The sequence below is a fragment of the Bubalus bubalis genome, chromosome 12, assembly GCF_019923935.1.
Source record: "Bubalus bubalis isolate 160015118507 breed Murrah chromosome 12, NDDB_SH_1, whole genome shotgun sequence".
NCBI classification, from domain to species: Eukaryota; Metazoa; Chordata; class Mammalia; order Artiodactyla; family Bovidae; genus Bubalus; species Bubalus bubalis.
Window position 1 is genome coordinate 20,299,335 of NC_059168.1, and position 72,089 is coordinate 20,371,423.

Genomic DNA, 72,089 nt, shown 5'->3' on the forward strand with positions numbered 1-72,089 from the left:
CTTGTTGGTAAAGCATGGCATTGTGTGATGCTCCTTCCTGGGCAGGTTTGTATTGTTCTCTCTGCCCTGCCCAAGCTTGAGACTGTCTCTTCTCAGCAATTCTAACAGACACCCCCTTTTTGGGGGGCAGTGGTGTTGCACCGCATGGCATATGGGATCTTAGTTCCCTGACCAGGGATCGAACCTATGCCCCCTGCAGTAAAAGCACAGAATCTTAACCCCTGAACTACCAAGGAAGTGCTGGAGAGCTACCTGGGACTTTGAGCTACTATACTCATAAAACTTTTGCTTGGAAACAGGATTTAAGTCATTTCAGTTTTCATTCATGGCATTCAGGATATGGAAAACTGAGTATATTTTTCACACTTCCTGTCCTTGTACCTGTAAGTCACAAGTCTTTCATGCCTGAGTTATTTTGTTATAACTTTATGATTTGCTACGTCATATCTCACAATCCACTGAAGTCTATTCTTTCAAAGTCCTATGCAGGAACATTGCAGCCCATCTTTAGTTCTGAAGGAAAGGTGGGGTAGTTCAAAAAATAATTCATCTTCTTTGTTTCTGTGAGAATCAGTGTTAAGATATTTTTAGAGAAACACGCTTTTACTTACTCTAAGGTCTCACAGCTTGGACTGAGATACAGTTTCTCTGGGAAATTTGCAGCCAGAGGGAATGCAACGCTACAGGACAAACCCAGTGCATCTTTCTATAATAAAACAAGTGCAGATATGAACATATAGCTTCCCCTGGTGATGGCCTCATGAGCATTTGGCAACACTGCTCTCTTCTGACACTGATTTCTTCAGGCACTTTGAGCTGTTTCTGCCTCCCCTGATTTTGAAGCCATCGTTAGCCTGACATGAGACTGCTGTTCTTCAGTCACTCAGTTAGTCGTGTCCGACTCTTTGCTACCCCGTGGACTGCAGCACGCCAGGTTTCCCTGTTCTTCACTATCTCTCAGAGCTTGCTCAAACTCATGTCCATTGAGTCAGTGATGCCATCCAACTATCTCATCCTGTTGACCCCTTCTCCTCCTGCCTTCAATCTTTCCCAGCATCAGGGTTTTTTCCAATTAGTTAGCTCTTTGCATCAGGTGGCCAAAGTATTGGAGCTCCAGTTTCAACATCATTCCTTCCAATGAATATTCAGGGTTGATTTTCATTAGGATTTGCTGGTTTGATCTCAATGTCCAAGGGACCCTCAAGAGTCTTCTCCAACATCACAGTTTAAGAGCATCAGTTCTTTGGCACTCAGTCTTCTTTATGGTCTCACATACGTACATGACTACTGGAAAAACCATAGCTTTGACTGTGCAGACCTTTGTTGGCAAAGTAATGTTTCTGCTTTTTAATATGCTGTCTAAGTTTGTCATATCTTCTCTTCCAAGGAGCAAGTGTCTTTTCATTTCATGGCTGCAGTCACCATCCTTAGTGATTCTTGAGCCCAGGAAAATAAAGTCTGTCATTGTTTACATTGTTTCCCCATCACATTTGCCATGAAGTGATGGGCGCAGATGCCATGGTCTTTGTTTTTTGAATGTTGAGTTTTAAGCCATATTTTTCACTCTCCTCTTTCACCTTCATCAAGAAGCTTTTTAGTTCCTCTTTGCTTTCTGCCATTAGGGTGGTGTCATCTGCACATCTGAGGTTATTGATATTTTTCCCAGCAATCTTGATTCCAGCTTGTGCTTCATCCAGCCCAGCGTTTCTCATGATGTATTCTGCATATAAGTTAAATAAGCAGGGTGACAACATACAGCCTTGATGTACACCTTTCCCAATCTTGAACCAGTCCGTTGTTCCACGTCCAGTTCCAACTGTTGCTTCTTGACCTGCATACAGTTTTCTCAGCAGGCAGGTAAGGTGGTCTGGTATTCCCATCACTTTCAGAATTTTCCACAGTTTGTTGTGATCCACACAGTCAAAGGCTTTAGCATAGTCAATGAAGCAGAAGTAGATGTTTTTCTGGAATTCTCTTGCTTTTACCATGATCCAGTGGATGTTAGCAATTTGATCTCTGGTTCCTCTGCCTTTTCTAAATCCAGCTTAAACATCTGGAAGTTCTTGGTTCACATACTGTTGAAGCCTAGCTTAGAGGATTTTGAGTATGGCCTTGCTAGCATGTGAATTAAGTGTAACTGTGCAGTAGTTTGAACATTCCTTGGCATTGCCCTAATTTGGGATTGGAATAAAAACTGACCTTTTCCAGTCCCATGGCCACTGCTGAGTTTTCCAAATTTGCTGGCATATTGAGAGTAGCAGTTTCACAGCATCATCTTTCAGGATTTGAAATAGCTCAGTTGGAATACCATCACGTCCACTAGCCTTGCTCATAGTTATGCTTCCTAAGGACCACTTAACTTTGCAGTCCAGGATGTCTGGCTCTAGGTGAGTGATCACACTATTGTGGTTATCTTGGTTATTATTATAGTTCTTCTGTGTATTCTTGCCATCTCTTCTTAATATCTTCTGCTTCTGTTAGGTCTGTACCATTCCTGTCCTTATTGGGTTCACCTTTGCATGACATGTTCCCTTGGTATCTCTAATTTTCTTGAAGAGATCTCTAGTCTTTCCCATTCTATTGTTTTCCTCTACATGCGCTCCTCTTCTCCTGCAAGAACACCAAAATCGCAACTAACTGCTGAACAGCCATCGACAGGAGAATGCTAGATCCCACCAAAAAAAGATATCCCACATCTAAGGGCAAAGGGAGAAGCCGCAACAAGATGGCAGGAGGGACGCAATCACATGTAAAATCAAACTTCATACCCGCCAGGGATTCTCGGAGGGCGCAAACAAAACCTTGGGTGTACCAGGACCCAGGTAAAGGAGCAGTGACCCCACAAGCCAGACTTGTCTGTGAGTGTCCCGGAGTCTCTGGCAGAGGCGTGGGTTGACAGTGGCCCGCCTCAGGGTCAGGGACTCTGACTGCAGCGTCCTATGAGGCGTGGTGTGCTGGGTAAGTCCTTTTGGAGTAGTTTGCCATTACCCTCAGTTTTGCCTAAGGCCAAACTATAGGGAGGGCACACATCCCCACCCATCAGCTGAAAACTTGATTAAAGATTTACTGAGATTGGCCTTGCCCACCAGAGCAAGACCCAGTTTTCCCCACATCCAGTCCCTCCCATCAGGAAGCTTCCACAAGCCTCTTATCCTCATCCATCAGAGGGCAGGCAGAATGAAAACCACAATCACAGAAAACTAACCAAAATGATCACATGGATCACAACCTTGTCTAACTCAATGAAACTATGAACGATGCTTTGTAGGGCCACACAAGATGGACATGTCATGGTGGAGAATTCTGACAAACCATGGTCTATTGGAGAAGGGAATGGCAAACCACTTCAGTATTCTTGCCTTGAGAATCCCATGAACAGTATGAAAAGGCAAAAATATATGACACTGAAAGATGAACTCCCCAGGTCGGTAGGTGCCCAATGTGCTACTGGAGAAGAGCAGAGAAACAGCTCCAGAAGGAATGAAGAGACTGAGCCAAAGTCAAAACAACATCCAGTTGTGGATATGTCTGGTGGTGAAAGTAAAATCTGATGCTGTAAAAAACAATATTGCACAGGAACCTGGAATGTGAGGTCCATGAATCAAGGTAAATTGGAAGTGGTCAAACAGGAGATGGCAAGAGTGAACATTGACATTTTAGGACAGTGAACTAAAATGGATGAGAATGGGTGAATTTAATTCAGATGACCGTTATATCTACTACTGTGGGCAAGATTCTCTTAGAAGAAATGCAGTAGCTCTCATACTCAACAAAAGAGTCCAAAATGCAGTACTTGGGTGCAATCTCAAAAACTGCAGAATGATCTCTGTTCATTTCCAAGACAAACCATTCAATATCACAGTAATCCAAGTCCATGCCCCAACCACTAATGCTGAAGAGGCTGAAGTTTACAAGTTCTATGAAAACCTACAAGATCTTCTAGAACAAACACCAAAAAAAAAAAAAAAGGTGTCCTTTTCATCATAGGAGACTGGAATGCAAAAGTAGGAAGTCAAGAGATACCTGGAGTAACAGGCAAATTTGGCCTTGGAGTACAAAATGAAGCAGGGAAAAGGCTAACAGTATTTTTCCAAGAGAACTCACCGGTCATAGCAAACACCCTCTTCCAACAACACAAGAGACTATTCTACATATGGACATTATCAGATGGTCAATACTGAAATCAGATTGATTATATTCTTTGAGGCCGAAGATGGAGAAGCTCTATACAGTCAGCAAAAACAAGACAGGAGCTGACTGTGGCTCAGATCATGAACTCTTTATTGCAAAATTCGGGCTTAAACTGAAGAAATCAGGGAAAACCACTAGGTCATTCAGGTATAACCTAACCTAAATCAAATCCCTTTTGATTATACAGTGGAGGTGACAAATAGATTCAAGGGATTAGATCTGATAGACAGAATGCCTGAAGAACTATGAACAGAGGTTCATAACATTGTACAGGAGGTGGTGATCAAAACCATCCCCAAGAAAGAAACACAAAAAAGGCAAAACGGTTGTTGGAGGAGGCCTTACAAATAGCTGAGAAAAGAAGAGAAGTGACAGGCAAAGGAGAAAAGCAAAGACTTACCCTTCTGAATGCAAAGTTCCAAAGAATAGCAAGGAGAGATAAGAAAGCCTCCCTAAGTGACATGAATAAATTCTGTAATATGCCTAATGGCAAGCATTATCAAGAAGCAAAAATGTCAGATCTCAACTACAAGATGAGTAATTGCAAAAGGTTTAACCAAAGCCACACAGCCACTGTGTAACATCCCTTCTGCTCAGGTATTGTTTCTTCATAAGAAAAGCCATTTTTCTCCCATGCTAAGCACCATCCCATTAAATGCTAGACAGATCCTAGTCTTTGAACTACTGTGCCTGGGTTCTACAGTTGGCTGTTAACCCTTCTGGGCCTTAGCTATAAAATAGAAGCATTAAATGAGGGGCTGCTCAGTTCCCTCACAGATTTAACTTCCTATAATTCTAAGTACATCATTAAGGAATTTCAGGAAATATTTTTTTCTCTACTTATTGTTAGTTTCTGCATTCTCTACCTTGCCCTAGATCAGGGGTAAGGATGACAAAGCTGCTGATCTGTAGAGACAGACTCTCCTTGATTCAGGATTCCAAAACAAAAGGGTTTGTGTGAACTTTGGAATTCAACCAAAGCCCTGGATAAACCAATTGGCCTCAGAACCCAGAGAAACATCACAATGTAAGGCAAATATTCTCTTGTCAGCTGCTGCCTCCGTTTCAGAACTCCTTCCCAACTCTCCCCTGCCTTGCTTTCGGAAGACCCCCTGCCTCACCTAGTTCCTTAAATCTACTGCAAAACACAGCATTCCTCCTTTCTCCTCTTAGGCCCAGGTGAAATCTCTATTCCCAGAATTGTTATCTCTATCAGTGGAGCATATTATGTTCCAGTGTAAAGCAATTCATTTTAAATGCAGAACTCAATGAAAATAAATCCCTGAATGGTCTACCGAGAAGGAAGATTTTTTTAAAAAATCAGGCTTTATTTTCTAGAGCAATTCAAGGTTCATAGCAAAACCGAGCAGAAAGGACATTAATTTCCCACATATTAATACCTATTGCCCCTCCCCTAGAAGAACGTTTTTTGTTTTTTTTGAGGAAGAGACTTCCAGTGTTCCCTGCTAACTTACTTCTTGCCCATCACTGGGTAAGATAATTGTCATCCATTCAAACCCCATGTAGCCTCTCCTCACCTATCCAAATTTTGCAAATGGAAATCTATACCCTTACCAAGCAGAAAAAACTTTTCACTCATAGACTATGGAGGACCTCTGATGTTATTTAACATCTCATGAATGACTTCCCCAAGATCGAAGAGCAGAGCTCGTCAGCATAGGTCACAGGGAAGCTGAGTTTTCTTGGGGTGGAGGCTGGAAGGAAAAATCTAGAACCAGAGTGCCACCTGGCACAGTCCAACCTAACAGCCTAAGTGAGGAGCCCTGGAAAGCCAGGGGATGGCATGAAAACAAAGGTAGAAAAACAGAAAGTGAAAGTAGCTCCTTGCAACCCCATGGACTATACAGTCCATGGAATTCTCCAGGCCAGAAAACTGGAGTGGGTAGCCATTCCCTTCTCCAGGGGATCTTCCCAATCCAGGGATCAAACCCAGGTCTCCCACACTGTGGGCAAATTCTTTACCAGCTGAGCCACCAGGGAAGCCCAAGAATATTGGAGTGGATAGCCATTGCCTTCTCCAGTGGATCTTTCAGACCAAGGAATTGAACTGGGGTCTCCTGCATTACACATGGATTCTTTACCAGCTGAGCTACCAGGGAAGCCCCTGCTGCTGCTGCTGCTGCTGCTGCTGCTAAGTCGCTTCAGTCGTGTCCAACTCTGTGTGACCCCATAAACGGGCAACCCACCAGGCTCCCCCATCCCTGGGATTCTCCAGGCAAGAGTACTGGAGTGGGATGCCATTGCCTTCTCCAGGGAAGCCCCTGAAAGTGAAAGTGAAAATGAAAGTGAAGTCGCTCAGTCGTGTCTGACTCTTTGCGACCCCATGGACTGTAGCCCACCAGTCTCCTCTGTCCATGGGATTCTCCAGGCCAGAATACTGGAGTGGGTTGCCATTTCCTTCTCCAAAGGAAGCCCCTAGAGTTTGTCTAATTCTTGGGTTTGCTCGGATCAACCCTGCATGTGAAAATACCTGCTGTCTTCTGGGTTCCAAAGACTTGTCCTGTCTGCACCTGGACTCCAGGGTTCCAGTTGTCACCCCTGCTTCCGTCTTAAGAGCTTTATTCAAGCTAAAGAAAAGTTTCTGCTGTCGCATTTATTCAATTGCACATTTACTTATTATGTCCCTGCTGTTTGCCCAGCTTAATCTCTGACTTAAAGGAACTTGAAAGTAACTCATGGAACAGTTTTGTTACCATCAAGGGGAGATTTCAGGAGCTCTAGGAAAGTGCACTCGGAAAAGGCAATGGCACCCCACTCCAGTACTCTTGCCTGGAAAATCCCATGGGCGGGGGAGCCTGGCGGGCTGCAATCCATGGGGTCGATAAGAGTCAGACAGGACTGAGCGACTTCACTTTCACTTTTCACTTTCATGCATTGGAGAAGGAAATGGCAACCCACTCCAGTGTTCTTGCCTGGAGAATCCCAGGGACGGGGGAGCCTGGTGGGCTGCCATCTCTGGGGTCACACAGAATCAGACACAACTGAAGCGACTTAGCAGTAGCAGCAGCAGCAGCAGCAGGAAAGTGCTCTGTGCCCCACAGCAGCAGCAGCAGGAAAGTGCTCTGTGCCCCACCTGTGCCCTCACACCTGTGCCAAATTGCCCATCAGCCCAGTATGTGCCCCAATGCCCAGGCCATGTCCTATATCATTGAGATCAGAATCTTTGGGGATAGGATTCAGGCAGTTAGTATTTTTAAGGCTCCCCAGATGACTCCAAGGTACAGCCAACTTTAAGCATCACTGATTCAGAATATTTGCCTGTCTTCTCCCATACTTCTATGCTCTTGACTTCTTTAAGTTTTTTTTTTTTTAAGTTGGAGCATTATTGCTTTACAGTGTGTGTTGGTTTCTGCTGTACAACAATATGAATCAATCATATGACTCAGAAATTCCACTACTGGGCATATACCCTGAGAAAACCATAATTTGAAAAGACATGTGCACCCAATGTTCATCGCAGCACTGTTTGCAGTAGCCAGAACATGGAAGCAACCTAGATGTCCATAGACAGATGAATGGATAAGAAGTTGTGGTACAGTGAAATATTACTCAGCCATAAAAAGTTAAATCAGTTGAACAGAAGTGGATGAACCTAGAGCCTGGTATACAGAGTGAAGTCAGAAAAAGAAAACAGATATCATATATTAATGCATATATGTGGAATCTTGAAGAGTGGTACTGATGAACCTATTTCAGGACAGGAATAGAGACACAGACATAGAGAACGGATTTCTGCTCTTGACTTCTTTCCTCCTCTAATCTCCTAGTTCAAAAGAATTTGTGGTGTGAGGGTTAAGGTCAGACTAGATAGGTGATAAAGGGCAAGATTCAACCTGGTTCTCTTTACCACTTAATTCCTGGCCATCACTTATCCAGCACTCTGGGAGTAGTTAAAGGGCAATGGAGAAACTTCTAGACCTATTGTTACATATTTCCAAGAGGAAGACTCTTGGACCAGCATCAAGCTCATTTTTTAAATCTTGATCTTCCCTGAGGTTTCTAAATATTATTTCAGGATAGGGATTTCAACTTTTATTCTCTTCTGACTTTTCATTTATGTGGCATGTAGGGTCAAAGAAGCAATGGAAAGTTGGAAGTCATCCTATTCTAATTAGCAGGCAAATCAATGATTGAAATTATTTACCAGTAATGGTGCCAGCGCAGCATCAGGAATGTTAATTACTGTCATTTCTTCTCAAGTTTGATTTCATAACCAATAAGGATTGTTAATATGTCATCACTTCAGTCAGAGACTCGTAAAAGACTTTTGTCCTATTCAATATCATTGAATAATGACTCTCAGATTTGTCTTTGGGCAAATTAAAAGGTCAAATGAGCCCCTCTTTTAAAGCAATGTTAAATCTGACCTCAGCTGCTAAAGGCAGAAGAGTAAGATGAAATTCCAGACAGAGCTGCTTCCTCTTTGACGTGTTTCACAGTCATGTCAAAGCAGGGGCTGCTGCTGCCCCCATTCCCAACAGCTCCAGCTGATCTTGTTGGAAGGGAAGGTTGTTCCTTCTGTGACAGGCTAGGTTCCAGGTGTTCTGAGCAAAATGTGGAAGACTGGAGTGCTCTGACTTCAAGTAATAGATTCTTTCAGTACACACACACGCACACACACACACTTCTCTAAGACACATCATCTGTATTGGACTGGTAGACCCTGGTCTTAGGAGTTGTTAGTCCATGCTCCCCTCCTCTCTTTTTCAGAACTGCAAATTCTTCTTCCTCAGAAAGATCCCTCTCCTTCTTTAAACTGGTGTCAGCAAATAGATTCAGGGGTGGAGAGGAAACAGCACAGCCTGATGACATAAGAAACAGCATCTAAACCCCAAATCAAAAATGTCCTCCAAGATAGAGACAGACATAGAGAATGAACTTGTGGACACAAGGCTGGGGAAGGAAAGAGTGGGACTAATTAAGAGACTAACATTGGCATATATACACTGCCATGTGTAAAACAGATAGCTAGTGAGAATCTGCTGCATAGCACAGGGAGCTCAGCTCAGTACTCCGTGATGACCTAGAGGGGTGGGATGTGGGGATGGGAGGTAGGAGGGAGGCTCAAGAGGGAAAGCATATAAGTATACCTATAGCTGATTCATGTTGTTGCACTGCAGAAAGTAACATAACATTGCAAAGCAATTACTCCAATTTAAAAAATTTAATTAAATTAAAATTTAAAATATATCCTCCAAGAGATAGGTAATTGCCTTAAAATCGCAAACCCTAAATGAACCATTCAAGTAGTTCTTCCCAGAATTCCTGACATTATTCACCCAAAAATGACTTCTGAGAACTTAAAATGACAGCTTCAAAAATCTTAACATCTAGTTGCCACCAGCTACTCTTCACTGAGTATTTTGCTAAGCTATTTAACATTTGAGATATTACTCAGTCCTTACACAACCCAATGAGAGAGGCATGATATCATTGCTGCTAAGTCGCTTCAGTCGTGTCCGACTCTGTGTGACCCCATAGACGGCAGCCCACCAGGCTCCCTGTCCCTGGGATTCTCCAGGCAAGAACACTGGAGTGGGTTGCCATTTCCTTCTCCAATGCATGAAAGTGAAAAGTAAAAGTGAAGTCGCTCAGTCGTGTTCAACTCTTAGCGACCCAATGGACTGCAGCCTACCAGGCTCCTCGGTCCATGGGATTTGCCAGGCAAGGGTACTGGAGTGGGCTGCCATTGCCTTCTCTGATGATATCATTATCCCCACTTAACCGAGGAGGAAACGTGTCCAGGTTTACACAGTCAGGAAGTGTTAGAATACGAGTCAAGGTGCGTCTGGGTCCAGAACTATTTACCATCAGCTGCTGTGCTTTATCATTGGTTGCTGCTGCTGTCCTGGCTGACCTTGCTGTGACAGTGAGCCCGGTCTTACCATTTTTCTGTGCTTTCACAGATTTGTCCCCACATCGGTTGACCTTATCACTCTTTATTTACATAGTTTTGTTTCTTATTTGGCTGCACTGGGTCTTCACTGTGATACATGGGCTTCTCTCTGCAGTGGCTTCTCTGGTCGCAGAGCACGGGCTCTAGAGTGTGCAGGCTTCAGTGGTTGCCACTGACTGGCTCCAGAGAGCTGGCTCAGTAGTTGTGGTGCAGGAGCTTAGTTGCCCCTCGGCATGTGGAATATTCCTGGACCAGAGATGGAACATGTGTCCCCTGAGTTTCAAGGCGGACTCTTAACCACTGCGTGGTTAACCACTTTCTTAACCACTAGGAAAGCCCCCTTATCACTCTCATGGCCTTGGTTCAGCTCTCTCTGAGATAAGAGAGGTCTTTGCCAGCCAATTCTGTGGTTCTCTAACTAGGTTCCAAACACGGTGTCTTTGTGTTCTAATCTTTTCTAAATGTCCTGACATTATGTATATGTAGAAGCCCATCTTCCAGATCTCTCACAGCTGCCCTCTTTGCTCCTCTGCCTCCACTTCTTTGTACTTGTTTGTCCAACCACAAACTAAGAACAAATTCTCTAGAGCTTGGGTCAGAAACTTCTTTTTTTTTTTTTGGTACCAAGAGCATTAAAAAAGGATAGGTCTACCAAACACCTGGACTCCCTCCCACCTCAAGGTGAGCTACGTGTCTGTGCACATCCTTCTTAGACTGGCCATGTAAATGTCCTCATTACCAATTGAGTGGACAACTGTTTTGTGCCTTCCTGGCACCTTGACTGCTTTAGGGGACCATGCTTACTCTACTTTTAGTCCATATGCAATCTATCTATGACTCTACTTTGGAAGGCACGGGTCCCATGCCTGCTCAGGGAACAAAGATCCTGAATGCCATGGAGTGCAGCCAAATAAAAACAAAACCAAACCAAACAAAAAGCAGGCAGAGTGGGATGGGGGTTTGGGAGGGGGGTTCAGAAGGGTGGAGATATATGTATAATTATGGTGGATTCACATTGCTGTATGGCAGAAACCAAAACAACATTGTAAAGCAATTATCCTCCAATTAAAAATAAATCTATAAAAAATTTTAAAAGAGGCAGACTCATAGGTATAGAGAACAAACTAGTGGTTACCAGTGGGTGTGGGGGCAATATAGGGTAAGGAAATGGGAGGTACAACAACTGGGGTAAGACAGGCTCCCCACGTATTGCACAACATAGGGAATATAGCCAATATCTTATAATAACTGTAAATGGCAGGGTAACCTTTTAAAATTGTATAAAAATTTTAAAAATTAAAAAAATTTTAATTAAAAAAATGAACATCTTAATTGTGCCTAAGGTCATATTTCCATTAATTGGCTTTTGGACCCAAGTCAAGAGTTAGCAGAACTGAAAAATCTAATAAAAACAAAACCCATGGAGAAAAAATTTTTCATAATAGTCCAAGTGAAAGTAATGACATGAGCTAATCCAATTTGAAGTATAAACAAAGAAATTATTTCACGCAATGGGACTGACTCATTTTGTTTCTGAACTAAATATCATGAAGTAGAGGGTAGGTCAGAGAACCTGGCCTAAATATACCAGAGGTGGGGGAGATAGAGACTAATTACTCCACTGGAGGAGAGAGAGAAAAGGAACAAAAAGAAGTTTTTCCATGGCAACTGACCATAAAGTTCTCAAAAAGAAGCATTCAAATAACACTTCAATACACAGTGAATGTTCCCAAAGGCTCATTTTAAAAATTCTCTGATAAATTGTAAATTTTATTTTCTACTTATGATTGATGAACCTGACTCTTCAGGGCCAGGCATACAAATTGGCTGTCAGATGTAAAGTTCAGTAGAAAGAAGGAAGATTTAAGTTTTCCTTTAAGATAATGGTTTACGATGGTGCACACAGAAAATGATAAAAATTTTATGGCACTAAGGTAAAAGGATTAGGTCATTTGAGGTAGAGGTTGCTGATCTGTGCCACCCTAGGTCCACCCTAGCTCAGTCAAAGCCTGGGCCAAGCCTAGACTGAGGCCACATGTGGGGAACAAGGCACTTGAGTGGAGGCCAAAGACCAATACTTTGGTTCTAGCTCTGCCACTTGTAGGATGTGGACATTTCCCTTGACCTCAGTAAGCCTCAGTTGGCTTACACATAAAACAGCTAAAAGATTCTCTTACATTCTCTACCTTACAGGGTCAGTATGAGGATCAAGAGTACCATGTTCATGAACATAATTTGCAACCATAGAGTACTATAGAAATGTGTGGCATGAAATGACAATGGGTGTGGTGGTGTTTTCTCCCCAACCCTGCCCCATCTAGACTACTCTCACTTTCAAGAGTTACCCTGCGATAAACAGCAGTTGACACTGAGAACAATGGGGCTACTGAACGAGAGTGACTGAGAGCCTAGAGTGTGGGAGGCTCTTCTGCAGCTGGGCTTTTAAATTGGGCCAAAGAGCTAATGGGGTTTTGGCTTCCTGAGCACCTCTGTTGAAACTCCCTGGGGAATTTTGCTTTATGAAATTCCCAGCAACTTGGGATCCCACTGGGTTAGTGATTAGGAGCCTGGAGGGCTCCTTGTTGGATGAAAAATATGTGTTTGAAATCTGCTGGGAAGAACTGTAGGAGGGAGTTGAGAGTTCTTCCCTGTGCATTGACAGAAGCTGCCCCTGCCACTGTTCATTGCCAATTACTTTTGTCTTCAGAGCCAAAGGAAATATATTTGAAGTGAACCCTTTGAGTTAGAACCATTTTTCACTAGGATCCACAGATGGTGAAATATTCATGAACAGGTGGGTTGCACGATACTCCAAGATTGCATTCAAATTGACTTTTATAGACTAGATTATTAACACTAGAGGTGCTGACATATATCCGAGTATGGTTAGCAGACGCAGAAACCATTAAGATCAACGCAACAAGTTCAGACCTATCAAACACAATGTCTATTTCACTGAGAACTGAGTAGTAGGTAAAGAGATTGAGTGAGATTACACACGATACGTCTCAGGAATAGGAACAACAGATTTTGTAATGGATGGCTAGCAAACACTGTGGCAATGCCTTCTCTGGGAGTTGCTAAATATTTTTTCTGTCTGGGAAGGGTATTCTATGATATTTACTAGAGTAAGAAAGGATGGAGGATGTAGATTTGCTCTTGCAGAAGTCATATCCATGAACAGAACAAATCCTGGATTCCCTCAAATTTCAGCCTCTGCAGGGAGTTATATTTAAAGTAGTATCTAACAGCTGAATAGTTTCAACCTTTACTTGTGCCTCCTGAAGGTCATGATTCAAAAGCATTTTCCCCAGCTCACAATACTCTCCCATCCTTCACCTGCCCCCTCTTACCAAATTCTAAAACTCTTCTCCAGCCTTGAACAGCTCAGTAAAATGCACAGACCTTACTTAGGTTCTGATATAAACAAGCCAACTGTAATGCAATACTTTAAAGACAATAAGGGAAATTTTATTTCAGACTATGTGCTAGACAATACCAATAAACTCTTGTTGGTTTTGATAGGTGTGATAATGGTATGGTGGTTACATAAGAAACCACGGATATTTTTGCAACTCACACTTAAATACATAAGGACAAAATGATGTGATTTGAGGATTTAACATACTTCAGCCAAAAGACAAGGAGAAAAAAGATAAAGGTATAGATGAAGCAAAAGGGGGAGATACTGATAATTCTAAAATTTGAGTGATCGATATTTGAAATTCATTATTCTGTTTTCTCTGCTTTTTTTGTTGTTTTTTGTTTTCTCTGCTTTTGTATAGGCTTGAAATTTTTTCCTAAGAAAATTATTTTTTAAAAAGAGAAAGAGGAAAGCAATACAAATATACTCAGAACATCATAAGCAAAGGCAAAAATAAATCAAGACATGTATATTAAAACAATACTAAAAGAAATATTTTGTAGACAGTTAAGTCCATCAAACAAACTTAACAAGTTTGAATGCCATTCATGGAACCAGGAGTCCACAGTGCTGTGTGTTATATTTCAGTGCAACTATTAAAATTATAAATGCACAATCATACACACAAACATGTTAAGCATTTATAATTCTATTAAGCTTGAATGGCCTAGGCTTATTGATAAAATATTCCTAAAGCTGGCAATATCCTCTTGATTTCTTTATTTAAAATTTTAAACAGTTTAAAAAAACATTCTTGAATTGAATTTAAAAAATAGTATGAAGTGATTGAGGTAGGGCTCTCAGAGGAAGGGAATTTGTGTTACAACTTTTCAAAATGAAATTTAACCTCATATTTTCAAAGCATTGCTTTCTGGCAGGATGCATAATTTTCCTCCCACACCCTCCAGTCTGTGGCCAGTGCCTGGAAGAAAGTATTGCTACTTACAATTTTAAGGGTTTTATTTTAAATTTAAGGGATTTAAAGAAACTAACATGGATTCTGAAAGAAGCAGCCACTGGAAAAACAAAAAACTTTCTGAGAGTCCTAAGAGTTTAAAGAGAACTGACATTTATATCCAATTGTTGCTAGAAGTACAAGTTGCATTTGAAAAACATTCAAGAAATTGGAATTGACCTCCCTCATCCTGCATGGAATTTTGCATTCTTAATCACTAAAGCAGAGCACTTAGAAGCAGGAAAATAACCGGGAACGAGATGAGGCGAGCAGAACTTTGCTTAAGCTAGAACAATTGAATCTTTTTCCTTTCTCAATGTCACAATTATTTTACCAGCTTCCGCTCTTATTTGAGCAAGACCTTGTCCATCAAACATTAATCTAGCCAACTGATGGAGGGAAGAATTTGTTCAAAATGGTTATTTCGCAATCCTGTTGGCAGAAGCGGGAACAAATGCTCGAATGTCCGAGTTTTCGCCCTCACAGTGTTGAGACTTGAGGTCAGGGGAATGGAGGTTCCTCCAGCTGGAGAGGTTAAGATGAACATAGAGGCAACTACACGATCAGGAAGAAAGTAAGCCATCTGGAGAAAGGTGTATTATATGATGAGACTTTCAAAGGAGAGAAAAAGACATTCAAACATAAGAAAGAAGTTGTTTTGAGTTAGACTTGGAAGGATAGGGAAGGAATAAAACAGAATACATAGCACAAGCCTATGCACTCAGGCTGTGATGTAGAAATTGGTATGGGAAAGGGCAAAGAGGTCCATTCGACAGGAACACAGGAAAAATGGAAGGGAATAGAGGTCAGATGATAGAACAAGTTCCTTATGGAAAATCTGGAATGCCAGGATGGAAGTATTAGGTAGATCCTGAGGGTGGGCACTGAGAGCTTTTTAAAAAGGGTCAGAGCTACCTTGTTGAGGCACTGCTGGTAAATCCAGCAGTGATGAGTAAGCTGACTCGGAGAACTGAGAGGACAGATGGCCATAGCCACTACTGTTAATCGAGTACTTTGCTGGTACCACTCTGTGCGTGCGTGCTTAGCCATGTCCAGCTCTTCGTGATCCTGTGGGCTGCAGCGCACCAGGCTCCTCTGTCTGTGGGATTCTCCAGGCAAGAATACTGGAGTGGGATGACATTTCCTACTCCAGGGGATCTTCCTGAGCCAGGGATCAAACCTGCACCTCCTGTGTCTCTTGCAGGTAGATTCTTTACCATTGCACCACCTGAGAAGCCCGTGGTACCACTTTGTGTACATATATACTCCAATTGATTAATCATAGCAAACGTTAGTATTATTCCGCTTTATAGATACAGAAATTGAGGCTTGGAGTGTTTAAGTACCTTGTCCAAGCCATGCAGTTACTAAGCAATAGAGGCAGTATTCTTACCTACTCTTAATCACTAGGCATGACTGTTGCTTACGGAGGCTAGAATGGATGGGAGGAGATGAGGATCTGAATTAAGAAGGTGGTGATAGTAACTGAGAAAAGGGATAAAACTCTTGAGAAGCAGGACTGACAAGACTTAGTAAACAAGAGCCTACGAAAGTACTTGATTCAGAGCCTGGGTAAAAAGAAGGGTAATTCCATCACTAATCTAAATAAGGAAACCAGAAGAAAAACCTGCCATGGGATAAAAGATGATTAATTTGCTTTTAGCTCTCTTGAATCTGAGATGCCATGAGTAAATGCCAATAAAAATACCTATGGGGCACTGGGAAACATAGTTTGGTAGCTAAAAGGAGTAGACAGTGGTAGAAAGTGAAATTGAGACCCCACGACCAAGCTGTGGAGAGGACAACAGTTAAGAGAAGGTAGCAGAAGGAACTCATCTCAGGGTTTTGCTTTTGGTTTTGTTTTTTCTACCTGGTAAATTGAAAACAGAGATGCCTTTTGAGTTTAGTCAGCCATTCCCTCCCAAACTACCTCCGCACCTCCCCATCATTCAGGAAGAAATAGAGTAATGTAGGACAAAGTATGGAATAATTCACTGGCTTTCCATTGTTGGGAAGAATAAAGGCAGCTTTAGTTGAAGCGTGAGGCTTCTAAGTAAGATTATTAGGGGTAGACTTCCCTGGTGGTGGAGTGGATAAGAATCTGCCTGCCAAAGTAGAGAACACAGGTTCAATCCCTGGGCTGAGGAGATTCCACATGCCGTGGAGCAATGAAGCCAATGCACCACAGCTACTGAACCCTCGCTCTAGAATCCATGCTCCATAACAAGAGAAGCCACCACAGCGAGAAGCCCACACGCCTCAGTAAGGAGTAGCCCCACTCACTGCAACTAGAGAAAAGCCTGCGAGCAATGACGAGCCAGCACAGCTGAAAATAAATCAATAAATACATTTTTTAAAAAGATTATAAGGGGCAATCCACTCTGTATTTTGTCATCCCACAGGATAAGACAAGGGTGTCCATCTTCAGGCCTGAAGTCCTGGCCGGTGTCCCAGGGAGCCACTGTGCATTGCTGCATGGGACAGGCTGTGGAGACACACAGCTCAGGGGAGCCTTGTTTAAGAGACAAGATGAGACTTAAAGCTGGTAGGATATGCGCTGCATCCCCTAAGATTCTCCATCTAAGGAGTCAGTTCTTTCCTAAAACATCCTAAACAAAAGAAGGCGCAGCGGAAGGGCAAGATTCCACTGGTGAATTCCCCAGCAAGCCTGACAAACGAAAGACTTGGTGTCAGTAGGGTCCAACAATAAACCTAGGAGTTTGTGAAATCCCATGGTCGAGGAGACCTCATTGCTCTCCTGTTGGTGGACAGCTTCTCATCTCTTAGTTTACTGTCTTCCTCATAACTTGCCTCAGCAATTTAGGGATCAAGTTGCATGCTCAGAAGGATATTGCATGTTTCTGCTAGGGGTAAACAGGGGTCATGGTGGCATGACTCCCCTGCTGTGAACTTGGAACTACGGGAAATAAGATTGCCTGATGAGACTAAACCTTTCAACTCAGTGCTGGTGAATCAGAAAATAAGTATGGGAAACCACTTTAAGGAGCAAATGTGTTCCTCGAACAGCAAGGCTGGACTGGACCTTGACTGATGAGATTAATGTAAAAAAAAAAAAAAATGCATCCATGAGAAGGGGATTTCTGCTCAGTTATCAACAAGAGAACTGTGTTCAATAAATATTTAAATTTTTAAATATTGGATATTTAATAAATATTCAATAAATACCTACTATGCACCAGCAGTGAGCTCACATTCTAGTTGGGGAGACAGAAAAGAAATAATGTATAATCAAATCGCAGGCAGTGATACATAACACGGTCTTCAGAGCAAACAATATTGAGTGTCTGGCCACAGCAGCAGAGATGTGCTTCGTCAAGTTCTGTGACAGATTTAGGAAGTATGCTTGGACCTACAGACTTGGACCTGCATCTCCAACTTTTACTAGTGATATTTTAACCTGCCAGCTTCCCTGATTATCTCAGTTGGTAAAGAATCCACCTGCAATGCAGAAGACCCCAGTTCAATTCCTGGGTTGGGAAGATCTGCTGGAGAAGGGATAGGCTACCCACTCCAGTATTCTTGGGCTTCCCTCATGGCTCAGCTGGTAAAGAATCTGCCTGCAATGTGGGAGACCTGGGTTCGATCCCTGGGTTGGGAAGATTCCCTGGAGAAGGGGAATACTCCCCACTCCAGTATTCTGGCTTGGAGAATTCCATGGACTGTGTAGTCTATGGGGTCGCAAAGAGTCGGACACGACTGAGCGACTTTCACTTTCTTTCTTTAACCTGCCAAGAGCCTTTCTTTTGTCTTCCTCCTGTGCAACTTTCATGAAGACATACACAGAGAAAAGAGTACCCATCAAAAGTATACAGCTAAATAAACTTCCTATCTGAGAGTACACCTGGGTAACCACCACTCAGAATCCCTCCTCGCGTCCCTGTTCAGCCCTTCTATGGTTACTGAACCACACAGGGGTCTTGGGTCTGCTCGCCATTGACACTGGGTTTTGGTGAAGGAAAGTGGAGCATATACTGCAGAGCACCAAGGAGTATAGGCAGCAAGCTAATGCTCAAAAGACTCACACTTCTCTATGGCTTTCAGGGAAGAACAGGCTGAGGGAGAGGGCTGCAGGACGTGTGATCAGCTCATGGACATTTTTCCGATTGGCTGGTGGTGAGGCAATCCGGAGTTAACATCATCAACCTCCTACTAACTGGTTCTACCAACTGGTCTGGGCCTACGTGCTTATGGTCAGTATGCAGTTCTTCCATCTCGTGGGGTTTTCAGTGTCTGCAAAAAGGGCTCAAAGATACGGCTCAGAATGTTATCTATAGCCTCTGAGGAGGAAATGAGAGTCCTTGACTTTAATGTTTAAACTATTAATATCCTGTCTTGCTTTAATGTTTTCCTTTGTTTCTGCATTCTCTCTTCTCTGACTTAATTTGTTCTTTGGAGTTCAAGGAAGGTCAAGGGGGCTAAAGTTTTTCTACAAAACAAGAGGCAGACAGAGGACATGGGGAGGGAGTCTGTCCAGGAAGGTCCCATAGAGTTCTGTTCAGTTACACTACCACGAAAGATTAACCACTATCATGACACTAACACCATAGATTTATTTTGCCTGTTTCTGGTCTTTATATAAATAGAAATATATGTACATACTCAGGACATAATATCTGGCTTCATTTTCTCAATATTATATCTGAGAGATACAGCCATACAGTTCTATGTATTGATGATCCATTCATTTTTCAATGTTTGACTATATCACCATTAATTTGTCCATTCTACTTAAATGGACATCAGGGTGACTCCCACTACTCTTTTAATATCTTATTTTTCTGCTTAAATCTGTTAAAGCTAGTTTCTGATGAATCCTGCCTAATACTCTTTTGTTTTTTCTCATTCCTTTTAAAAAATTTATTTCTAATTGGAGAATAATTGATTAACAGTATTGCATTAGTTTCTGCCATACATCAACATGAATCAGACAAAGGTACACGTATGGCCCCTCCCTCTTGAACCTCCTTCCCACCTCCCACCCCACCCCACCCCTCTAGGTTGTCACAGAGCACCAGCATCATACCGCAAATTTCCACTGGCTATCTAATACTCTTTTGTTTTAATTTGACATTTTTACTGAGTGAGAAAATAACCAGAGAGTTGTGTTCTTTTGTAGAAATTCTTCCTTTTTAACAATGCTTTGGAAGACATTGACATTTTCTTTATCAGCTATTTGGCAATGAACATCAACTCACTCTGTTTCAACAGCAAGGCCAAATGGTCAAAAACAACATTTTGCGAAGATAAAGCTCTGAATTGCTGGCTTAAATACAGTATTTTCGGGAATAACAACTTTAACTTGGGGTCTCTTGGGTTGCTATGCAAGTTGGTTAGGAGGTTTTCTCTGCATGAACCAGTGAAACAACTGCTCCTGAGTATGTGTCTCAACAGTCAGGGTGGTTTGTGTCTTGATTGCACAAGAACAGAGGTTTTGAGGCTATGGTTTTTTCCTACATTCCCCATTGCCCTGGTTATCACTCTGAGGAAGTCTGAAGAACATTATTCCTCAGTAAACATCAACCAGTGAAAAAGAAAATGAAGACTCAAAAGAGAGGGTACCATCTGTTTGTAGGACATGTATTGAGTTAACCTGGAAAATGCATTTAGGGCTTCTCTGGTGGGCTAGTGATTAACAATCCACCTGCCAATGCCAGGGACAAGGGTTCAATCCCTGGTCCGAGTAGATCCCACATGCCTCGGAACAACTAAGCCCATGTGTCAAAACTATTGAACCTGTGTCCTAGAGCCCATGAGCAGCAACTACTGAACCCACATGCCGAAACATGAAGCCCACACACCTAGAGCCTGCGCTCCGTAACGAAGAGCAGCCCCCACTCACCACAGCTAGAAAAGCTCGGGCATAGCAATAAAGACCCAACTCAACCAAAAATGAAGTAAATAAATCTTTTTAAAAATGCATTCCAATATACATTCAGTTCAGTCGCTAAGCTGTGTCCAACTCTTTGCAGCCCGTGGACTGCAGCACCCCAGGCTTCACTGTCCTTCATCCTCTCCCAGACTTTGCTCAAACTCATGCCCATTGAGTCAGTGATGCCGCCAACCATACATCAGGTGCAGACAAATACTATTTGATTCCACTTACATGAGATAATTAGAATAGACAAATTCGTACTCTGAAAACACATTGGTAGATGCCAGGGGTTAGTGGGTGGCACAGTGGAGAGTTAATGTTTAATGGAAAGAGAGTTTCTGTTTAGGAAGGTGAAAAATTTGGGAGATGGATGATGGTGAGAATTGCACAACAATGTGAACGCCCTTAGTGCCACTGAACTGTAGAGTTAAATTTGGTTAAAATAGTGTTTTATATTATGTGACTTTTACGACAGTAAAATAAAAAAAATTTTTTAAGACGATCATATCAGTTGTTCATCAGTTAGTAGGATCTTTCCATTGTGCAAGCATACAGGAACACCCCTCTCGTAGGAGTCTACCCTGTCAAAGCAGGGCTGTGAAAGAGAATGGACCGCTCCATCTTTTCATACTTTTCCTCTTTGGCCAGGCCATATCAACAGCTGATCCAATTATTCACAGCCTAACTTATGAGCTATGAGTTGGACCAGCCAATTGTTGTTCTCTTTGGTTACTCAAGGAGACATATACTTGTAATAACAGTGGCAAGTACTGAACAAACTCCGCCTATGTGTACAGGTGCTGTGCCAAGGACTCTGTGTGCATGCCCACCTCATTAAAGGCCGATCTCTCCACTTCTGCTCTGGAAACCATCCCTTCGTCATTCCCAAAGACTTTCCTCCTGCAATTAACCTCTCTCTCCCCTCCATGAATAATTTCTCCCTCCTGCCTGAATCATTTCCAGGAGCAGTCAGACATGTTTTAGTGCTTCTTTTAAAAAATAAAAATCCCTTCAACTCATATGGCCCTCCAGGCATAATCCCATTTCCTAGCTCTTTTATGGCACAGCTTCCTGAGAAGTTCGTTGTCTATAGTCAGTTCCCACTTCCTTATCTTCTAATCTTAGCTCAGCCAGCTCCAAGCAGGACTTCCTCCTCTCCATGCCACTGGATCTGCTTATTTCAAGGTCATGAGCAACCTCCTTTGCCAATCCAAAGGTCCCTTCAGTGTGTTCATCTTACTCAACTTCCCAATAATATCTGGCACTGCTGACCACTCCCTCCTTCTTAAAATCCTCTTCTCTGCCAGTCTCCACAGTGCAATGTTTTTCTTTTTCCCTCCTGCCTAACTGGCTGCATTGTCTCAGGGCTTTTTTGCTGGTTACCCCTTCTCTGTCTGCTCTCTAAATGTCGCAATCACTGGAGGCTCTGTCTTAGATCTTGTACTATCATCCATCAACACCCTATCCTCATCTCATATTTTAAATACTATCTATGTTCAGATGACTCTTGAGTTTAAAATGTCTAGTCTTGATACTGCTGATTTCTCCCCAAAGCTCAAGTCCCACAGGCCACTGCCTGCTCTGTATCACCACATGGACATCTAAGAGGCATCTTAAACTTAGAGTAGACAAAAAAAGCTCTTGGCTTCCCAATCCCCCACTTTGCCTCCCCCATCTCAATAAACAGCACCAATAGTCATCCTATAGTTGAAGACAAATATTTAGAAGTCATCTTTAAGTCCTGTGTCCCTCATTTTGGGCGCTTCCCAGGTGGCTCGGTGGTAAAGAATCTGCCTGCCAGCGCAGGAGTTGCAGGTTTGATCCCTGGGTGGGGTAGATCCCCTGGTGAAGGAAATGGTAATCCACTCCAGGATTCTTGCCTGGAGAATCCCACGGACAGAGGAGCCTGGTGGGCTTAGTCCGTGGGGTCACAAATAGTCGGACACAATTTAGCTACTAAGCAACAGCAGAGGAGCAAGCTGTCACTTTCCCAAACGAATTATTGGCGAGTCCTATTGGCAACAGCTGCATGTCAATAGCTAATTAGTAGAGTCTTTTATTCTTGTTAGCTTGACAAAAAGAAAGTTTGGAAAATCAGGGGGAAAAACACCCATATTTTCTTATAATCTTTTTTCCCCTCATAATCTTATAATAACCATTTTTATAGCTGCACCTTGTCTCATGGAGTAGACACATCCTAATTTACTTTACAAGCTGCCTGATGCTGCATCTCCAGATTCTTCTCGTATTTGACTTCTATAAACAATTATGCAATGAATATCTGCTTGCACATAGAGGTGTTTTATTTTTAAAATAGAGAAGCTGACTTTTTTTTTCCATAAAAAATTACTGAGTGGTTGCCTTAGTTGTTCAGATATCATAGAACTCTTCGAAAACAGTTACCCTCTGAGAGCAATTATGGCACAAAGCTGATCTTTGAAGAGAAGGCAGTTAATTTGTCTGATGAGCAAGAGCTTGTAACAAAGAAGAAACTAATATCTAAAATCTACTCCCCACAATCAGAACTGGAGAGGTCTAGAAGGGTGAACTGGTGTGATCTGCCAAGGTCCTGTGACCAGGAAAGATAATGAGGCCCTAGAAGCTAAGTCTCATGAGAAAAAGAATCATATAAGTGATTCAGTGTAACATGGTGGAGACTTGACTCAGTATGGTGCTGAGGCTGGAAGCTTCTCTGGACCCAGCTGCCCTGCTGCAATGTTCTGGGAAGGATGACTGAACTTGGCAATGAGGGCCTCTGAGCTGGAACCTTGGGAGCCAAACTGTGGAGACTGTTAATAATCTCAGCCCTGAGGCATGGGGTCATCATGCTTCAGAGAACTCCTTCAGTCTTTGCCTGGACAGATGGGACTCTAGTACAATACTGGCCGTGGATGTCCTTGTTATTGTTCAGTCGCTAAGTCATGTCTGACACTTTGCAACTCTATAGACTGTAGCACGCCAGACTTCTCTGTCCTCCACTATCTCCCAGAGTTTGCTTCAATCCATGTCCTTTGAGTCAGTGATGCCATCCAACCATCTCATCCTCTGCTGCTCCCTTCTCCTTTTGCCCCCAATCTTTCCCAGTATCAGGGTCTTTTCCAATGAGTCGGCTCATTGCATCAGGTGGCCAAAGTATTGGAGCTTCACCTTCAGCATCAGTCCTTCAGGGGTGAAATTAGTGATGTCCTAGATTGTTTCCAACAGTGAAGCAGATGGTAGGGACAAAAGCAAGGGTGACTGACACTGGAGGATCTGCTGAGGACTAGTCCAGTTTTCTTCTTCTCTGTCCCTTTTGAGAGTAAACAAGCTCCCAGTATTCTTGACCAATAAAAGTAGAGGGTAGGGGCTTCCCAGGTGGTGTTAGTGGTAAAGAACCTGCCTGAAAATTCAGGAGACAAAAGAGATGAGGGTTCGATCCCTGGGTTGGGAAGATCCCCTGGAGGAGGTCATTGCAATCCACTTCAGTATTCTGTCCTGGAGAATTCCATGGACAAGGAGCCTGGCAGGCTACAGTCCATGGGGTCACAAAGAGTCGAACATGACAGAGCACACCTACTTACTATTTAGGTGGACCCTCAGAAACTCAGCACTCAACTTCCTGCTAATAGAGCATCAGCAGTTCAAGCAACAACTAGGAAATGTGTAGTTGTATACCCCCTCACTGTGGAGCAGACTTGCAGGTGACATGGGGGACTCTTTCATTAAGCTATGTTCCCAGGAAAAGAATTAAGGAGCACTGATTAAAGGGCATGAACATCTTTATGACTCTTGGCCAACTCTACAATTTTTTTTCAGAAGGATGCACTAATTTCTACTATTTAGCCACACCTTCTTTAGTGATGAACAATGAACTTGAATTTTTTTTTTTTTTTTTTTTTTGGTCACAACCAAGAATTCTTAGGAAGAGTGATCAGTGAGAGAAATTGTGCGCCACAAAGGGATCCACTCAGTATCAAGGTGAAGTCAGTAGCATTTTTAAACCCACTCGTTGCCACTCATTCTGAAACAAACATTCCCAAGCTCCCCTCCCCAACCCCTCCATGTCCCTTGTCCATTCTCTAGGGGCATCCCTTTGGCATCAGCCCCCTCAGTTACTCATGACTTTTCCCTCCCTTCTCTTTGCTCATTAAAACCGGCATAAGAGCAGATATATCATTAGTCAGTCACCTCTTCATATAGCTCTAAATCAAGCCCATGCCTGCATCTCAGCTAGGATTTAAGAATGAAAAGCTTTATTCTCTATTGAAGGAATTTTAAGCTTAAATGGCCCAGACAGAGGATCCACAAAAAACAAACTGGACCTCTGACTTGAGGGGCAAAGGACTCTCATTATCAGATTGGAGTTTGAGGAGCATCAAGGGGCCAGAGTTTCAAAGTTGGAACCTAGAAGATGGAGTTGGCAGCCAGAGACTAACCCAGAAGAGGAGTGAGGTAGTGGGAACCGGACATGAAATAAGGAACTTCAAGTGGAAGCTGCAAAGGTTGAAAACTTGCTTCATTAATGTCAGACCTTTGCCTAGAGTCACTCCAAGGTGAGCAAAACTCACTTAAAATCAAAGCCTGAAATCTGTTTTTTTATGTCAACAAAGTGCAATTTAATAAATAATTGTCAATCATTTTTATAGAAAATGCATGTGAAGCATGAATGGTTTTGATCTTTTATAGTCATGACACAAAAGCTTTTAGCCCTGTTCATGGTTATATCATTGTATGAGCCTGGACAAGCCTTCCAATTTTGCTGGCCTTGACTTTTATTTATGAGCTGTAGGTAATTATGCCCTGCCTAGTGGCCTGGGGGACTGAGGAAGATGAGAGGTATGAACTGGATGCGCAAGTTAGTTAGATGTGTTCTTTCAAGCATTATCTATGGTCAGGGTCTAATCTGGAGAAGTCCAAGATTAAGTAACAGGTAGAATTGAGTCCTTTCAGTTTCTTGGCTAGTAATGCCAATACGTAGTTAATAGCCTGCAGTCCAGATTTGTGAAATACTAATTGGAATATAACATAAAACCCATAGAGAGTAAAGGATAAAAGGAACTTCAAAATAAGAGGCAGGAAATAAATGATATTTAATTTGGACATGTGCCCCCAATGCATCTGGAGAAAAATCAACACAACAGAAATCAGTGGAAAACCTAGAGAAATGAGCCATAATTACTCCAAAAAATATATGGACAGGAAATTGGATAGGAGCTTACAATGTTGTTTTGGGCTGCACAGATGGCCTTTTGTGCCCACAAAGGGAAATGAGAGTTTATCTCTGAATAATCAGATGGAATTGTACATAAAATCAGGAAAAATTTTGTCATAAACCATCTCATGATTGCAAGGGTTTCTATACACTGCAAGTCAATCCATGATCTTAGAGAGACATGGGTACAATATAAAGCAATCAGGTTTATGGTCATACATCTTACTAGATGTGCTATATTCTATGTGTTTTAACTTGTTTGTTCCTTGAGTTCAGCTCAAGAAAATGGAAAGAAAAAAAAAATCTCCCATTCAAAGTTGATGAAGTAAGTGACGTTCCTAGCACATGGAAAATATCTAATAAATGTCAGTCAGTAGCAGCAGCAGCAGCAGCAGAAATGAAAGCTGACTCCCAAGTTCTCAGACTCCACCCATCACAGAGTCCTTCTCTGCCCTCAGTGTCCCACAGCCTTGGTTCCATGTATGCTGCTCATCTACAGCCAGTGGAAGCTCTAGAATTGTTGAGTAAGATGAGCTTGTGTGACAGGAAAAGCAAAATGGAGTTGGTATTGCTAAGAAAGGGAAAGTGAAAGTCAGTCAGTTGAGTCCAACTCTTTGCAACCCCATGGACTATGCAGAAGTCCATGGAATTCTCCAGGCCAGAATACTAGAGTGGGTAGCCATTCCCTTTCTCCAGGGGATCTTCCCAACCCAGGGATCAAACCCAAGTCTCCCACATTACAGGCAGATTCTTTACCAGCTGAGCTATCAGGGAAGCTAAGAGTGCTCTGAAATGGAACCAGGAGGCCATTAAGGTAATGTGGGTTAGGCACATCTCAGCCTAGATGGAACCTGACCTTTGGACTTGACAAAGTTATCCAAAACATCTGCCAGAAACTCATGACAGCCTATCTACTTATCAGACCCTTACTCTAAAATAACTTCTGACAGTTTATCAACTAATTAGACCCTTACCATTAAGAAACAAAACCTCCTGATTCATTAAGGACAAATATTTTTCTGACTTGCATCAGAGTTGATCACAATTCTCACCAGCCAACTTTTAAAAACCTTGCAGTTTCTTGTCCTGATAAGCCTCTGACTCTTTCTCTTCCCTGGAACACCCTTTCTGGGTTACTAGAATTTGTGTCTCTGAAACTGCAATTCTTGGGATGCCATATAAATTCTTGTCTTACTTGCAGCCTCCTGCATTACTTTTTTGGTGGACACTTGGGAAGACAATGGGCCTGGGTTGTGGGACATAGAGCCAACTGCTGGGAGAATCAGGGTGCAGCTGAGTTTACCTGGTGGAGGTGATCACTATCCTGCCCACTGTCCAGCCAACGCCACCAGTTACAAATTCACCTACAGGGCTTCTTGAATGAACTTGATAGAATCCAAACCTAGGCTAGTTCTTCCTTTGGAACAATCCATTTTTCCAGCAGCAAAGTACAACCTTTCCTTAGTGCCCTCCTTCTGCAAATTACAAGTGAGATATATTTTAGTCACATGCTTGGCCAATTATTTTATGTGTTTGTTATGTGTTCATTTTGTTTTACGTGTTCATTTTGACCACATACTTTGCTACATGCTCATTGTGAGTGGTGTTTTAAAAGCTATTAAAGATCAGGACTTTAACACTCACCCCACCAAGTCATCCATTGGTATCAGCACGAGCTCCCAGCTTCACAGAGGTAGCTCCTAAGAAAATAGGAACTCATCAGGGCAATATTCTTGATCCTGATACCAAAGTAATATGGGAATCTGCAGCTTGTTTGCATTCTCAACAATAGAAATTACAGGTGTGGCCCTCAGAATCCTCAGAGACCTTGAAAAATGAGGGGGCAGGGTGGGCAATGAGGAGATCTAGGGAGGCATGATGGGAAGATCTTACCTCCCTGACTTACCCTGTCTACGAATCCTTTATGCTGAAAGCTATTTATGCCAGCCGCATTCTCTGAATTTGCATTTGGAATGTTGACTGAAAAAAATTTACAACATAAGAGTAATAAGTTCTATGAGGACTATAGTCAGAGAGACAGCCTCTCAGGTAGCTCCAAGGAACTGCTCCAAAGAGATTAGAGGAGAGGTTAGTATATATGTGATTTTGGTGTGGGGGCGGGGGGAGATATGTGCCATCAAGTACACATTTTGGCAGAAGGTTGCTGCTCGTCACCAGGGGCATATGTCGCTGTTAATGATTTTAGTGCTTTTCTAGATATGAGAAGATGCAAGAATCTGGGCTTATAAAACGTTCTCCTCAAAATACCTGTCTGTTCAGCCAGTTGTTCCCAGAGCATAGGGTGCCTCATTCCTGATCTTGACCCTGAAATAAGGGTGCGTGAAAGGTCAGCGATGGCAGTGCCTGGCTACTTCATCCTTATGGAGGCAAGATGGCGAGTCACAAGTTTTCATCCAAAGGTGTAGTAGTGATGCTCTGTGGATGAGTCAGGATCTCTTGTCCTCACCCCAAAATGACACCACGTTGACACTTCTTTGTTCTACCATCTCTCTTCTTTGGTTTCAGATGAGTGTAGTGTAGCCTTTAGGTCAGAGGACTTATTAAGGAGGAATAATCAAAACTAAAGCCTTGGGATTTCCATGGTAGCACAGTGGATAAGAATCCACCTGCCAATGCAGAGGACACGGGTTCGACCCCTCCTCCAGGAAGATTCCACATTCCACAGAGCAACCAAGCCCTGCACTACAACTACTGAGCCTGCATGCTGCAACTACTGAAGCATGCATGTCTAGAGTCTGCTCTCTACAAGAGAAGCCAGCACGCTGAGAAGCCAGCTCACTGCAATGAAGAGTAGCTCCCGCTCTGCTGCTGCTGCTAAGTCGCTTCAGTCGTGTCCGACTGTGCGACCCCATAGATGGCAGCCCACCAGGCTCCCCCGTCCCTGGGATTCTCCAGGCAAGAACACTGGAGTGGGTTGCCATTTCCTTCTCCAATGCATGAAAGTGGAAAGTGAAAGTGAAGTCGTGTCGGACTCTTAGCGACCCCATGGACTGCAGCCCACCAGGCTCCTCCATCCATGGGATTTTCCAGGCAAGAGTACTGGAGTGGGTCGCCATCGCCTTCTCCCGCTCACCACAACCAAAAAAAAAAAAAAACAAACCCAAGAAGCAAAGCAATGAAGATCCATCACAGCAAAAACAAACAAAAAAGTCTCAGACTTCCCTGGCAGCCCAGTGGTTAAGATTCTGAGCTTCCAATGCAGGGGGTGTGGGTTTGATCCCCTGGTCAGGGAACTAAGATTCCATGCATCCACATGATGCATGACAAAAAAAGAAGGGGAAAAAAAGCTTCTGTATACACAGAATGAGTTAGAGCAGTAGACCAAAATGTGAACTTTGAGAAAGAGAGATTGGAGGGGTAAGGAATATGGAGTTCCAAATTTTTATTATGACCGACTTCTCAAAACCTGGCAAAAAAATTTTTGAAACTGGAGTAGAGAAGGGAAAGAAATTCAAAAGTGTTTGCTATTTAACTAAGTTGAAGAAAAAGAATTGAACTTCAAACGAAAATAATGTTCAGAGAAGAACATGGGGCCCATTCAAGATGTGGAGGAATTATGAGCAGGGCAGCACCTGCAGAAAGAGACTGGATGGTATTTGAAAAAGTGGGATTCAGATAGAGGTTCACACACACACACACTCTCTCTCTCTCTCACACACACACACACACACAGCTAAACACAAATACTTTAATGATTCCCCTTTCCTGTGGTCTACTTTAGAATTCACCCCAAAGCCATTTGTTTTTGTGGTGGTTCAGATTGTGTTTCACTTCTTACTACCTCCTACTGTGTATTCCTGATTCCCAGAGTTTGGCTGAATAAGGGAGAGGAAGTGAAATTCAAATCACTATATTTTATCCATTGTTGGCCTTTCAGCTAAGAGATATGAGAGGTGAAGAGGTGCCTGTGGCTAAATTGTGGTTTGTAGAACATGTGGATGTTGTTTATTTTTGTTTTTAGCTACTGTACCCATATTACCGCAATTTACCACATAAAGTCCTGTTTGGGCAGGAAGGAGAAAGACTCAACAAACATTTGTTGACTGCTTTGACTCCACTTCTCTCCTTCTCTTAAACATTCCTCAGCAGAGTCTTAGCAACCTCCCAATACAAAATCCATGCTAAAGTCCAGTTAATCCAGTCCTCAATAATGTGCTAACCAAAGTGGTCTAAAGTTTATACCATCAAAGGTTTTATAACATGTTCTTTACTGTTAGAAATAATGTAAAAAAGAGGAATTCTAAACTACTCAGGAGGATAAGGTGTTTTCAAATAGTTTAGCAGTAAATATTTGATATCAAAAAGAAACATGCTAAATGCAAATGAGATTTCTCAATGCGTTAAAGCAAATCGGCAAAGATCTTAACCAGGGAATGCTGAGGGCACTTTCTGAGCCACTAATTCATGTCATTATATGTACATATTAATTACAACAATGCATCCTTTTTTGTAGTTATCAGCATTTCATGTCATTCACTAACCTAGTTTGCCCTTCAATCATTTTACAGCTAAAGAAATGAGGTTTTACTATAGTTTACAAAACTATGTAACAGGAAGTATGTTTATCTAGAATTGGGTGTTTCTTTCTCCTTATTTAATCCAGAAAGGAGAAAAAAAAAGCAAATTCTGTCCATCAAGATTAGGGCTGGATAAAAAGACAAGTGTCTCTGAGATCAGTAAGGATTGCAAATGTGATTTGGAAAAAGAGACAGAATCCAAGAAGTTAGAAAGCCCAGCTCAGTGTAAAAAGTGTCTTCTGTTAGAACATGGATTCCAGTTCCATCCTACCAAGCTGGGCATAATCATCAGGGAATTTAAAGTCCCTAAAGTTTCTCATGACCCAGAGAGAAACTCAACCCTCCAATGTATTTGGAAAGGCACCAGCCATATCAGACTCCCAGAGAGCCCTACACATTGGGGTTTGGGGGAGAACCCCAAGTTATCAAGGAGAAATTGATCTCTTGCCTCTATGCTTGATGGTAGGCATCATTTCAGAGTCATCGAAAGAAGACACGCTTTTTTTTTTCTTTTGGAAACTAGACAGTTGAAAGAGAAGGCAAAGACAAAAAGGGAAGATATATAGCATATTCCAGGAGTCTCACATATTCATAGACTCTTCATCTGGGAATCTACATTCCACTGAGGTCACGTCTGCCTTCTGCAAGTCTTACCACTCTTTATCCTAACTTCAACTCAGTAACTTGTTCAACTTTGACCGAGAGACATTTTTAAGAGAAGTCCTATAAAAGCCCAAAATTTTAGATGTGGAAAAGGCCATCAACATCTGCATAAAACTGATGTACATGCATGATTCAGAGGAGGAAATTGGCCTCTGTGTATTATCTACTATTAAAATTAATGTGGTTTAATAAACAGGCTTCAGGCTGTGTTGAGTGGGTCAGTCTGTTCTTGGCTCCTGGAGTCTGGAGAGGGTATGAGAACCTACTAGATGATCTTATGCTCATTCCTATCCCTGTGCCTTTATTCATGCTGACTTCTTGGCCTGGAATTTCCATTTGGTTTGTCATTTAAGGCCCCACTACAAGTTCAATTCCCACAATGAATCTATCCCACAAACTTTTGCCCACAAGCCTTTCTCTCTTTCCTCTTTCTTAGTATCACCAATTACTATAATGCCCCCTTTAATGCTAGACTGTAGAGTAAGCTTTGTTTTATTACATATGGCTCTCCTTTACCCTCCAATACTTTTTAAGTTTTTTAAGGCTTGAATTTTTTTTTCCTCTCTCTAAATCTCTCTTTCCTCCCAATCTCTATTCTTCTCTCTTAATTTTCTGCACTGGGAAACTAATGATAACAAATATTTCTTGTATATATACTCTGTGCTGGTAAGTATACTGAGTAACATGCCTTATCACAGAGCATATGTTGAATAAATAGTCACCAAATTAAATTGAATTTAGTTGAGAAAAATGAATACAGTTTATAAGTCCTTGGTCATTGAATCACCTTTAACCATCCTCTTCCTTTCCTTTTCACGACTCTTGGGAATAAGGGTCACTTTCAAGGAAGCAAGCATGCATGCTAAGTAGCTTCAGTTGTGTCTGACTCTTTTTGACCTTATGGACTATAACTTGCCAGGCTCCTCTGTCCATGGGATTCTCCAGGCAAGAATACTGGAGTGGGTTGCCAAGCCTTCCTCCAGGGGATCTTCCTGACCCAGGGATAGAACCCAGGTGTCCCGAATTGCAGGCAGATTCTTTACCACCAAGCCACTGGGGAAGCCCCTACCCCCAAGGATACTACTCCACAATCCCATCAACATCACTACAATTTCAGTTAGAGCAGCTCAAAAGGAAATCAAATTCAAGGACTTTCCTGGTGGTCCAGTGGATAAGACTGAGCTCTCAATGCAGGGGGTCCAGGTTTGATCCCTGGCGGGGGGAACTAAGATCCTACCTGTCATGGGACAACTAAGCCCATACACCACAACTACCCAGCCCACATGCTCTAGAGCTCTTGTGCCCGTGTGCTGCAACAAAGACCCAGTAGCCAAAATAAATAATAAAAAAAGAAAATCAAATTCAGTTATTTGAGAATCAACTACATGACCACAAGATGACCTGACTGGGGTGGTCATTAGGTTCTAGGCTAAACACCCCTCAGAGAGAACAATAAGAGAGAATCCCAAGCAGGTGCTGATATCCAGTCTACAACATGACAAAGCAGTTAAGTTCCATTTTCATTCACTCACGACCCAGCTCCCCACTGAGCCTTCCCAAGCCATTCTTCTTCATATGCTCTCATCTGCTTCCCCTTAACCCTAAGCTATCCTAGAAGAATCATAATTCACCTCCAGTTCCCCTCTTCTCTCCACGAAAATGAAAGATAAGACTGTAAGTATATTTAGTTCTTCTTTTAGATGTTTAAGTTGACTTGATTTCTAGCTGAAATTAAAACTGGCCAGATGAGGCGGTTTTAAGGAATGGTTCCTTCTTATTTTGACCACCAAATCAGCACCATGGGCTATTGTATATCTGAGTCCACCCAAAGTCAGTCAGTTAAATAGACAATGCCTGGAGCTGTATATACACTATCAACATGACTCCTTCAAATGAATCTTTATTCGTTTGTTTAGTCTATAACAGAAAGCCAACTGCCTCACTTCAGTCCAGAGGGGGAATGCTGAGATGTTGCATAAACTACATGCAGTTTTCCAAGCTGCAGGAAATTTGAACTGAAACATGGACTGAGAAAGCCCATAATACATTTACATGTTGGACTGTTGTTTAAACTCTTCTCACATGCAATGAGCTCATATTAAAAAATGTTTTGACTCAACATGTATAAGGGCTTGGCAAGAACTCATGAGGAGTGCCCTGTCACGGGAAATAGGAGAAAAACAAGGCCGCCTGAGCACATTCCCAGGCCTTCATGGGCCAGGGTTTCTGTTATTTAAGAAAAAAAAAAGGCAAATAGACACTCTCTCCTCTCAATCCATAACTAATTCCAAGGTTACAATAAGTCTATAGTCTCTTTTCCTATGGCTTCCTCCTACAGAGTATCCTAATGAAGTATAAGACTTTATATTAATATATGTTCATTATATATTATGTTTTAAGGAGTAGATCTGGTAGATATTAACCAATACCTGTTTGGGTTATGCTAAAGTCACACGTGTTTAAAATGGCCACCATTTCAGAGTGAACTGCATGCAAGATACGTATTGCTTTAATAAATAATTTTAACATCTGAAACCAATCCACATTTTCCTAGGACACACTGTTCTGCATGAGTCTATAAAGGCCCCGGGTTGTTAGCCCTAAGGCTCATAGGTTTGTTATTCACCAGTATAGATGCCCCATAACTTGGGTCCAGCCACAGATTCATGCTCTGATTTTAACCCTTCTTGAAAAAGTCCTTGGAAGGGAATATCAACACAATTCCTGCATAAAGTTTTCATCCTCAAAAAAGACTTTCTATTCTTCTGTTTCAGTTGGACCTGTAGGTAATCTATGTTAAGGAACTAGAATGGCTGCCGTGAAAAGATCACGCAGAATGCCATGCTGAGTGATGTAGACTTTGTGTTCAGTTGCTCAGTCGTGTCCGACTCTTTGTGGCCCCATGGACTTATAGCCCACCAGGCCCCTCTGTCCATGGAATATTCTCCAGGCAAGAATATTGGAGTGGTTTGCCATTTCCTCCTCCAGGGGATCTTCCTGACCCAGGGATCGAACCCGCAACTCATGTCTCCTGTATTGGCAGGTGGATTGTTTACCACTAGTGCTGCCTGGAAAATTACAATGTAGACTTAATTTTTTCCATTAATGGTGTATTCAGTAAAGTTCTAAAAGTCTACTTGAAGATATTAATCCAGCAAGAGTAGGACGATGTATTCAAAGGAGTGGGCACTCTAGAGAGCTGTAGGGAGCAGATTAAGGAAGAAGCGATGCTTAGAAAGAAGAATTGAGAAGCCATGATAATTGAGCAGATATAGGGGATAAAGAAGAGAGGTGAATGGGATACAGGAATGATAGCAAGGTTTCTACCCAGAGATCTGGGAGACCATTGACAGAAGTAGCAAACCAGTTGTAGGAGCCAGTTGGCAATGAATCAAGTAAAGGGTTGAACCCAGAGAATCTTAAAGCTGGAACAGGTCTTAAAAAAAACACAAAGCCCAACTTTCTGCTTTCTCTATGTATTTCAGAGACAAAACTGAGGCCCAGAGTCAGAGGTCTGGTTGAAAGACTGGTTGAGTTCTGACAGCTAGTTAACATGAAGCATACACTAGTACCCACTGTTTGGTCCCTTGGTTCTTTCTGCCTTGTGATCGTTGTTCAATTGTCTTGTGCAAAAACTAGAAATCTTTTGGTTGCAGGTGACAGAAAACCCAACCCAATTTGACTTGAGCAAATGAGGAAAATAATGGGTTCATATATCTTTAAAGTCCAGAGACTTCAAGTGAGGCTTGGTTCAGCAACTCAACAAGGTCACTAAGTGCTTAGTTTCTTTTTGTCTAGTTTCTGCTCAACACCGTTAGTGTTTCCAAGATGAGTGTGAACATGTCCCTGGTCTGTGTGTGTTTATTCATTCATATTTAGCAGGAAGGAGAGAAGATCTTTGTTCTGGAATTCCAAGTAAAAGTCTTAAGATTTAGTAATTGGATCTGATTACTCACACATCCACCCAGAAGCAATCACAATGACCAGGAAGTCAACTATATTGATCTGGGTCACATGCTGCATTCCTGGAATCAGGTTTCTTAGAGTCAGATGGATCCTCAAACTGAAATGAGGGCTATTAGGAAAAAAGACAACAGAAGCTGCAGGGCCAACCAAAAATGTCTATTACACGTTATTTGACTAAATCTCTTTATTTCAACATCAAGTTTATAGCCTTTGTGTTAGGTACAATGATTAAATAGTTTGCCCAGAAGTTTCAAAAATACATCATATAGAAATCAGAGTCTCCATACTCACCACAATATTGAGAAAAGAGAATCAGGTTTAACAAACATGTTTTAAAGGGGAAGAAAAGTAATTAGCATGAATAGAGTCAAACTGTAGGCAAATAAAACCAAGTCTTTGCCCCTGAAAAACATCTTAGGCAGTGTTCTCTAAAGCCACGTAATGTCTGGAGTTGCTGTGCGCTGGGGCCTTTTCCCCTCACTTCAGTTGTGGGCTGGCTTGGTGACTGATGACCCTACATTATGAAGACTCTTGTCACTCTGACATCAATGATGAGTGGTGTGGCAAGGTTTGGTATAGCTCTGATAATTACTTTAGAATGACTCTAAACTACCTATCTATTTTTTTTTTCCTACACCATTGCCTAAGGAAGTCTTTAGCAACCACTGGTACATGCTTCTGAGAAACATTTGACCACAAGTGTCTTAGATTCAAAACATATTACTTTGTGGGAAGAAAGGCACCACCCAGCACACACACCCATCCTAATTTTGAATGGGCTTAATTTCTAAATTCTAGACACTGCCTCACAATGCTATTAAAAATAGTAAAAGCCTCATTTAAACTCCTGAGGCTGAGCCCACAAACATGGACTAATGGAGTTCCTAAGAGAAAGGTAGGTATCTGGACCACATTTCTAAATTTTGAGATGTCTGGAAGATGAGGAAGATGATCTCATGGCAGGAATGATTTTCAAAATATTTGACACTGACCAGTCAGGGCAGATGGGCAACCAAACCAAGTACACACGGGTCTTTACAGGTTGCCTTTCCTTAACAGTGAAATACCAGCCAGGTGGACTGAGATCTAAAGAGGGAAATTAGGGGAAGGGTGGGAGGGAGGCTGAAAAGGGAGGGGACATATATATATACATATAGATGATTCACTTTTTTGTATAGCAGAAATAAAGAAAACATTGTAAAGCAATTACACTCCAATAATAAGTGAATAAAATTTTTAAAATAAAGAGGGAAACCAACATAAGATGGTGTTGGAGCAAGCTCATCCTAAGTCAACAGGGACAACCAATCCCAAGGAGGAGGCGCAGATGAAACCAAGAAAGGAAAGACACGAAAGAAGCACAAGTGAGAGGTGGGAGGAGAGAGACTGGGACAGCAGCGCAGAAGCAGGGAAAGAGAGGAAAGAAAAAAGAACAGAAGAAAATACGGGGGCTTTCCTGATGGCTCAGTGGTAAAGAATCCGCCTGTCAACGCAGGAGACATGGGTTCTATCCCTGACCTGGGAAGACCCCATATGCCACGGAGCAACTAAGCGTGTGTGTCACAACTACTGAGTCTGTGTTCTAGAGCCACCTGCCACAACTACTGATACCCACACACCCTAGCGCCTGTGCTCCTCAACAAGAGAAGCCACCGCAATGAGAAGCCTGCACACCACCAACCGGAGAGTAGCCCCCGCTCACCACAGCTAGAGAAAAGCCCATGCAGCCACCAAGACCAAGCTACAAACAAAAATAAATAAATAAAATTATTTTTAAAAAGAAAAAAATAGGGAATAATGAGGATATGAAATAACAGACCAGGAACAAGCAAGAATAGCGAAGGAGTCTGAAGGAAGAAGAGATTTGGGCCATTCAAAGAGAAGAAGAAAAAATAATAATAGGAAAGGTAAGGCAGAACAGGGAGAGGTGTTGGACAGCAATAAGAAAAACGGTGGTGTGAATGCATGATCACTGTCTCTCTCTACCGTGTGACCTGGCAGTCAGCACACTTTACTGTAAAGGGCCAGACAGTAAATGTGTCAGCTCTGTGGATGGTACAGTCTTTGTTTAATTACTCAACTCTGGTAGCAGGAAAGTCATCTCAGACAATAAGTAAACAAATGGTTGTGGCCATGTTCCAATAGGTCCATACAAAAGCTTGCAATGGACTGGATCCGGTCCCTGGGTCACAGTTGCTGACTCCTGGTGCAACATAAACCCCTCCACAGAAAAAGGTGTTTTGCTATTTCTGGTACCCCTACAGTGCCAATCACAGACCTTGGCACACAATACTAGAAAATATTAGAACAAATGGAAGAGCCATTTTATAGGTCTGAAGATGGTCAGAAGAGCAATAATTTTCAATGGTCTTTTTATACAAAATGGAAGTTTCCTATGGTTCATCCTACCTGCTGCTTGATCGGCCATCTGCTCCCCAGTGGGTAGACCATGGACTGAGGGAAGGAGGGAATATCTCATCCTGGGATAGATGAAGTCAGTGGACAGGCAGGTGTTCTCAGCACAGCCCAGGTCAGCATTGGCAAAGGCAGACACTTAGGAAAGGCTTTTCACTAATGGTCATCTTGAGAGATGGACATGTATGTCACCCCTCTGGGCTCTCCCCTAAATGGATACTCTGACAATGTACACAGGTGAGAACCTCCAGATGGCTGGTTCAGAGCTACCTTCAGTACTAACTGTTAAAGCTTTCAGATCAGGACAGAGTTCTCCATTCAGTAGATAATAGTTCCACAGAGTTTAGATCTGGCCGAGTCCTGCGCCAGTCACCAGAACCCCAGTAAATCCCAATAAGTCTCTCTTTTCTTAATTTATTTTTTACTGTGCTGGGTCTTCATTGCTTCATTGGGCTTTCTCTAGTTGCAGTGATTGAGGGCTACCCTCAAGTGGCGGTGCAAGGGCTTCTCAATGCAGTGGCTTCTTTTGTTGCAGAGCACAGGATCTATGGCTCAAAGGCTTCAGTTGTTGTGGCTTGGGGGCTCTAGAGTATGGACTCAGTGGTTGCGGCACATGGGCTTAGTCATTTCATAGCATGTGGGATCTTCCTGGACTAGGGATCAAACCCACGTCCCCTGCCTTGGCAGGCGGTGTCTTAACCACTGGACCACCAAGGAAGTCCTCAAACTTCTGTCTCTAATTCATACCCTCCCCTATTTCCTCATCTTTGGCTTCTAGAATATCCCCAGCTTGACTGCAGAGCTGGGTTCCTCTCTTACCTCCATTAATTTCCCCAAGGGGCCTATGGTGCTTGGGAACAGCTTGGGCAATAAGAGGCCACAAGATCTGGCCAAGTGGAGCTCTCCAGGGCTTGGGGCACAACTGGTTCCCAAGCCCAGTATCACAGAGGTAGGAGGTGCTCTGGCCCCAGGCTCACACTCCTGATAATGACCCCACATGGGGAAGGCAGATTGCAGCCCCTGACATGGGCAGCTCTTACGGGGTGAAGGGTTTCTGATTCTGGAAGCAGAGCCACTATTCCATGGGCTCTGAGGCACGATTCAGGGATGGGAGGCTGATTCTATGGTTGGTTTGCTTTCATTTATTTCATCTAGTACCAGGTACCATGGTCATCATTCCATGTTTGTCTTGGTTCTTGACTCCAACCATGCTTTGGGCATGAGTGGTTTCTGAAGTCTTTCTCATGCTGTTCTCCAGTATGGCTCCGACTGCCTCATGAATTAGCTGAGTGAAGAAATGCCCCCAAAGGACATGGTCTTGAAGCTCCATGAGGAGAGACACAGCCACACGATTGTCTGAAAGTGAAGCTTGAACGAGGCCATATGCTCAGAAAAGGGAAAGCTAATGTGGGTCTAGCGTGATCAACTGCTTGTATTCCAAGGCAAACACGCAGCTCTTTCAAGGAAGGAATCCTCCCATGTTATTCTCAGAGTGAATAAAGTGCAGAGGCCCATCTGCAGGTATTTTGCCTTTACAGGAAAAAAGTTCAGTGTGTATGTAGGATGAACACGTGTGCGTGGATGTGTGGCCATGCACATATTTGTTTTATTTTTTTATTGACGTGTAGTTGATTTACAATGCTGTGTTAGTTTTTGGTGTACAGCAAAGTGATTCCATATATACGTATGTGTATGTGTGTTAGTCAGTCAGTCCTGTCTGTCTCTTTGCAGCCCCACAGACTGTAGCCTGACAGGCTCCTCTGTCCATGAGATTCTCCAGGCAAGAATACTGGAGTGGCTTGCATTCCCTTCTCCAGAGGACCTTCCTGAAACCAGAGATCTAACCCTGGTCTCCTGCATTGCAGACATATTCTTTACCGTTTGAGCTACAGGGAAGTCCATATATATAGCTTGGGAACCAATTGTGCCCCAAGCCCTGGAGGGCCATCATATATATATATGATGGCTCAGACAGTAAAAAATCTGCCTGCAATGGGGGAGACCCGGGTTCAATCCCTGGGTTGGGAAGATCACCTGGAGAAGGAAATGGCAATCTACTCCAGTATTCTTGCCTGGGAAAATCCCGTGGATGGAGAAGCCTGGTGGGCTACAGTCCATGGGGTCGCAAAGAGTCAAACATGACTTAGCAACTAAAACAACATGTACATTTATATACCTTATGGTATATAATAAACCTTATGGCTTATTATAGGATATGCAATGCAGTTCCCTGTGCTGTACAGTAAGACCTTGTTACTTACCTGTTTCATGTATAGTAGTTGGTATCTGCTAATCCCAAACTCCTAATTTATCCCTTCCTCACCTTCCTCTTTGTTAACCATGTTTGTTATTTGCTTTGAAATATTTAAAAATATTTAAATTATCAGTATAAAATTATTTTTAAATTAAAATCTTTTTTAGTAACTGCTGACAATAGACACTCCTAAGAAACCAGACCCCGAATTTCTCCCCATCTTGAAATGGCCTGTATGCCCCTAAGCAGCAGTCGAGGTATCCCGTGGGCTCATCCCTGCCCTCTCTGGCCTGGCCTCCCCAGTCTCTGAAGTCTGGATGTCCTGAGCCTTCTTTACCAGCCTTATTTTTCCAGCCTCTCTGCTTCTGTCATACAAAGTTATTCAATGCCCAGCAGGGGTTGTTCCCACCACATGTTCCCTTTGTTTGTCTGGCTCCCTCTGCACTGCCACTAGGGAGTGAAGAAGGGGAAAGTGAGCCAAACCTTGCCCGTCCCCTACCCGCATCAACCCTTGCTGGCCTCGGTTGAACCCCTTCTGCACACCCTGCTCTCTGCCGCCCCGCACATGCCATTTCCTTTCGTAGCCAAGTACAGACTCTACACAGTTTAGAAACTTCAGCAGTAATGCTTCATGTTTTCAATCCCATGAGTGCATGCTCAGTCCATCAGTCATATCCGACTTGAGTGACCCCATAGACTGTAGCCTGCCAGGCTCCTCTGTCCATGAGATTGCCCAGGCAAGAATACTGGAGCAGGTTGCCATGTCCTGCTCCAGGTGACTTACCTGACCCAGGGATTGAACCCACGTCTCTTGTATCTCTTGCATTGGCAGGTGGATTCTTTATCAACTGCGTCACCTGAGAAGCCCTCAATCCCCTTCAAGCTCAGGTTTAAATTTACCAAGCCAACTCTTTTATCTTCTATCTGCTTTATCATTAGGATCCTTTTCTCACTGGGGCCTTTTCTAATACAGTTTGATATTGAAATGCAGCAGGACCCTATGGTCCTTGCCCCCCAACCCCACCCCATGTCTTCAGCCTACCTTTCGACTGTGAAAAAAGTTTAGCCCATGAATAAGTTTAATCAGAGAAATGAGAACATGCAGAAACAAAGGCAAACAGTTGAAAGAGACCACATAAAAATAATGTAGTTGTTAAGCATAGTCAAGGACCTTTAGTTCCTTCCCAAGGGCTATAGATAACATTCTGAGCCATATCTTGTGAGCTGTCTTATAGATATTGAAACCCCCACCAGGTAGAAGAAGTTAGCTACATGATGAGCAGACTACAGCCATGACATAAGCAGCCACAACTCCAAGAACTGGCCTCAAAGAAAAGGAAACAAACCAACCCTGGAATTGAACATTAACTGTATTTAAAACAATCAAGATGATGCTGGTCAGATCACCAATGACCAATTTCAAGATGACTGTCAGAGCTGACTACGCTATTTCTGTGTGGAGGTCCCTCCGCCTATAAAAGTTCTTGCCCACCCATTGTCAGTGGAAGTGAGTCAGGCTTTGGACAGGCATCCGCCCTCCCTGCTGGTAGACAGCATCCAAAATAAAGCCAACTTTCCTTTCCATCAACCTGGCCTCTTTGCCAAGCATCCGGACTCACTATTTTACCACTCTCGGTAACAGTATGGCATAAGAGACAAACCTTGTTTATGACAGTTACCCAATCTTTCTCTATTTCCTCCTCTGTGAAATAGTGATAAAAATGACTCACTGTCTACTCCCTGGAGTTGCTGTGAGGATAAGATAAATTAGATGTGAAATTCCTCACTTGGAAACTGATTCGTAACTGGGACTCAATCAACGTTACCAGCGCCTGCTACCAGCACCACTAACCACGTTTACTGCAACTCAAGTAGATTCAGAGTAGGAAGTCATACACAATAGTGCTCCCCCACCCCTGCACAATACAATCACCTGGGGAGTTTAAAAGTAGTCATGTCTGCACTGCTATATTTAAAATACATAATCAACAAGGACCTAGTGAATAGCACAGGGAACTCTGCTCAATGTTATATGGCAGCCTAGATGGGAGGGAAGTTTGGGTGAGAATGGATATATGTTTATGTATGGCTGAGTCCCTTCGCTGTTCACCTGAAACTGTCACATCATTAATAGGCTACAATCCAATACAAAATAAAAAGTTAAAAAAAAAAACTAAAAGTATTCATGTCTGGGGGCCACTAATCCTTTCCCAGTTTTAAATATCCAAAGTAGTTGACGTTATTTTTTATCTTGATCTTGGGTAACATTCCTGTTGCCAGACTGAGCATGTGATTTTCTTCCTCTGGCTCCTCTCATTCTTCCTTTTTCACTACGTTTTCGGGAAATTTGTTACACAGAAGTAGACATATGCCTCGGAGATATTGTGGATTCAGTTCCAGACAATCACAATAAAATGAGTCTCACGAGGGTTTTGGTTTCTCAGTGTGTAGAAAAGTTCTGCTTACTCTATACTGTAGTCTATTAAGTATGCAATAGCATTATGTCTAAGACAACAATGGACATGCCTTAATTTATTGCTAAAAATTGCTAACCACCGTCTGAGCCTTCAATGAGTCATACTGTTTTTGCTGGTGAAGGGTTTGAAATAACATGAGAATTGCAAAAATGTGACACAGAGATCATGGCGTTAACAAATGCTGTTGGAAAAATGGCACCTGTAGACTTGCTCGACACCAGCTTGCCACAAATTTTTGATGCATTAAAAAATGCAGTATCTTTGAAATGCAAAGTGCAGTAAAACAATGTGTGCCTGTTGTTGTTGTTGTTGCTCAGTTGTGTCTGACTGTTTGTGACATCATGGACTGCAGCACGCCAGGCTTCCCTGTCCTTCACCACCTCCTGGAGCTTGCTCACCCAACCATCTTCTCCTCTGTCATCCCCTTCTCCTCCTGCCTTCAATCTTGTCCAGTATCAAGGCCTTTTCTAATGAGTAAACTCTTTACAGCAGGTAGCCAAGTATTGGAGTTTCAGCTTCAGCGTCAGTCCTTCCAATGAATATTCTGAATTGATTTCCTTTAGGATTGACTAGTGGATCTCCTTGCAGTCCAAGGGACTCTCAAGAGTCTTCTCCAACACCACAGTTTTAATGCCAAAGTATTAATTCTTTGGCATTCAGCCTTCTTTATCATCCAACTCTCACATCCATATATGATTACTGGAAAAAACCATAGCTTTGACTAGACAGACCTTTGTTAGTAAAGTAATGTCTCTGTTTTTTAATATACTGTTGAGGTTTGTCATAGCTTTTCTTCCAAGGAGGAAGCATCTTTTAATTTCACGGTGCAGTCACCATCTGCCAGTGATTTTGGAGCCCAAGAAAATAAAGTCTCTCACTGTTTCCATTGTTTCCCCATCTATTTGCCATGAAGTGATGAGACCAAATGCCATGATTTTAGTTTTTTGAATGTAAGCCAGCTTTTTCACTCTCCTCTTTCACCTTCATCAAGAGGCTCTTTAGGTCCTCTTCACTTTCTGCCATAAGGGTGGTGTCATCTGCATATCTGAGGTTGTTGATATTTCACCTGGCAACCTTGATTCCAGCTTGTGCTTCATTCAGTTCAGCATTTCACATGATGTACTCTGCATATAAGTTAAATAAGCAGGGTGACAATATACAGCTTTGATGTACTCCTTTCCCAATTTTGAGCCAGTCCATTGTCCCATGTCTGGTTCTAACTGTTGCTTCTTGACCTGCGTACAGACTTCTCAGGAGGCAGGTAAGGTGTATGCCTGTGGATAACTGATATACTTCCCTTATCACAACATGGCACTGTTATGTCCCTGATTTTGAGATAGATCTTCATTTTTTCTGTGACTTGATTTTCAGAAATAAAGTGATCATTAAATTTGCATGACTGGCTGTATTAGTGTGTTGCTCTATGATTGTGGTATATCACCCTGGTCTGTTAGCTTTATTAAAAAATGAATGTCTTCTTTATTAGTAGTTTATTCTCATTGATGGGGTCATTTTGAGATTCCAGCTCTGAAGAACTGAAAGATTGCCTCCCTTCTCTAGGATATTAGATAATTCATCAGTGTGTATCACGTCCTGAAGCCGTCCTTCTGTTCACTAACCCCTTCCTCCCTCATCATTAAACATGATCACAGATGCTGGTGAGTCTTTCTGTTCTCAGAACAAGTTCTACTTTGTCCGGGACACCTTGCTGACTCCCAGGACCCTGTTTATTCTCTCCTGCTTCGGCAAGAGGAAAAAATACAAGTCAATACTTTAAAACAAACATATGCTTAATATTTTTTAAAATAATACCTACATATTCTAATATACTCTTCTACTATATTCACCTTTCTTTTATGAAGAAGGCAGAGCATCAAAGAATTGATGCCTTCGAACTGTGGTGCTGGAGAAGACTCTAGAGAGTCCCTTGGACTGCAAGGGGATCAAACCAGTCAATCCTAAAGGAAATCAGTCCTGAATATGCATTGGAAGGCCTGATGCTGAAGCTGAAACTCCCAATACCTTGGCCACCTGATTATGAAGAGCCAACTCTTTGGAAAAGACCCTGATGCTGGGAAAGATTGAGAGTAGGAGGGAAAGGGGGTTAACAGAAGATGAGGAGGTTGGATGGCATCACCAACTCAATGAACATGGGGTTGAGCAAACTCAGGGAGATAGTGAAGGACAGGGAAGCCTGGTATGTTGCAGTCCATGGGGTCTCAAACAGTTGGACGTGACTTAGCAACTGAACAGCAAAAATATATTCACCTTTCTTTTATAACTACATTTTATACATAGATTGCTTTAGAGTATTATTATGAACTCATAGACTTCACAGACTCAGCCCGTACCAATCCTCCATAACTGGTTTTATTGTTTGATTTTCACATGTGCACATCTTTGCTAATAGAAACTCCTTTAAGCATTGCTTTGACATTTTTGAAATATCCTTGTTTTTCGGCCACATTAACAAGATGTTTCAAGCCAGCCTGACTGCTTTTCCTATCCCAAGACTGGAATCAACTAACTTCCAAGTAACTCTGAGTGCACCTCTGCCCCAGGACTCAGACCATGCCAACAAGCACTGAGACAGGATGAAATCTGGCCTGGACCCCTTAGCATCCTGCATTCTTCTGCCTGCCTCTTAGAAGTTACCTTCTTTGTCCCCGAACACCCTCCCTCCTCGCACCAAACACCCTCATTTCTCTCACCTCTGCCTTTTCCTGGGTCCTTTAGATTCCATGAAATAACAGTCATTTCAATACAAGACTTATTTTTCACTTTGGAAGTTTAAGACTTGAAATCCAGGGAGCAAATGTTTACCCACTGTCAAATTGAATCTGTTCATTGTGAGACGTGGCAGCACTGAATTTTGCTGAATTTTCAACCACTCAGTTGAAATACAAGTGAATGTGAACCTTCTATCTAAAATCCTTCTTCATGAAATATTCTAGTCATCAAATAATCAAAAGTCCAGACCACTGATTAGGTTGTAAAACAGTGGAATTCTCTCACAGTTGTCAGAAGCTTGAAATTAAACTGAAAAACGTCTTATGGTCCCTAAAGGACAGATGTTAATTGTGGGAAAAGCTACAGAGAAAATGACATCCTCCTGTAAGGTTCCAGCATTCTTCCTCAGAGTTCTTCCAAGGTCAGAGGGTTGGTGACCTCTCTGTTGCCATCTGTAGTACCCTTGTGGCTGGAAAAGCTCACTCACCATCGCTCTGTGAGGAAATAAATTTCTGTTATTTAAGTCACTCACTCTATAATAATTTGCTATAGCAGCAAATAGTAGTTAACCAAAACATACATAATTTAATTTTCTGAAAAAAAAAAATACTCCAACTTCACATATTGACATAAGCTAACTATTAACATACCAAAGAAAAGGTCCCATATAATCCAGCCACTTATGGACACAGTACCTGGGAGGGAACTTTAAATTCTCTGTCTCATAATTTAAGAAATTTCTCTGTAAGAACTGTTGTTGAATTATAGCTGACAAGTATAAGCAGCACAGTCACGCCACTGAATTCTTTCCAGATCCAGCTCCATAATTCACCACCTCCCACGTGTCCTCTCTTCTTGAACTTAGAAAACTTTTCTTAATAAGTGTCACTTATGGGATCCTAATTGGAGATAAAGAGGGGAAATTTTAATAGCTATTCCAGGACTTACAACATTATGGGTAACAAATGCTAGCTTTAAAGACTAAAAATTTAGGACTGAATACAGCTTCCACCAGATACTGGGTTTGTTTCTCTTGGAAAGTTGCTTACTTTCGTTGAGCTTTAGTTTTCTCATCTGTGAATTGTTCAACGTGCTCAGTCTTTGCAATCATTTTCATTATCTCCTCAAGTTCCCTTTAGGTACTGTGATAGATTGAGTGAGTGGATTAATAGATAGACAGATAATAGATAGATAGATAGACAGACAATGGATGAAAGAGATGGGAGGGTAGATGGGAGGATAGAAAGCATGATAAACTGAGCTATGTCCCCCCGCCCAAATTCATATGTTGGAGTCTTAAGCCCCCGTATCTTTGAGTAATTAGGGTTACAAAGAGGTCACTTTGTGGGTCCTGATCTAAAATGACTAGTGTTTGTATAAGAATAAAAGGTTGGTACACAGAAACACACAGAGAAAAAGTGGACTTTCACAAGGCAAGGAGAAAGTCCTAAGACAAAACCAACTTTAATCTCAGGTTTCTGGCCTCCAGAACTATGAGAAGATAAATTTCTATTATTTAAGCCACTCGGTCTATAGTAATTTGCTATGGAAGCCCTAGCAAACTAGGATAGATGATAAATGATGATTGATGATAGATAGATAAATAGACAGATAGATAGATGGATAACCTGGCCCAGATAGACCTGCTTTTTTTAAAGATTCTGGTGCTCAAAGTGAGCAAACCCAAGTAAGGAGCATCCCTTTTGGTAAAGCTGTCCTGGCAGAGTCAATAGTCTCTATGTGACTGTGTTAAATAGTACAAAGGCTTGGGTTGCATTTTCAAAATGTAAAGAGCTGGAGAGTCACACGAGGACTCCAAATCCCTATTTTTTCAGTCCATCATCTGTTTCCAAAGGCTCACAGGGAATTATGAAAACAGGAAACTCCAAAATGATGTAAATGCCTTGTTGCCAACTGGACCGGGGGCCTGAGTCCTAGCTGATGTGGACCAGACATGTAAACAGGGAGGACTTCAGTTGCCCAGGAGATTTAAACGGCCCAGACCAAGAGCAGCACAGGAGCTACCCTGGCCTCTTCCCTATGGCACACACTCTCACCTGGGGTGGGGGCTTGGGGGAAGGTGGTGCTAAGGTCTTAACAACTTGAAAAACAGGAAGGATGAACCCAGGAACAAGAGCTCTTCTCCTGGAGGCTAACAGCAACTGCTCCAAGTCATCACCCCCTGTGCCCTGACCCGTTCCTGTCTGGCCTTCCCAGAATCAGACACTCCCAAATGGGAGGCAGCTCCATGCCCTTTGTACTGCTCCAGAGCCTGGAGAGTAGGATTCCAAATGGGAGGAAAACAATGCAAGAAAGAAAAACCAAAGAATCAACATTATAAATATGTAAGTGCCTTCAAACTCCCGTAATAGTACCCTGTCCCTGGATATGGGTCACACTCCACTTTCTCAGCAATGGAGTTGTGGTGGGGGAATGGAGAACAGAGAAAGTAACCTGGGGAAAGCACTTTATAAATGCAAATAAGAAGTCACAGGCAGGCTTTCCTGGTGGTCCAGTGGTTGGAAATCTACCTGCCAATGCAGGGGACACTGGTTTGATCCCTGGTCTGTGAAGATCCCACATGCCATGAGGCAGTGAAGCCCATGCACCACAACTGATGAAGCCCACTCACCCTAGAGCCTATGCCCTGCAGCAAGAAAAGCCACCACAGTGGAAGCTCGAGCACCGCATCTAAGGAATAGTCCATGCTCACTGCAACTAGAGAAAGTACCTCGTGCAGGAACAAAGATCCAGCACAGCCAAAAATAAATAAATAATAATAAGTTTTGATAAATAAAATACTCATTTTTAAAAGTCATAGGCTTCAGTAACAGGATGTCAATGCTTTTTCATTAATAAATACTGAGAACTTCTCTGTGCCGGCCACTGTTCTAGGTACTCTTTCTTATGTTCTAGCTCTAGGACCCCAGAGACTGGCAATAATGCTTTCTCTTACTTCTCTTCTGATATCTGATTGTTCACTCTTTGTATCATTCTTTTCGTGTTGCCTTGGGTTAGTGTCCTCTCCTCCTTTCCCATTTGAAGTCCTCTGGGAATACGGCTGTGCTACATTAGCTAAGCAGATTGTCAACAGCTCCCAGCCCAACACCTACTCATAGAACAAACCGGTTAAACACTTATGGAAGGAAAGAGGGAAGGAAAAAAGAGGAAAAGAGCTTCTTATTGCTTTCTTCTGGAGACTTCTTACTTATTCCAGGAAGAATTAAGTTTCAGTGATTATTGGTCATACATTTTGAACTTTCCACCTCACAACTGCCATACATTTAAACTGTGAACCGATCCGACTGAAATGAACTTACATGTTAACTGTGTCATTTTTCAGAGCAAAGAAAAAAATCAGCAATAGGCTCCCAGAAACAGACCATACTGCTACACCACCAAGAGTGATTACTTCAGCAGCAGACATTAGGGTCTCTGGACACTGCATGCCCTTGATTTATCAGAGGGGCTTTCCCAAGTGTTATTTTCATAAACAGTCAGATTAATATAGGGGCTTTTTCTTGCATTCATTTGGAAAAATCTTGTCCTGATGTAGTACATTCAAGCTCCACTGCCCACAAAGAAGTGAAAATCTTTCTTCTGAGTTGTTACTCCTAAGACTTCAATCTCCCCTTGTCTAAAGCACAAAAAGCAGGCTTAATTTTGTTTTGTTTTCCTCAAAATATAGAAAGCACTTCAGGTCAAAGAACTAGAGAGGATGTGAATGCTGACTGTATTACACTTTTAGTTACTTTTGCTGCTGCTAAGTCGCTTCAGTCGTGTCCGACTCTGTGCGACCACATAGACGGCAGCCCACCAGGATCCCCCATCCCTGGGATTCTCCAGGCAAGAACACTGGAGTGGGTTGCCATTTCCTTCTCTGATGCATGAAAGTGAAAAGTGAAAGTGAAGTCGCTCAGTCGTGTCCGACACCTAGCGACCCCATGGACTGCAGCCCACCAGCCCCACCGTCCATGGGATTTTCCAGGCAAGAGTACTGGAGTGGGGTGCCATCGCCTTAGTTACTTTTGGTTTCCTTCTATTCTTACTTTCTTGTGGACTTCCCCCACCCTTCATCCCTTTCCTCTCAAATGTTGTTCTGACCTTGAAGAAATAGCTTCGTAACTTACCTACAGTCATGAGAGGCCCACCAGATTCTCACAGCCGTAGAGTTCCATCAGGAATCAAGATTTCTGGACTTCCCTGGTGGTCAGTGGTTAAGACTCTGCCTGCCAATGCTAGAGACACGAGTTTGATCCCTGGTACGGGAACTAAGATTCCACATGCCAGGGGGAAATTAAGCGTTGTGCCACAAATACTTAAGCCCACACGGGCTAGGACACACGCTCCACAAGAGAAGCCACCACGATAAGAAGCCCATGCACCGTAACTAGAGAGTAGCCTCCACCCGTCTGGACTAGAGAAAGCCCGTGCGGCAACTAACACACAGCACAGCCAAAACTAAATGAATAAATAATGTGTAAAAAAAGTCACGATTTCCCAGTTACAAGTGCAAGGGGCCTTCCTGGGTGCTTTGGGCTCAATGCTGGCTCTTCTTCCACCACAAACTACCCGAGACGGGTGGTGATCAGTGCCATCCTTTTCCTTTTCCAGCCAACAACACCAACAAAAAGGGCCTCTTTGAACGCACCCATTTCTTTCCCAAATAATTCTATTTAATGAATTCCCTATTAGGCCAAATCCAATGCCCTGAAATATCTGCCAAGCACGTCATGCTGCACAAAAGGGGGTTGAAAATAGCCAGCAGCTGGTTTGAGGGAAGAACATGTGAATAGGACTGACTGAGGCGTTTCCCATCCATGGCCGGAGGTCCACCACAGCCTCACTGTGTGCAGCTTCGGGCTGAGTTATGCATCACATTGTTCATGTAAAGAAAAAGCGACTGTTCTCCCCGAGCGCCCCTTCCCCGCTCCGAATGGCTGTGACCAACAGCCCCAAGATCCTAATTGCCACAGCCTATTAGAAATAATGAGACTTACATGGCAGAAGCCAAGGGTAAAAGCGACATCTCACAACACGAAAGGTTAATATCAACATATACCGCTAGTGAGTGCAAAGGGCACATCAATTGGTGACTCATTACTGGGGGCTGACCCATGGGGAAAGTGTCATTCAGCAGAGGCTTTCTCAGGATGTGGCAGCAAAAGTTACAAAAGATAAGGACTTGCCTGTGGAACGGGCTCAACTAATGAGAGCTGAAAATTGTTTGAAACATCCCAATGACCTCACAGATGGGGGATGCTGATTAAGGTAGCTACATGAGGCTCCTTTTTTTTGTCTGACAGCCCATTGAGAAGCTTTGGTGAGATGTGACTAACAGGCCGTGAAGGTGTCTCCATCTTCTCTGACATGGTCCATGCTTTGGGCAAAACAAACACGAAAAATAAGTCCAAACTGACACACATGTTTGAGTTTAGTTTCCAGAGACATGTTTTGGGAAAAGAGCACCGGTGGGGCCGTCAGCTAGGATTTCTTCATGGCAAGGGGGTTTGTGACTCCTTGCGTGACTAATCGCATGACTGCGCTGGGGGTGAGCCAACGGCAAATTTAGGTCTTGAACACTCGACAAAACAACCCCACTGTTTTGTGGGCAAAATTCTATGGGGCTTCATGTGCAATTAAATGAAAGCCTCACAAGGGTCTACACCTTAATCATTCTCAGTGCTGATATGTGGCACAAAGGAAGGATTTTTGCCACATCAGAATGCATCCATGAAACAGTGGAGAAAGGGAACCAGATTTTTGTTTGCTTTCTCCAACATTTACTGAGACAGAGACATTTCACAGAAGAAACCCTGAAGTTCTCTGAGTCTTCATTTAATGTCTGGGAAAAAGACCCACCTTTGAAAAAAAGCCACCTTTATGGATGCCCTGCCCCGCTATCTTGTACTAGAGATGAAGATGAGATCAAAACTCTTACAGTTCGTCTCAACTCCTTCTCCAGCATAACCGAAGTAATACCTGTCCATTTGCCACTTCATTTAAAATGACAAGAATCACCCATGTCTTGCAAATATAGTAATATAGCCTTATCAGTTCAGTGCAGTGCAGTTCAGTTTAGTCGCTCAGTCTTGTCTGACTCTTTGCAACCCGTGGACTGCAGCACGCCAGGCTTTCCTGTCCATCACCAACTCCCAGAGCCTATGCAAATTTATGTCCATCACGTCAGTGATGCCATCCAACCATCTCATCCTCTATCGGCCCCTTCTCCTCCCACTTTCAATCTTTCCCAGCATCAGGGTCTTTTCCAATGAGTCAGTTCTTCACATCAGGTGGCTGAAGTATTGGAGTTTCAGCTTCAGCATCAGTCCTTCCCATGAATATTCAGGACTGATTTCCTTTGGGATTGAATGGTTGGATCTCCTTGCAGTCCAAGGGACTCTCAAGAGTCTTCTCCAACACCACAGTTCAAAAGCATCAATTCTTTGGCACTCAGCGTTCTTTATAGTTCAACTCTTACATATAGTCCAACTCTCCATAGTCATACATGACTACTGGAAAAACCATAACTTTGACTATATGGACCTTTGTTGGTAAAGTAATGTCTCTGCTTTTTAATATGCTAATAGCTTTTCTTCCAAGGAGCAAGTGTCTTTTAATTTCATGGCTGCAGTCACCATCTGCAGTGATTTTGGAGCCCAAAAAAATAAAGTCTCTCAACATTTCCATTGTTTCCCCATCTATTTGCCATGAAGTGATGGGACCAGATGCCATGGTCTTAGTTTTCTGAAGGTGGAGTTTTAAGCCAACTTTTTCACTCTCCTCTTTCACTTTCATCAAAAGGCTCTTTAGTTCCTCTTCACTTTCTGCCATAAGGGTGGTGTCATCTGCATATCTGAGGTTATTGATATTTCTCCCAACAGTCTTGATTCCAGCTTGTGCTTCATCCAGCCTGGAATTTTGCATGATGTACTCTGCATATAAGTTAAATAAGCAGGGTAACAATACACAGCCTTGACATTCTCCTTTCCTGATTTGGAACCAGTCTGTTGTTCCATGTCCAGTTCTAACTGTTGCTTTCTTGATCTGCAGACAGATTTCTGAGGAGGCAGGTCAGGTGGTCTGGTATTCCCATCTCTTTAAGAATTTTCCACAGTTTGTGGTGATCCACAGAGTCAAAGATTTTGGCATAGTCAATAAAGCAAAAGTAGGTGTTTTTTTGGAACTCTCTTGCTTTCTTGATGATCCAGCAGATGTTGGTAATTTGATCTCTGGTTCCTCTGCCTTTTCTAAATCCAGCTTGAACATCAGGAAGTTCACGGTTCACATACTGTTGAAGCCTGGCTTGGAGAATTTTGAGCATTACTTTGCTAGCATGTGAGATGAGTGCAACTGTGCGGTAGTTTGAGCATTCTTTGGCATTGCCTTTCTTTGGGATTGGAATGAAAACGGACCTTTTCCAGTCCTGTGGCCACTGTCGAGTTTTCCAAATTTGCTGGCATATTGAACGCAGTACTTTCACAGCATCATCTTTTAGGATTTGAAATACCTCAACTGGAACTCTATCACCTCCACTAGATTTGTTTGTAGTGATGCTTCCTAAGGCCCACTTGACTTCACATTCCAGGATGTCTGGCTCTAGGTGATCATAGCATCACGGTTATCTGGGTCATGAAGATCTTTTTTGTATAGTTCTTCTGTTTATTCTTGCCACCTCTTCTTAATATCTTCTGCTTCTTTTAAGTCCATACCATTCCTGTCCTTTATAACCTCATAAAAACAGCTTATTACTGTATTAAATAAGATGATACAAGGGTTTTTATAAGAGTACTTAGGAAAATTTTTCTCAAGCTTTCCTAACTAGTTATCAATTGCTTCATAACAAATAATCACAAAACACTGTGGCTCAAACAACAATTCACTCTTACTATTTCACAAAGTCTCTGTGGGCAACCTCACAAGGTTGTAGTCAAAATGATGACCAGCGCTGTGATATCATATGATGGCTTGTCTGGGGCTGGAAGATTCACTTCCAAGCTGGCTCACTCACGCGTCTGCCAAATTAGTGGCTACTGTGTTACAGAGGCCTACCAGCTTCTCTGTAGAGCTGACTGAGTGTCCATGGGACATGGCAGTAGCTTCCCTCAGAGCAATAATCCAAGAGAGAGAAACGGGGAACTTTCATAACATAGCCTCAGAAGTCAAGCACCATCATATCCAGTACCCAAGTAGTTATGCAGGTCAGCCCAATTCAGTGTGGGAGGGGATTATTTATAAGTGTGACTATCAGAAGCAAGAATCTTTGGGTAACGTCTTGATATTTAGAATATTAAAAGTATTCCAGTTTGATTAAAAGATATGAACAATATGGCTGTTGATCTACTCAACCAGAATTCTACAAAAGAAACAAAAACAAAGAAATCCACAGCAAATTTTCTGAAGAAAATATACTCCATGTGACTAAAATTTTTTTCTCATGCTAATTAAAATAAGTCTATATATTATTCCTGTAAAGCCAAAATGAAGAGATAATTAAGAGATTATTCAGGAGAAGCTGATTTTAGATTTTTTTTTTTTTGCAAAACAACTTACTTTTGACTTAAGAGCAGGATTTTTGACCTAAAGTGTCTAGAAAATTTCAGAGCTGTCCTTTTTCAGTAGATATCTATGAAATAGTCTACAATCATTCACCAGTTTGCCATGTATGGAGAATTCAGGAGTAATATAGTAGAGAAAATCTAAACTGGCTAATGCTAGAATCCATTTTACGGAGAGACCCATCTCTTTAGAGAAATGGACTTAGTAAACTTATTTAGGAAAAGTGAGTCCTTGTGAGTATGAATGTGACCAAGGTTTATATATGTTCTATATTTATTAGAACTAAACTCAGTTATAAAATTTATCAGTATTTTATTTCATGAAAGAAATTCTTAAACACTTGATGAACCAGTTTAAATGAATCAACTTACGTCTTTATAAAATATGTGATACGCTTGTTCACCTAATTTGGTATTATCACAAAATTAGATATTTCATTCTTTCATTTATATTTAATTCTTATTTTCTGAATAAGAATCAGACTTTTCTCAGGCTGCTTTTGTTTCATTTCACTTCTATCATCAACACTAGAAGTTAGTCTTCTTTTCTAGGCTATGTTTCATTAAAAAAAAAAAATAGAATTTTCTAAGATACAAATGAACTTACCTACAAAACAAAAACAGACTTGCAGATGTAGTGAACAGTCTTGTGGTTGCCAAGGATGAGGGAGGGTGGGAGACAGATGGATTTAGAGTTTGGGATTAGCAAATGCAGACTATTACATATAGAAGGGGTATACAACAAAGTTCTACTGTATACCACAGAGAATTATATTCAAAATCCTGTAGTAAATCATAATGGAAAATAATCTGAAAAAGAATATAAACTTATATGTATAATGGAATCACTCTGCTGTACATCAGAAACTAATACAATATGGTAAATCAACTATGGTGTGAGCTCAGTCGCTCAGTCATGCCTGACTCTTTACAACCCTTTGGACTGTAGCCCTCCAGCTTCTCTACCCATGAGATTTCTGGGGTAAGAATATTGGAGTGGGTTACCATTTCCTCTTCCAGGGGATCTTCCCAACCCAGGGATCAAGCCCGCATCTCCTGTGTTTCCTACATTGCAGGCAGCTTCTTTACCAGCTGAGCCATTGGTGAAGTCTATACTTCAGTAAAACAAGTTTTCTTTTTTTTTAAAGAAGGAGAAAAGTGGAAATCTCATTACCTCATAAGAGTTATTAAATGCACACGAATGAGTAGAGAACCCTAAGATTTAATAGGGAGATAGTCAGCTGGGCTCACCCACAAATTCAAGACTCAAATTCCTGGAAAATGACTCTATGTTGTGTGTCCTCAGGATCACAAGTGAAGAATTAAAGTCACAAATGTTAAATGCACACATACCAAGAGTCTACTATATACCATATATCTTTTAAATAAAAGTAATAAATGAGTTATTTATTTACAAGTAATAATTTAAATACTATTAAAATTGCTCATTTAATAGATTCACATATATTATATAAAGTTAAAATCTAGATCCAAATGACCATCAATACATATTAGATCTCTCCTTTCATTTAAATAGTCAAGATTATCTAATTAGTGATGTAGTTTTAATAGTAATAGAATGTTCTCAGCCCAATAATGGAAATCAAGAAGTCAAGAAAAAGGCATATTTACATAAAGTAATAAGGTTAGTATTAGTCATTTAGGCTTGAGATACTTGTACATGAAAAGACAGAGAGGCCCAAAGGGAAGGTATCAATATGAACCCAGCACTAGCTCAGTTGATGGGCTGAGCATGAAAATAATCATATGCTGGGAAGGAGGGTAGTAGAAAAACTAAAATGAAAGTCACTGGCCAGTGCACAAAGAGACTAGGACCCAGCAAGAACTTTGAAGAGCCAGAATCTAAGCCCAGATTTACTAAAGACCAAAGTGTGTATTTTTTTACTCTTTGGAATAAAATCCGAGAAAGTCTGTATGGCTCACTAGATTGAGTCACCTTCAAGGTCATAAGCCAAGCATTTAATTTTAGTCTATTTCTCTTTGGTTATGAAGTAAACAAGCCTAAGCTATTACTGTTTCTTTGGCTCTAAGGGCTTTATCATAAAAAACAAAAATGGTTATTTTGAAACTATTCTACCTTCTAGGACAAATAGCTCCAAAATCTCAGTAATTTACATATTAATATTTAATTTTGTATCACACAAAGTTCAATGTGAACACCGCTGGTAGAGTAGCTTTCCTATTCTTCAAATGTGACTTGGAGATCCATGCCCCTTCCATTCTTGGGCTATCACCTCTTTGACATGAGACTTTCAAGTCACCATGAAAGGTTAATAGATACTGTTAAAATGACAATGCTGTCCCAATTCTCCCCACCATTCAATATAATTTCAGTCAAAATTCCTACAAAAATTTTTTCAGAAATTGACAAGCCAATCCTAAGATTTATATGGAAATTCAAAGAACCTAGAGTAACCAAAGCAATTTTAACAAATAACATAGTTGGAAGATTTATTCTACTTGATTTCAATACTAACTATAAAGCTATAGCAATTCAGACTGCTAGATATCATTTCAGTTCAGTTCAGTCACTCAGTAGTGTCCAACTCTTTGCAACCCCATGAATCGGAGCACGGCAGGCCTCCCTGTCCATCACCAACTCCCGGAGTTCACTCAGACTCATGTCCATTGAACCAGTGATGCCATCCAGCCATCTCAACCTCTGTCGTCCCCTTCTCCTCCTGCCTCCAATCCCTCCCAGCATCAGAGTCTTTTCCAATGAGTCAACTCTTCGCATGAGGTGGCCAAAGTATTGGAGTTTCAACTTTAGCATCAGTCCTTCCAAAGAACATCCAGGACTGATCTCCTTTATAATGGACTGGTTGGATCTCCTTGCAGTCCAAGAGACTCTCAAGAGTCTTCTCCAACACCACAGTTCAAAAGCATCAATTCTTCAACACTCAGCTTTCTTCACAGTCCAACTTTCACATCCATACATGACCACTGGAAAAACCATAGCCTTGACTAGATGGACCTTTGTTGGCAAAGTAATGTCTCTGCTTTTCAATATGCTATCTAGGTTGGTCATAACTTTTCTTCCAAGGAGTAAGCGTCTTTTAATTTCATGGCTACAATCACCATCTGCAGTAATTTTGGAGCCCCCAAAAATAAAGTCTGACACTGTTTCCGCTGTTTCCCCATCTATTTCCCATGAAGTGATGGGACGAGATGCCATGATCTTCGTTTTCTGAATGTTAAGCTTTAAGCCAACTTTTTCACTCTCCACTTTCACTTTCATCAAGAGGCTTTTTAGTTCCTCTTCACTTTCTGCCATAACGGAGGTGCCATCTGCATATCTGAGGATATCATTTAGGGATGGACATTTAGATCAATGGAACAAAATAGAGTCAAGAAATAGACTGATTCATTTAATATTTGGATTGTTTTCAATTTTTGACAAAGATGCCAAGGCAATTCAATGGAGAATGGAAAGTCTTTTCAATACATGCACTAATAATCCATGTTAAAAAAATAAACATCAATCCTTACTCCCTGTCATACAAAAAATCGACTCAAAGAGTATCCCACAGCTTAATGTGAAACCTGAAAATCTGAAACTTGTAGGAAAGGAAAGAAAAAAGATTGAGACCTTAGGGCAGGCAAGGAGTTCTAAGATATGACACCAAAAACACTAATGATAAAAGAAAAGATATTAATAATTAAACTTTATCAAAATTCAAAACTTTTGCTCTTTGAAATGTGCCAATAAGGAAACAAAAGGGTAAATAAAATATTGGTACAAAATATTCACACCACACATCTATCTGATAAAAACTTGCATCCAAAATATAAAGGGTTCTTAGAAACTTGAAATGATATGAACAGACTCCTCACTAAAGACTATATATAAGTAGCCAACAAATACATGAAAACATATTCAACATCATTAGTCATCAGTTGTGACATACGTATAACAATGAAAATTAAACCACAATGAGATACCACTACACACCCATTACTTAAAGATTAAAAAGACTAATGTATCACAAATATTTGTGAATATAGGGAGTAATTGAAACTCATACCCTGATGATAGGAATATAAAATGGTACAAACACTGCCAAACAATTTGGCAATTTCTTAAGTTTAATATATACCTGTCACGTAACAAAGTCATTTCACCCCTAGGTATTTAACCAAAAGAAACAAAATTATATATTCACACAAAGATTATGCATGAATGTTCTTGGCAACTTTATTTGTAAAAGCCAAAAGTTGGAAACAATCCAAATATCTATCAATTGGTGAATGGATTAATAAATTATCATATATCCATGCAGTAGATACTGTATAGACTATTCATCAATTAAAGACATGAATTATCAGTATATACAATGACATGACTGAATCTCAGAATCACTACACTAAATGAAAGAAACTAAGCAAAAATAGACATTTGAGCTCAAGAATCAACTCCACCTGCCTATGCAACATCAAGCAAGTGACTTATTATCTACCTGCTTTAGTCTTCTCACCTGTTAAATAGGAATAATAATAATAATATTGCTACCACTTATTGAGTCTTTACTATGTTTCAAGGTCTTTACTTTCAATGTCCCATTTAATTCTCAAAACCCCATTATATTTGATATAATATATGTTTAGCACTTACCATTATACTCAATAAATTGTAGTTATTGTAAGAAATTGTTATTGTAAGTTATTACTTTCTTACTAATTTCTTATTGAAAAGTGAAAGTTGTTCAGTCATGTCTGACTCTTTGTGACCCCATGGACTATAGTCCATGGCATTCTCTAGGCCAGAATACTGGAGTGGGTAGCTTTTCCCTTCTCTAGGGGATCTTCCCAACCTAGGGATCGAACCCAGGTCTTCCACAATGCAGGCAGATTCTTTACCAGCTGAGCCACAAGGAAGCCTAAGAATACTGGAGTGGATAGCCTATCCCTTCTCCAACGGATCTTTCTGACCCAGGAATCGAACCGGGGTCTCCCATATTGCAGGTGGATTATTTACCAACTGAGATATTAGGGAAGCCAATAAATAAATGAATCAATATATGTTGAGACTTAGTTATGAGAAAGACCCAGTGGAATGTCCTGTAGAGAGACAGAATGATGAATGAGGCAGTATGTTACAATCCTATCCTCCAGAATCTTACAACCTAGACTTGGAAACAAAACATATACACATAAACTATAGCACAAGATAGCATTAAATAGAGACAAACACGGTATTATGAGAGAGGGTCATGGAAAAATCTCATAGAGAAATACAGTGTTTAAACTGAGCCTAGAAGGAAGGCGGCATCTCACTAGGAAAAGCTGCTGGGGATGAGGAAGCTTTGGGTATCGTAGCATGGAGAAAGAAAGCAGGAACGTTGAGAACGGCAGCAAACAAGGCAGCATTAGTGGAGTGCGGGTTGTGTGAAAGCGTGCGTGAGCACGCAGGGCCAGATCCTGGAAGGTCTGAGAGAGTTGGCAAGGCGTGGGTTTCATTCTGAATACATAGGGTACATAGGGAGATAAGAAGTGATATCGTATTGTTTTAGCAGGATGACTACAGCAGGGATATGGCTAAAGGAGGAATGAGAGGCGGGAAGAGCAACTTAGAAGTGTTTGTGATGAGCTAAGTGGAGCCTGAACAGGGATGGTGGCTGAAAGAATGATAGGTATGTAAGAATTGATTCTAAAGTAGCATCAAATTGATATAGTGACTAATTCAATTGCACCAGAAGAGAGAAACAAATCAAAGGGACTCCAATATGGCAAACTTGCTGGACTGGAAAGATGGGAAGACCATTATTAGAAGTACCGAAGTCAAGAATAAAAGGATATTTGAACAGGATTAAAGGAGTGCTAACAAGAAAGGGGAAAATGAATATTTGGATTACATTAAAATTAACAGCTCTTTTTCATCCAAAAACACCATTAAGAGAATGGAAAGCAAACCACAGAGTGGTTGAAATACCTAACAAAGGAATCGCCTCTGGAATATACAAAGTACTAGTATAAATCAATATGAAGAAAATAACTCAAGAGAAAAATGGACAGAAAGATGTGAACAGGTAGTTAACAGGATGCTTTGCAAATGCACAATACACTTGAAAAGTTGCCTAACTTCATAGTCACTGCTGCTGCTGCTAAGTTGCTTCAGTCGTGTCCGACTCTGTGCAACCCCATAGACGGCAGCCCACCAGGCTTCCCCGTCCCTGGGATTCTCCAGGCAAGAACACTGGAGTGGGTTGCCATTTCCTTCTCCAATGCATGAAAGTGAAAAGTGAAAGTGAAGTCACTCAGTCATGTCCGACTCTAGCGACCCCATGGACTGCAGCCTACCAGGCTTCTCCGTCCATGGGATTTTCCAGGAAAGAGTACTGGAGTGGGGTGCCATTGCCTTCTCCGTCATAGTCACTAGGGAGATGTAAATTATAAACCATAATGAGATAACATTGCATATCTACCAGAAATAAGTAAATTAAAAAAAAAATAGACAATACCAAACGTTGGCAAAAGAATGGACCAATTGGATTTTCATACATTTCTGGTAGAAATGTTAGTTGATATTGGAAGAGCCACTTTGGAAAACCATTCAGCTGTATCTACTAAAAATGAATTTGCATCTAGAGACCTAGCAATTCCATTCTTAAGCATGAACACAAGAGAAAATCATATGTCCACCAAGAAAAACTGATGTGAATGTTTAAAGCAGCATTATTCATAACAGCCTAAAACTGGAAACTACCCAGATGTCTATGAAAAACAGAAAGAATTTTAAGAAATATGGTATATTTGCATAATGGACTATTATTTATTAATGAGAATGAATAAACTATCTCTACATGTAACAACTTGGAATGATACTATAAACATGATGCTGAATGAGAAAAGACAGTCACAAAACATAAATATGATTTCACTTAAGTTCAAAACAGAAAAACTGAACTATTGTATTAAAATCAGAATATTGGTTATTTTGGGGTGGTTACTTGGCGGTAATAACTAGAAGGGAGCAGGAGTGGGATAAAGGGAGTGCTCATAATGTTCTGTTTCTTGATCTTGGTTCTGGTTATAAGGGTGTGTTCCCTTTGTGAAAATCTCTTGAACATGAATAAATTTCTGTTCAGTTCAGTTCAGTCACCCTGTCATGTCCGACTGTGCAGCCCCATGGACTGCAGCACACCAGGCCTCCCTATCCATCACCAACTCCCGGAGTTTGCTCAAACTCATGTCCATCGAGTCAGTGATGCCATCCAACCATCTCATCCTCTGTCATCTCCTTCTCCTCCTGCCTTCAATCTTTCCCAGCATCAGGGTCTTTTCCAAGGAGTCAGTTCTACACATTAAGTGTTATACATTATAAATTTCTGTTATACATTAACAAAAAATGTATTTCTTAAAAAAGCAAGTTTGGAGGTTAGATGATGCAGTCAGAATTAGAAATGATGATTTTTATAGAAATACAGATGCTAAACAAGCAAGAAATGTGAGTCTATGTTAGGAGATGACAGGATGTTACTGGAGATAATATATTTGTCATTCAGTACAACAATCAAAGATAGTGATAAAGAGAAAGAAGAGAGAAAGCTAAAGAAAGAATCTTGGGGAACGTTTACCCATAGGTATTGGAAGAAGAAAAATAGAGGAGAAAATGATGAAAAAATGCATGCACATAAGCCAACCCAGAAGAATGCTTCACAGAGAGAAGAGCAGATGATCAGCAACTACAAACGCAGTGCAGTGGATAAAAGCATGGGCTTTGGAGTCAGAGTTTCTGGGTTCAAATCCTCCATTTCCTTGTCTGTAAATTGGGGTGATAAATGGACACCACGTTATTATGTTAATTTATCTGAACAGTGGCTAACAGCCAGTGATCTAAACAGCTCCAGGAGGGTGATAAAAGTGTGAGGAAAGACTGCTGGATTCAGTAATTAGGGGAGTAATTGGAAGAGAGGCGAAAGCCAGACTGCAATGTATGGTGAGAAAATAGATTTAAAAAAGAGTGAATCAAAGGCCAGCAAACAGTGTCCAAAATGCTACAAGTGGATCCTCCAGCTTTCTAGCATGAACCACTGTCAACTTCTTCAGTTTCCAAGTATTTATTCACTCACACTCCAGCCAGGAGGGTGGAGGCCACAGGTTGGCCAGAGTCTCCATTAGGCAGAGACCTCCAGGCATGTGGCTCTGAAAGAACCACTGGTTTTCTCAGTTGTCTGAGAAGTCTGAAAGCAGCCATAACTAACATTAAGAAGCCTCTCGAACAAAACCCATCCAGGAAAAGGAATCCTAGACAACTATCCGCAATAAGGCTAACTCAACAGTTCCATCTCGAGTTTCTGTTCTTTCCTTTTTTATTTATTTGGCTGTGTGGGGTCTTAGCTTCGGCACTCAGTGCCTCTGTTGTGGAGCATGGGCTCCTCTCTAGTTCTGGCACACAGGCTCAGCAGTTGCAGTGTGGGGGCTTTGTTGCCCCTGCAGCCTGTGGGATCTTAGTTCCCCAACTGGGGATCAAACCTGTGTCCCCTGCATTAGAAGGGGGATTGTTAACCACTGAACCACCAGCAAAGTTCCAGTATTATTTCTTACAAGTGCATATGAATCAATAATTGTCTTCAAATAAAATAATGTTTCCTATATCACCCTCTTTTTTTGTAACAAACCCTTTGATATTGAGAATAATGTGTCCAAACCTTTGTGCTTTGTGCTAAGTCGCTTCAGTCGTGCCTACTCTTTGCCACCCCGAGGACTGTAGCTGGCCAGGCTACAGTCTGGCCTGTCCATAGAATTCTTCAGGCAAGAATACTGGAGTGAGTTGCCATGCCCTCCTCTAGGGGATCTTTCTGACCCAGAGATCGAACCCACATCTCTTACATCTCCTGCATTGGCAGGTGGCTTCTTTACCACTAGTGCCACCTGGAAAGCCCATCCAAACCTTCAGGAATCCCCAAATTTCAGAAAATGGACGTGCTCCCAAAGGCTTACTCCAACAGGCTTGCTCCCACATCACACTTCCTCTGGAATCACAGGTCGCCTGCAACAGTCCCCAGTTCACCTCACCACATTTTCAGCTTTTGCTGGAATTCTATCCTTCCCTTTATGTTCATTTCCACAGAGCCATCCTTATTTCCCCAGAATCACTGCATGCAGGGATGAATCAAGAGCAATGGAGCTGCTTCACAGGGCAGCAGATGCCCGGTCCTGGACTGCTCAGATATTGGCAATAAAATGCTAAATGGCTGCAAGCACTAGTAAGAACCATAGTGTCAAATCTGGAGATGTCTAGGGCATGCCACATCACTTTTTTCTTTCTTTCTTTAAGCATGAAAAAAAAGGGGTCATTCATATACACACTACTATAGATAGATATATCAATAATAGATAAACTAATAAGAACATATTGTATACTACAGGGAACTCTACTCAATACTCTACAATGGCCTACATGGGAAAAGAATAAAAAAAAAAAAAAGAGTGGATTTATGTATAACTGATTCACTTTGTTATATACCTGAAATTAACACAACATTCTAAATCAACTACAATTTAAAAAAAAAAATTTTAAGGGACAGGCATTAAATATCCATTCAGATGTGCCACAAATATATATGTTGCCAGATAGGAATTATTATTTACATTACCATATGTAATAGATAGCCAGTGGGAACCTGCTATATAATACAGGGAGTTCACCTCCATACTCTTTGATGACCCAGAGGGATGGGATGGGGAGGGGAAGGGAGGCTGAGGAGGGAGAAGATCTATGTATACTTGATTCACATTGTTGTACAGCAGAAACTAACACAACAATGTAAAACAATTATATTCCAATTTAAAATTTTAAAAATGAAATTAAATTTTTAAAAAGAAGAAAAAAAATTTTTTAATAAATAAAGGAATTATTCAGAATTGAGGATGATGGAGGTCTTCTGCTTGTGGCCTGACTCTTTCAATCTGAAGTTTAACTATTTCAGAGCAAAGCTATATCCTAGATCTTCATCTCACTCCATTCAACCTGCAAGTTAAACACCAATCACACCAGGCTGAAAGCCTTTCATTCAGGAAAGACGTTGCCTTAGTCACCTCTGGCTGCTAGAACAAAAATACATAGACTAGGCAGCTTAGCCACAAGAGAAATTTCCTTCTACAGTCCTGGAGACTGGAATTCGGAGATTCCTGGAGACTGGAATTCGGAGATTCCTGTGTGAGCATGGTTTTGTTCCAGTTAGAGTTCTGAGTTATAAACAGCTGTCTCCTCACCATACCGGCACGTGTAGAAGGGGCTAGACACTACACGGGATCTCTTTTATCAGGGCACTAATCTCAATTCTTTTCTTGACGATTATTTTTTTCTAAGAGAAAAACCAGAATCGGTGCCGAGCTGCTGTCAGAAACTCATCATAGCCTCAGAGGGGTGAGGCTTGCTGGTGGCAATAGGGAAAAAATGAATGACTCTCCCTCCTGACCCAGACTGACTCGGGTCGAAGGTCCTTGACAGCGGCGGGGGTCCTCCTCAGGGGTGGGGGTCCTGGACAGTGGCGGGCTCAGAAAGACGGCTAGGCGGCCCCGGGGCAGCTGTGCAAGGGGCCTCGCGGCTGTTGCTAAAGGCCCTCTGAGCGCCTCCCCAGATGAAGTCCCAGCTGGACGCCAAAGCTGTTTTTTTAACCTTAACAAGATCTGTCATTAAACGTTACTGGAGCCTGACTTTGCCTCTTTCCCTCCGGGCCTTGCTAGTGGAGGTCAAAGGTCACATTATCCTTCCACACAGGCTCCTGGGCCTCCGGCTTTTGTTTTCCAGACCTCATGGTGATGATGAGCAAGGAACCCCTGGGTCCTTGGAAGCCACACAAGAAACCAGCGAACCATGGTCTTTAACGAACGGCTCCTCCAAGGCCAGCCGGCAACAACCACTTAGGATATTTACAGCTTTCTGTCCGTGCAGATTAAACACAGGCAACAAAAAATGGGACTCTTTTGTCCGGTAAACTTATGTCATTCCTTGTTAAGACAAATTGAGAACAAACCTAGATTTTGTTGGGAAGCAGTTTTTGCCTCCAAAAACAGTCTTGGATGAGGATGGGAGGATTTCTGGGGACAAGGACATCTTGTGCAATATTATTATTAAGTGACAGTGTTTTCTGATAATTTCATAAATGGTTTAGCTGTATTGTTTTCTAGCAACAGCCTATATTCTTGGCCAAGGGCAATATTTCTCCCTCGTTCATTGGCAATTCATATTATAAACAGATACCTTGCGGGTGCATTCCTCAGCAGAGGGCCAACACCAAAGAAGCAAGAGCTTAGCAGCCTGAATTACCGCTTTTCGTTTGAATTGTGAGCATCTTTCCATAAATACATCAGCACGTTGGGTGCTGAGATTGAGGGAAGTGCTTGGTTCACTGTCTTTGCAATCGGAGAAAATCAGGGTTAAGGGCAATGGATTTTAGCAGAGAAAAAAAATTTTTTTTTCAAAGAAGGCATTATTGTGAGCCCAATATATCAATTTAAGTGCTTTGATTCAAACTAAGTAGGAGATCTGATAGACAGAGTGCCTGAAGAACTATTTATGGAGGTTCATGACATTGTACAAGAGGCAGTGATCAAGACCATCCCCAAGAAAAACAAATGGAAAAAGGCAAAATGGTTGAAAAAGGCAAAAAGGTCTGAGGAGGCCTTACAAATAGCTGAGAAAAGAAGAGAGGCTAAAGGCAAAGGAGAAGAGGAAAGAGATATGCATTTGAATGCAGGGTTCCAAAGAATAGCAAGGAGAGAGAGATAAGAAAGCCTTCCTCAGTGATCAATGTAAAGAAATAGAGGAAAACAGCAGAATGGGAAAGACTAGAGATCTCTTCAAGAAAATTAGAGCTACCAAGGGACATTTCATGCAAAGATGAGCTCGATAAAGGACAGAAATGGTATGGACCTAACAGAAGCAGAAGATATTAAGAAGAGGTGGCAAGAATACACAGAAGAACTGTACAAAAAAGATCTTCATGACACAGAAACCACTATGGTGTGATCATCTACGTAGAGCCAGACCTCCTGGAATGTGAAGTCAAGTGGGCCTTAGGAAGCATCACTACTAACAAAGCTAGTGGAGGTGATGGAATTCTAGTTGAGCTATTTCAAATGATTTTGTGAAAGTGCTGCACTCTATGTGCCAGCAAATTTGGAAAACTCAGCAGTTGCCACAGGACTGGAAAAGGGCAGTTTTCATTCCAATCTCAAAGAAAGGCAATGTCAAAGAATGCTCAAACTACCACACAATTGCACTCATCTCACATGCTAGTAAAGTAATGCTCAAAATTCTCCAAGCCAGGCTTCAACAATACGTGAACCGTGAACTTCCAGATGTTCAAGCTGGTTTTAGAAAAGGCAGAGGAACCAGTGATCAAATTGCCAACATCCCCTGGATCATCAAAAAAGCAAGAGAGTTCCAGAAAAACATCTATTTCTGCTTTATTGACTATGCCAAAGCCTTTGACTGTGTGGATCACCACAAACTGTGGGAAATTCTAAAAGAGATGGGAATACCGGCCCACCTGACTTGCTTCTTGAGAAATCTGTATGCAGGTCAGGAAGCAACAGTTAGAACTGGACATGGAACAACAGACTGGTTCCAAATAGGAAAAGGAGTCCGTCAAGGCTGTATATTGTCACCCTGCTTATTTAACTTACATGCAGAGTACATCATGCGAAATGCCAGGCTGGATAAAGCACAAGCTGGAATCAAGATTGCCAGGAGAAATATCAATAACCTCAGATATGCAGGTGACACCACCCTAATGGCAGAAAATGAAGAAGAACTAAAGAGCCTCTTGATGAAAGTCAAAGAGGAGAGTGAAAAAGTTGGCATAAAACTCAACCTTCAGAAAACTAAGATCATGGCATGTGGTCCCATCACTTCATGGCAAATAGATGGGGAAATAATGAAAATGGTGAGGGACTTTATTTTGGGGGCTCCAAAATCACCACAGATGGTGATTGCAGCCATGATATTAAAAGACACTTGCTCCTTGGAAGGAAAGCTATGACCAACCTAGACAGCATATTAAAAAGCAGAGACATTACTTTACCAACAAAACTCCGTCTTGTCAAAGCAATGGTTTTTCCAGTAGTCATGTATGGATGTGAGAGTTGGACTATAAAGAAAGCTGAGTGTCAAAGAATTGATGCTTTTGAACTGTGGTACTGGAAAAGACTCTTGAGAGTCCCTTGGACTGCAAGGAGATCCAACCAGTCCATCCTAAAGGAAATCAGTCCTGAATATTCATTGGAAGGACTGATGCTGAAGCTCCCAATACTTTGGTCACCTGATGCAAAGAACCAACTCATTGGAAAAGACCCTAATGCTGCGAAAGATTGAAGGCAGGAGAAGGAGCAGATAGAGGATGAGATGGTTGGGTGGTATCACGGACTCAACGGACATGATTTTGAGTAAACTCTGGGAGTTGGTGATGGACAGGGAGGCCTGGCATGCTGCAGTCCTTGGGATCACAAAGAGTCAGACACAACTGAGCGACTGAACTGAAGTAGGAGACTAGAGCTCGCCTGATCAGCAACCCTACTTCTCATGTGTATCCCAACCCACCGCCCATACCCATGGGTGTCCCCAAAGAGACTCAGTAGAGCAGAGCTTGAAAACCACAGTTCTATCAAATGTGCCTGGACTGGTTGCTAGAAGAACTCACTGCCGAATAGACCTGTAAACCACAGTGAGCCCAGGGAAGCCCCATGGTCTCACTGAGTCTGGCTTTCTCATCAGGTAAATATGAACCCCTTATTCCATGGGCCCAATGGGCCTGGAATCAATTTGGAACAGAGAGGAAAATCTGCCCATAAGCCCATGGCACCCCACCACTGCCCATAATGGTTGTTTCTTTTTTTTCGCCACAGGAATCAAACATGTACCACCTGCAATGAAAGATAGCATTCTAACTACCAGACCAAATGAGAATTTCTCCAATGGTTGTTTCTTAAAAATAACTTTATTGAGATGTAATTTACATACCATAGACTTCACCCACTGAAAGAATACAACCCAATGACTTTAATATGTTCATAGAATCAATATTAGAACATTTTCATCACCCCCAAAAGAAACCCTGTTCTCATTAGCAGTCAGTCCCCATCTCTCCCCACCCCACATGCAGCCTTAGGCAACCACAAATCTACTTTCTGCCTGTATAGGTTTACCTATTCTGGACATTTCATAAAAATGAATCATATAATATACAATTCTTTGCAACTAGTTTTTCCACTCAGCATGTTTTCAAGGTTCATCACACTTCAGAATAATATTCTATTGCATAGATAGATGTATCTGTTTTGTTTATCCATTTATCAGTTGAAGGACACTTGGACTGTTTTCATGTTTCAGCTACTTTGAATAATGCTGCTATGAACATAACTGAACATTCAGTCAGTTCAGTTCAGTGGCTCAGTCGTGTCTGACTCTTTGCACTCCCATGAATCGCAGCACGCCAGGCCTCCCTGTCCATCACCAACTCCTGGAGTTCACTCAGACTCACGTCCATCGAGTCAGTGATGCCATCCAGCCATCTCATCCTCTGTCATCCCTTTCTCCTCCTGCCCCCAATCCCTCCCAGCATCAGAGTCTTTTCCAATGAGTCAACTCTTGGCATGAGGTGGCCAAAGTACTGGAGTTTCAGCCTCAGCATCAGTCCTTCCAATGAACACCCAGGACTGATCTCCTTTAGGATGGACTGGTTAGCTCTCCTTGCAGTCCAAGGGACCCTCAAGAGTCTTCTCCAGCACCACAATGAGGTAGTACTTTGTATCCACTAGGACTGCTGTGATCAGAAAGACAAACACTAGCAAGTGTCGGCCAAGGAGTGGAGAGGCTGGCATCCTCACACACTACTGGTGGGAATGTGAAATGCTGTCGCTGATTTGGAAGTCTGGGAGCTCCTCAAAAGGTTAAATATATAGAGTTACCATAGGTTAAACATAGAACTAATCCCAGGTATATATCCAGGAGAAATGGAAATATATGTCCATTAAAAAAAAGTGTGTATTTAATGTTTTTTTTTTAACTGAACATTAAAAACATACAATTTTTTTTATGGACATGTATTTCCTTTTCTCCTGGATAAATACCTGGGATTAGTTCTGTGTTTAACCTATGGTAACTCCATATTTAACCTTTTGAGGAGCTCCCAGACTCCAGAACAGCGACACCATTTCACATTCCCACCAGTAGTGTGTGAGGACGCCAGCCTCTCCACACCTTGGCCGACACTTGATATTGTCTGTCTTTCTGATCACAGCAGTCCTGGTGGATACAAAGTACTACCTCATTGTGATTGTGATTTGCGTTTTCCTGAGGGCTAGTGCTGTTGAGTGACTTTTCACATGCTCTCAACAGGTCTTTATTTGTAAGATACTGGCAGGAAATTTCATAGTGAAACATGTCAAAATACACAAAACTCTGTAAGCATTCATTGTTTTCTATGTCTAAGTGTGCTTCTCATTTCAAGACTTGAAAATATTCTTACTTAAGTTATGTGAATTCTCTGTCTCCCTCAGGACCTCCTCCTCCGCCAAATTCACCTAACTCCATTACTATACCCTGAATTGAGCCAAACTCTATTGCGAGACAGATTATTTCTACAAAACTCTGAAAAACAGATGAGCTCCAAAACCCTGCCAATAATTTACTTTCTCAATAAACCCTAGTATGCCAGAGCATCTAAATTTGACAAGGCTGCTGCTCTGCAGAGCCCTAGAGGTGCTCTTCACAATGTCAGCTACGTGTCTGCAGCCCCCGGAAGCTGGGCAGTGCTCACTTTGTGAGGCAGTCTTTCCCAGCACACTTCTAACAGGAAGCATCCCAGAAAGTTGCTGTTTAGTCAACCTGGAGTGATCTGCACTGACCTCAAGGCTCTGCATCTGCAAGATGGCCAAGTCTGGGGTAGGGCAGAGTGAGCGTCGCCATGAAGATCTCTTCTGTTCATCTAACTGTTGATTTAACAGCCTTGCCTGAAGCAATGCCGCCCCCCACCCCCAGCATCCTCAGAAAGCTCTTTCTCAGCCATATGTGTGCATGCTAAGTCGCTTCAGTCGTGTCCGACTCTTTGTGACCCCATGGACTGTAACCTGCTAGGCTCCTCTGTCTATGGGATTGTGCAGACAGAAATACTGGAGTGTGTTGCCATGCTCTCCTCCAGGGGATCTTCCTGTCCTAGGGATCAAACCCACATCTCTTGGGTCTGCTGCATTGGCAGGACCCACTTTCTTTCCCTCTAGCGCCACCTGAGAAGTCCTACTCAGTCACAGTCTGTTATTAAAGGCAGCCCTGTGCAGGGTTAGCAGCCAGTGCTGGCTCTGGTACCCAAGTCCTAATGAAAGTCTCTCCCACCACCCACCAGCTCTGTGATCTTACAGATGCCTTCATCACTCCAAGTCTCAGTTGCCTTATCTGTACAACTAATAATACATTGCTCAAAGAGCTGTAAGAATCAATAAAACAATGTATTTACAGCATTTTGCAGCATGCTCAGGACATAGTAGGTCTACAACAATGTCGCTATTGTTGTTATTTTTATTACCAACAGTCCGTTAATGCATAAGGAATTTCGCTTCCAGCTACTTACTATTTCCTCTGTCCAATATACTGCCCCATATGCTTTGTCCAAGTAATTCTTATTAATTCTCTGACCTAGGTTTATAGGAGGTTGCCTCTAGGAACATTCCCTTTGCTATACCCCCAAGAGTGCGTGCCCCTGCCAGGACCTCACAAGCACCCAATCTTACTCTTATTATGGTCACTATTACCCTGCCTCTAATTGCCTGTGTGCTTGTCTGCATCCTCCACCAGACCCTGGGCTCCTGCACTCGGTGGGAACTTCATAAATATTTGTTCAGTTTCTGCCTGCATCTGAATCTGAGCTATGGTCTCTTTGCCATCCTCAGTATCTCCACGAAAGGAAAAGAAGCCAATATTGACTGAGTTCACCCTGGGCCAGTACTGTCCATATGTTAGTTCATATAATGCCCAACAGAAGACTAGGTGGGGCAGGTATTCCTTGCTCTAAGGATGAGGAACTGTTGGCATGGGAGGTTAATTAACTTAATTAACTCCCCTTAACTTGCCTAAGGTCCCACAGGTACCAGGCTGGGATTGGCATCCAGATAGAGCTCCCTGCACTATCCCCACAAAGATTCCCCCTGTCTTCTTTAAGATCTAATTCCCAGTGATCCACAGAGCTCACTTCAGTTACTGCTGGAAACAGGAACTATGTTTTGGACTCAAAGAACACATTTTCCCCTTACCCTTTATTACAAAAGCACTCAGTTACTTACTAAAATCTGTTCCATTCGTTTAACTGATTTTGAATGTTTAGAAGGAGATGGAGCAAATCCTCTTTGGGGCCCTTTCTCAGGTAAGACAGTTCAGGTAGAGTTAGAAAGGGGCTGGGGTCAGGGATGGGTGCCTGGGGGAGAAAGATGGGGTAGACTGGCTAGAGGGAGGCGAAGGCTTGGCAGGAAACTGACCCTGCAAACCCCACACCCAATTCCTGAGAGGCTTTGTGGTCTGAGACGACTGCACACCTGTGGGTCTGCGTGCCGCAGCATCCTAGGACCTTCTCTGTGCTGTCCCAGCCCTGCTCAGCAGGCAGGACTGTACATGCAAAATTGCATGGAATTGTACAAGCCTGGGGCTCAGGGGACAAACTCCCTTCCTTATCTGGAGATTCTCGTAGAGGTGGCTCTTCCTAGGGAAAGACTATCGCTGTGAATAAAGACTTTAAAATTTTTTTGGCAAAAGGAAGGACTCCAGAAGCAGCACGTGAATTGGCAGCACAGCTGCTATGAGCCAGCATCTGCTCGTGTAACAAGATTGTTAATGAACTTAAAAGAATCCTGCCGCTCGGATTTCCAGGGCACAGGAAGCAAAGTGAGGCATTTATTTGTTCCTTGGTTATTTTTTTCAACAAATTCAGATTGAACACCTCCTCTGTGCAAAATAAAGAAAACTGAAATTAAGTTATGGTCTGTGTTCTCTAGGCAGCATGTGGCGGGGGGAGGTGATGTGGTTGACGAATTACACCACTGATGTGTCTCATGCATGTTAAGTACTCAGCAGGGGAACTTATATTCTGAAAATGACAAAACATTGTTGAAAGAATTTATAAAATCTAAATCAATGAGAAAATATCTGTGTTGATGGGCTGGAAGATTTAATATGGTTAAGACAGCAAAACTCCCCAAATGATCTACAGATTCAGTGCAATCTCTATCGGAATCCCAGCTGAATACTAAATTCACATGGAAACTCAAGAAAACCAGGATAGTCAAAAAAACCTTAAAAGTGAAAAACACACACACAAAAAATAATTAAATAAAAGTGAAAAACAAATTTGGAGGACTTGCACATCTTGATTTTAAAATTCATGATCAACAGTAATCAATACAATGTATTACTGGCAAAAGGATAGCTAAATGGAACAATGAAATAAAATCAAGAATCCAGATCTAAACCCATGTATCTATACAAAAACTTGTACGTGAATGTTTACAGTGGCATTATTTATAATAGCCAAAAGATGGAAGCAATCCAAATGTCCACCGATTCATGAATGGGTAAGCAAAATGTGTTATATCCATGGAATGGAATTTTATTTGGCCATACAGAAGAATGGAGTACTGATACATACTGTAACATAGATGAACCTTGAAAACAGTATGTTAAGTAAAAGAGAGTAGTCACATATAACAATATACATATTGTACGATTCCATTTATAGGAATTGTCCAGAATAAGTATATACAGAGAGACAAATGGAGAGGGAAATGGCAACCCACTCCAGTATTCTTGCCTGGACACAACTGAAGCCACTGAGCACGCACGCCCATAGAGAAACAAAAGTAGGTGAGCTTGGTGTCAGGAGGAATGGCTACAGTGAAGGATGATAGCT